Genomic DNA, 72,089 nt, shown 5'->3' on the forward strand with positions numbered 1-72,089 from the left:
CCTTTGTAACCAAATCATTTCTTTACTAACCTCTATAGCAGCAACATACTCTGCTTCTATTGTTGAGAGTGTAACAACACTTTGCAGTTTTGAGACCCAACTAACAGTTGTTCCACCTCCAGTAAACACATACCCTATTGTTCTTCTCTTGTTATCTCTATCACACGCAATATCTGCATCAACATATCCCTGTAGAGCAATGTTTGAACCACCAAAGCATAATGCTTGATTTGTGGTACCTCTCAAATACCTGAGAATCCAATTCACCGCCATCCAATGTTCTTCTCCTGGATTGTTCATGTACCTACTTAGAACTCCCACTGCATGTGCAATATCAGGCCTTGTGTAGACCATTGCATACATTAATCTTCCAACTACTGATTCATATGGAACTTTAGACATATGAGCCATTTCTTCCTGAGTCTTGGGACACTCCTCCTTACTTAATTTGAAATGGATAGCCAAAGGTAAACTAATTAGTTTTGCATTCTGCATATTAAACCTTTTCAACACCTTTTCTATGTACTCAGTTTGAGACAATTTTAATTTTCGATTCTTCCTGACTCTAGTTATTCTCATGCCAAGGATTTGTTTTGCAGCACCCAAATCCTTCATTGCAAATGAGTTTGCCAATTTTCTTTTGAGCGCATTTATTTCTTGCATGTTAGAACCTGCAACAAGCATGTCATCTACATACAATAACAATATAATATAGTTGCCGCCATTTTTCCTTTTGAGATAAACACAATGGTCAGAGTGACATCTAGTATAACCCTTTTCAGACATAAAACTATCAAGTTTTAGATACCACTGCCTTAGAGCCTGTTTTAAGCCATACAAGCTCTTCTTCAACCTGCACACTAGTTTCTCCTTCCCTTTTACGTCATATCCTTGTGGCTGCTACATATATATCTATTCATCCAAATCCCCATGGAGAAAGGCTGACCTTACATCTAACTGCTCAAGATGCAAATCTTCACCTGCTACTAGACTTAAAATAGTTCTAATTGAAGTCATTTTAAAAACAGGAGAAACTATGTCATCAAAGTCTATACCCTTTTTCTGTGCAAACCCTTTCACCACAAGTCTAGCTTTATACCTTTTTCTACCTCCACATTCTTCCTTCAACTTGTAAACCCATTTATTTTATAGTGTTGTTTTACCTACAGGCAACTTGACTAAGTCCCAAGTCTGGTTATGTGCTAAGGAGTCCATATCTTCTTTCATGGCTTGCTCCCACTTGTTCCTAGTTTCTACCTGCACTGCTTCTTCATAACATTCTGGTTCACCAAAATCAGTCAACAATACATAATATAATGAAGGAGAGTATTGTTCAGGGGATCTACTTATCCCGGTAGATCTTCTAACACCACTTTCAGGTGTTTGAGCTGCTTGTTGCTATTGTGGTTGTTGTTCTGGTTGTTGATCATTATGATTTTCAGGCACCATCACTTTTCCTGTGATCTCATCAAGCACAGTGTATTCTCTGTTTTCTTTTTCCTATTTCTATTCTTGCAGCTGATCCTTATGCAAAACATTTTTATTGAATATGACATCTCTGCTCTTAATGATCTTGTGTGTTTCATAATCATAAAAGTGATAACCAAAATCATTAACACCATATCCAATAAAGGTACACTTCTTTGATTTTGCCTCAAGCTTTGTTCTATTTTCTTTATTAATGTGGACAAAGGCTTCACAACAAAAAGTCTTAAAAAAAAAAGTAGTTTACCTTTTTACATGTCCATGTATCCTCTGGAATACCGCCATCCAAGGAACTTGAAGGCCCTATGTTTATTAGATAAACAGCAGTATATACAACATCTACCCAAAATTGTAAAGTCAATCCTGCATGCAATCTCATGCACCTTGAACGATCCATGATTGTCCTGTTCATCATTTCTGATGCACAATTTTCTTGTGGTGTTATTGGAACTATCTTCTCTCTAAAAATTTCATTCTCTCAACAGCACCTACCAAACTCTTTGCTGCAATATTCACCTCCATTGTCTGATCTGAGACACTTCAACCATTTTCCTGTCTCATTTTCAACCAAAGCTTTCCATTTCTTGAAAGTATCAAATACATCAGATTTATTTCAAATACAATAAATCCAGGTTTTTCTTTTTGCATCATCAATAAAAGTAACATAATAATGAGAGCTGCCAAAATATGATACCTGAGAAGGTCCCCATACACCTGTATGCACAAGCTCTAATTTCTCGCTCTTCTTTTCTTTCCCAACTCTAAGGAATCTGACTCTCTTCTATTTTCCATAAACACAATTCTCACAGAATTTTAAATCAACATGCTTCAAACCTAGCAAAAAATTTCTTGAGTGAAGAATCTGCATCTCCTACTCACTCATGTGCCCGAGCCTATGATGCCACAATGTTGTATCTTCTCCTGTAGCGGTTAAAGCAATGATAGAATTATAAATACCATTGCACAAATAAAATGTAGCAACCTTTCCTCCTTTCGCTATTACCAGGGATCCTTTAGTGACCTTCCAGATTTTATCTGTGAAAGTAGTTATGCAACCTTCACCTCCCAACTACCCAGTTGAAATTAGATTTTTCTTTAGATCTAGAACATTCCTTACCTCCTTCAATAGCCACTGATTTCCATTTTGCTGTTTTATAAGAACTATACCCATTCCAATGATTTTACAAGGTTTATCATCACCCAATCGAACCTGTCCAAAATCCCCTTGAACATAATCATAAAAATGTTTCCTATCTGGTGTGGCATGGAATGAGGCCCTTGAATCTACCACCCAGGCATCAATAATATTTTCCAATGAAAGAATCAAAGCATCTTTTAACACATCACCTGTTACATTCACTTCATGATTATTTTCTTACTCTGCATCTCCTTCTTTTCCCTTTTGAGACTTGCAGTCTTTCTTCAGGTGTCCTTGCTTCCCACATTCCCAACACACTATCCCTGATCTGGACTTGGATCTGCCTTTTCTTAACTTACTGTGATATCCAGGGCTCTTTCTTCTTTCCATTTTCCTTCCCCTAGTCTCTGTAGTCAAAGCATTACCTGATGTCTCACCAGAGCTTTTTTGTCCCATTTCCTCGCTAAGGATTGCACTGACAAATCATCAAACTTTAAAGTACTAGATCCAGAGGCAGAGTTACTGATGGCCATAACTAAAACATTCCGACTTTCTAGCAACGAGCATAGAAATAACAAAGCCCTAACTTCATCATCAAAAGTTACCCCTACAGAACTTAACTAACTCGTAACTATATTAAACTCATTTAAATGATAAACAACAAATCCACCTTTTGACATCTTCATATTAAATAAACACTTCATAATAAATACCTTATTTGAGGCCGAGGGTTTTTCATATAGATTGGCCAATATCGCCATTAAACCCTCTGCTGTCGTTTCCTTTGAGATATTAAATGCTGCTGATGCTGCTAGGCACAGTCGTATTGTTCAAAGTGCTTTTCTATCGAGAATTTCCCATTCTGTGTCTGTCATACTCGTTAGCTTCTTTGTCTTTCCAATCAATGGTTGGTACAGATCTCTCTGGTACAAATAATATTCTATCTGCATCTTCCATAGCCAGTAGTTTTGGCAGTTAATTTTTTCAACCCTAAACGTACCATCTTCTGCCATTGCTCCCACTCAAACTAGGAACCCTTCTCTCCTGCGAGATTATTAGCCAAAAAAGACCTTTGGCTCTGATACCAGTTGTTAGAGAAATATATATTACAGAGCAATGGAACACATAAAATATTGTAGAAATTTAAACACAGAAAAGGCATAAAACGAGAGAGACACAAATATACGTGGTTCACCCAGTTTAGGCTACATCCACGGAGAAACAACCAGTCCTTCTTTTGTATTATCCAACAAACTAAAGAGGTACAACCTACAACAAATCTGCAGTAATTCCCTCTTCTCTCTCAATCTCCTCTCTCTTCCTCACTCAAAACACAGATCTACCTAGACTCAATACAATTCCCTCATATATAGAAAGGGGTTTCCTTCTAGGGAAAAAAACCCTAAATTAAACATAACTTCTACAATAAAATCTCCACCTAATGAACAGCCCAGATTGACTACGAAATTACAACATTTTACAAAGAAATTTTACATCTATTCTTAACTTCGGGGGCACTGTCCCCGATCCCGCTGTCAAGGCAGCCGCCCCCCATGGACCTCCCCTGTAGCGAATATTTTACGGGTGCTGTTGGTGCCCCATTATGAACTGGGGTCCAACGCAATGATACCTTTGAATACAGAAGATAATCGCACTCCACACACAACACTATAGAATTATTGTATATTTAAAGAGACCCTTCTTGGGCTTTTGAATCATGTAAAAAGGTTAAGAATTGAGTCATATATGAATTATGTAACCTCCACACCATGTCAATCTAAGAGAAGATCAAGTTGTCCTAAGGACCCATTTGACCCTACAAGAAGCCTATAAAGGAAGGGATCTAAATTAATTTGAAGCATCACTTCTCATTATCTCTCTACTAGGCAGAAGTGCGAAAATTTGTTTGTTGGGTAGATGTGCGAAGTAGGAAGTTGGGAAATTTTGTTTTCGGGAAGCCAAAGTGAATATGAGTTTGGGGGAGTCTAAGGAGTCAAGGAAAATTTAAATTTTGATGTTGGTCTCTATCTGTTTCGTGCTATGGATTGGGAGAATGAAGTCTCCCAAGTTGGACTATTATTGGAAGCTGATAGGTATTTCAAGTTGGTGCATAGTCGAAGTTGCTGGAAAAAGATCAATCTTTTGGAGATTGACTTGGTGTGGAGGAAAGGTCTGGTCAAGGTCTAGGGTGAAGAGTCTCAAAGAATACTATTGAAAGGAATAATTACTTTGACTAGGTTTTCCCCTCGAGGGGGGTTTTTCCCTAGAATATGGCTACATCTCGTGTCTATTTTTTTATGCATTGCTGCTTTTGATAATGTCTTGATGAACTAAAGAAGGAAGATATAAAGAATCTTAATAATAAGAAACATCAAAAATAATTATCAAGATTGAAAAAATATTTACTTCCTTCCTGATTTTCCAACATGGTATAAGATCTTTGGTGAAGAAAGAAGAAAAAAAGGTAGATCCATTCATAGGCACTATCTCAGGGAAGGAGTCTATTATATTCGAAGAGAATGTCTAACTCAATCAAGGGTGAGAACAAACTTGAAGGAGAATCTAACTTCAGATCCTGGAAGAAGAGGATTGACCTAATCTTCTAGAAGAACAAGGAATTGGATTTGGTAAAAAGAAATGTAAAGAAGCCTATAGAAGATGTTAGTGATGCCGACAAAGAGAAATTCAAGAATTTATAATTGGTGACTATGAATCTGATGGTAGAAGGGATAAAAGGCAATCTTGTCCCATTCATAGCTAACATCTATCATTCTCAGGAGATGAATCAAGCCTTGTCGAAGTTGTTCACTATTAAGAACATTGGTCAAGTAGCAAGTTTGAAGAATGAGTTGAGGACTATGAAGATGACTAAAGAAGATACTATGGAAACCTTCTTTGTGAATATATCTAGACTTAGTGATGACCTCTTGGCCATTAATGATATTGTTCTAGAAAAAAATAATTATCTCAATGTCTTTTCAGTCTTGGGCTCATGCACTCATTTAGTTTTTATTATGTTAAATACTAATCACGATTCTCCCTCTATTGTCTTGATTAGGAAAAACATCCACAAGAAGGAGGATCTCTCAAGACAAGGTTAGTCAAGAAACAACGATATGCTTTGAATTCATTAATTGAAAATATTATTCATTTGATGATCTATTACTAACCTTGTTATGACTAGTAGTATTGAATCCTACTGATTATTGTTTTGGTGATTCATATCTTGATAAATCTACCCACCCCACTCTTATCTAATTAGTAGAACCCTAGATAGGTTTTGGAAAACCCTAACTGAAGGGTATGCTATTGTGAATGTATGGAACCCTAAACTAATTAGGGATATTTTGAAATGCTAATTGAAGTCTTTATTCATGATTTCATGTTTGGGATTTTGATATGATCAATAAATCCTAACTTGTTAGGATGAAATGATAAGGTCTAAAATCCTGGAGCCTTTGAATTTATGGTAATATAGGGTTTGCTATGTTTCCACATTAGAACCCTAGCTGATTGAGGTTTGTTGGCATGTGTGAGAATGACCCTTATATTAATTTAAAATTGATTTACTTGGTATGTGTGTGTTTTTCTGATCAACCCCTAGAGTAATCAAATGATTGGGTGTCTAACTCTTATTTGATATTGTTAAGAAGTTGGGTTTGAATAACACATGATAGGAAATGTCTTTGCATGATAATGAAATCTAGGCATATATCAATATGTCCTTTTTCTAGTTGAATCCCTAGCTTGGTCTAAGTTAGATGTATTTATTTTATTGGACATATGATATGATTATGCATGGTTATGTTAGATGTATAGATATGTGTGATGACCTAGTCATTGATGGTCATGAGTCTTAGGATTTAATGAAATACATGTCTGAGATTCTAGGATGTTGATGTTTGGAAATCTATGGTGTTATAACTAAACCTTAGTGAAATTAAAAGTTGTTTAATACATGTGACATATATCAATCTAAGATTTATACATGAAATGATTGTTGAGATTGGAAATATAAGGTTTTGGAATTAAAATTAGTCAAAGTAAAATATTTGGAATATGATGATTTGAGATTTGTATAAGATTGTTGAATTTGTGAAAATGGAACTATAGGGTTTTGTATTCGAAACATAGTCAAAGTAGAGATATCTCATGAATGCTGACTATATGACAATTTGAGATTTGTGAAGAAATTGTTGAAATTTGAATTTTTGGTTGAGTATGATGATTTCTCATAAATCTAGGGTTTGCAAATAACCTTTGTAGTGGTTGGTCATATTAGTGACTCATTGATGGTTGATTGAAAATCTAGGGGTTTGGAAGTAACCTTAGTGGAATCTAGTCACGTTAATGACTAAGATGTGATTGACTTTTATTGATTCTTCTCTATGAAATCTAGGATTTGTATGAATCCATAGTGAGAAGTCTAACACATGTATTTTGTAAGGTTGTTAGATGATTTGTAGATCCATATTTGTCTAAATGGTTTCTATGGTTTTCTATATGTTGTAGTAAGGTATGTCATACCTTTAGAAGACATATTGAAACCGTAGATGGAATGAGTGTTGTTATGAAGTAGTATAGGGTGTATGACAAAGTCCCTAGAAAAATGTTGAAGAGTATATGTCTCTTGTTTATAATTAAGTCTAGGTATTTGATATGAATAAATTTTAAATTCTTTCATGCTTTTGATATGGATAACATAATGCTTCTATAGATTTGGTTGTACTTTCTATGTAAGTGATGAAGGTACACAATCTTCAACTTGGTGAAGATGCTCAATGTAACAAGAAAGCTATGCACGTACACAATCTTCGACTTGGTGAAGATGTTTGATGTAACAAGCAAGCTATGCAGGTACACAATATTCAACTTGGTGAAGATGCTCGATGTGACAAGAAGGTTGTGTTGGTACACAATATTCATCCTAGTGAAGATGCTCGATGTGACAAGCATGATGAGGGTCATAATAACTCTGATGAAATGGTTGGAAGCCACGAAAGACTCTCCTATGTCGAAAAAAGGAATTCGATCTCTCAGAGGAAGCATGAATAGAAGACATCTCCCTAAGATTAAAAGGGAGTTTAGATAAGGAGGTGATTCCTGGTTGAGAGTGAGTGATAGATATGGTCCTCTGCTTAATGTGTCATGCACTAAACCAGGACTAATAGTTGTAAGTCTGAGTGAAGGCAATGAGCAGGAAAAGGAAACTGGAGAATGCATTTTGAAGTGTTGCTGAAAGAAGAAAAGCAGGATTCAAATAAAAAATATGTCATTTCATATGAAGTAGGAACAAAAATGTATGATTGAGGAATCTTCTGTCAAATATTTGGTTGGTAATCCTACTATGAAAAGTTGAGAAGAAACATTTGTTGTCTGTAAGACCTCGAAATTTTGTATTTGATTATGTACATGTGAAAGATTGGGGTTGTGTTTTTACATGTGAATCTCTAAAAGGATTTGATTACATGTTGGTTACCAATTAGATTGATTGGGAGAGCTTAGACATTCTTGATATGTTGTATCAAGGGGTATTGAGGCTTTGCGAGTGAAGCATTTCCTAGGGGGACATATGGATGACACTTTGTGTTGATGTTTGAGTCCCCGAAGTTAGCAAGTAAGCCTGATGGTACCTAGAGGAGCTAAAAGCTTGAGTTCACCTTAGTCCCACTTGGATAGATTGCCCTAGTTAGGAATCTAGTCCATGGCATTGCGGTGCTTAAAGTTCTTCATGCTTTATATAGTTTGAGATCTTCCATTATATACGTACATTATGAATACCTCCCTAGTTAAGAGGGAGTGTTCGAAAAAGTAACTATGTTCAATCTTCAATAATTTACTTGAGTCATTATGTAATGTATTTGTCAAAAGAATAAAGAAGATAATTTTTATTATTATTATGGTGACTTATTAAAGTATGGGTTTCATGCTTGGGTCACCATGTTTTAGGTTAAAGTCCCGATTGAGGACTTATAGGATTTATTCTGGGTCTATAGAATTATTGTACATTTAAAGAGACCCTTCTTGGGTTGTTGGATCATGTAAAAAGGTTAAGTATTGAGTCAAATATGAATTATGTAACCTCCACACCATGTCGGCCTAAGAGAAGATCAAGTTGGCATAAGGACCCGTTCGACCCCACAAGAAGCCTATAAAGGAAGGACTTTGAATTCATTTGAAGCATCACTTCTCATTCTCTCTCTACTGGGCAAGAGTGCGAAAGTTTGTTTGCTCGACAAAAGTGCAAAGTAGGAAGCTGCGAAAGTGTGTTGTAAGGAATCCAAAGTGAATGCGAGTTTAGGGGAGTCTAAGGAGTCAAGGAAAATTCAAATTTTGGTGGTGGTCTTTCTTTGTTTTGTGATCTGGGTTGGGAGAACAAAGTCTCCCAAGTTGGACTACTGTTGGAAGCTGTTAGCTGCTAGATAGTCAAATTTGTTGGAAAGAGATCAATCTTCTGGTGGTTGACCTGGTGTGGAGGGAAGGTTTGGTCAAGGTCTAGGGTGAGGAGTCTTAAAGAATACTATTGAAAGGAAGAATTACCTTGACTGGGTTTTGCTCTCGAGGGAGGTTTTTCTCCTCGCATGTGCCTACAAGATGATGGTGATCTTAGAAAGGAAGTTTAAGGTGATTAAAAGAAAAGGAATTTTTGATAACCGATCTCCCTAAGGTAAACTAATGAGTTGGGACTTAAATATAATATGAAAATAGAGAAAGATGAAGACACAACAACTGAGAAGGAAGTACAACAGAAGGAAGATCTCATTGCAGAGTAGAAAGAACAGAGCCAATGTGGTTCTGTAGATGTTTTTAAACTTACTATTGATTTTTCAGTGTGCAGGTACATAGAATGATTTTGAAGAACAATTAAATTTTCTTAAAGCATGACTTGCAACACCATGTCTAGATGAAGTCCGCATAGAAGCTACATAAATGATCTTTGAATAAAGCTTCGATGATGAACAAATTAATGAATTTTTATATTATTTTATTATAATCTTATGTTGTAGCGGATTGATGATGAAAAGAACACTACAGAAGATAATATGTGATTGCAGCCAACATACAAGTCGTCTTTTTGAAAAATTCCACGACGTGGAAGAATGAAAGCCCGAAATGAAAAAACTAAGGTTTGAAAGATACAACAAGAAGAAAAAGCTGAAACAATTTAAAAGCTATAAAATCTGGAAAAAATAAGAAGAAAAATTAAAGTCAATTTTTGTCCAAAACAAACACATTCTTATTATCACAAAATTCATCTTTTGTATGTTTTTTTTTTTAAATGCGAGAAGGCATAACAGAAAACATCCCCACAACTTCACTTTCTAAATAATTCAAATAAAAATAAACTTTAAAAGTATTGAAACCATAACAACCTAAAACACGTGTATTATCCCAAAAGTCGTATTATGTCTGATTACCTAAGTGAAAACTCACGACTTCATTGGGACTCATACAAAAATACTAGCAAATTTCAAAATGCATTAAAATTTATGTGAGAAGGCATGACAGGAAGGTTTGCCCACTTCATTGGTATTCATAGAAAAATATAAAAAATTTCATAATACATGATAAATAATGAAGATTTAAACGATATTAAAGTAAGAAAACGCTAAGAACAACGCATTGCGAATTTTTTTATTTTTTTTCTGCTTTGTATTTTATGAAAGCATGTTATGCACGATATGATGCTGTATCTTATATTTATCCATAACAAACACGAGATTAATGCAGTTCTACATCATGGCATCAAAGTGGTACGTGAGAATCTAATATTAATTAAATTTCTAATTGTTTTGGTGTTTAAGAAATCAGCGGTAGGTGATTTGTTTTCTTATATCTATTCAGCACGATGTGATGTGTTGTCTTATATTTATTCAGTAGCGTGTAATGCGGTATTATTATTAATAAAAAATACTTTGTTTGGTCAATTATTGTTTCATTATTATGTTGCTATTGAGGGGTGGCAATTTAACGGGTAAAAGAAAATCTATATTATAAATTGGATGTGTAGATATTTAAATTAAGTGTTGCAAATTTTAATGGTTAGTTAGTTCAATTGAGTCGATGGATAAAGTACTTAGTGACTTCACATAAATTGTTTTCCCTCACCTTTACCATACGCCATCTTGTCATTTCTTTTTATTAGTCTCCATTCTTATATTTTAGACCTCCACTATTCTATATCATCATTGGATTAAGTGTTTCAGGAAAAAGAAAAAGACAGAATCAGCGAAAAGGAAGGTATAATAGTGGTTGAGAGAACAACTCACTCTCTGTTGAAAGTTGTTAGTATACCATTTATCCAGTTGTGAGCCATTGGTTCATAATGAATAGAGGTAGCCAGAGTTAGTTCTTTACAATTAACCAAGCGAAAATAGTTTTGACATTATTTTCTGAGAATCTTTTTCTTTATAGGTTTGGCATGACGCTTGAGTCGAATCTGCATAGCATTGCCAAAGAGGGATAAAGTTTGAAAGAAACAAGATCCCATCTATTAATGGTGGTTCAATAAATATATATTTTTATGTACAATTAAAAAATGACTAAATAAGTCTCCTCTCCTCACCCTAGCTAAGCATTTTTTCTAGCTATGACAATGAATTGTCCATGAAGATGACCTATTATCTTCAATGACTTTTTCTATTTTAGGCTTTGTCAATCAACTGCAGCTAAAAAAACAAGGAAAATATTTTTAATGACAAATCTTTTTTTTGTTAATAACAAAACAATAAATGAGAGAAATAAATTTAAAAATAAATAAAGAGTAAAAATAAAATTTACCACAATACACGAGATTCACATGGAAAACCTAGCAATGTGAAAATCCATGAGCTAGCAATGGGAAAAACCACAAGATAAGGATTAGAGCTTTATTTAATATACAAATGAAAATACATACATCCACTCACTTATGGCGTACACACACTCATTTTACCTTAGTTGATTCCTAATCTATAAATAAGTTTTGTTACAATACCATGAACTAATACCATGGGCCAATACCTTGGATTATCAACACCATGTGCTCAAAATAATGGTAATTCATTTTACTTTTTCTATAGCATTCTAGAAGCATGAAGAAGTTAAAATATTATATACTTCAATTGGATTTAATTTGGCCTCATATTTAACAATTTCCCACTTGACATGAAACAAAACCTTGATTGGATATTTTTACTATTGTTTCTATTTCCTTGCTACTAATCCTTTCTCAAGATGCCTTTCATCACATTTACATTACCTAGCCATGGTTTTGCAAAACTGCTCCTTATCCCCTAGTAAAATATTTGTTAACATATAACCTAGATTATCTTTAGTGTGTATTTTCTTAAAATATAGCATACCATTATCTAGGACTTCACAAATCCAATGTCATCTCACACAATATTATTTTCTTAAAATGTTATGATGGTTTTTTTTGCTAAATGAATAGGTTACGCTCACTACAACACATATTTTTCTTGTTTTATTCTCAATTCTCTTGAGAGTTTTTGCATCTACAACATCTCTTTACATACTTCCATGTCAACATCAACTATATATTTTGTCTCTGTTGTGGAGAGGGCTACTACTTTCTACTATTTTGACACTTTAAACACTATGATATGTGCAAATTTATGTAAATATCCAATGGTAATGTTTATGGTGTCCACGTCACCAACCATATTTGTATCTATACAACCTTCAAGCATAGCATTATTGTTGTTACCAATACATAACAAATAATGGCTAGTACCCTTATAATATCTTAAAATCCACTTTGCTCTTCCTAATTTTGGTTGTCTAGATTTGCAAGGAATCTACTTACTAACTAATCTCATTGCATGAACAATATCTATGGGCACATACCATGGCATACATCAAACCACCAATTGTTAAAGCATAAGGAATTCTACTCATTTCCTCTTTCTTCTTCTCACCACAAGTGCCCAAATCATCACTACGTCTCAAGTGGGATGGTTATTTGGCATCCTTCATGTTAAACCTATTTAATACTTTCTTAATATATTTTTCTTGTGATAGCCACAAAATTTTCTTCTTTATGTCACACATGATACTCATGCCCAATATTACTTGTGTTGGACCCAAATCCTTCATTGCAAATTGACTTCCCAAATCCTTCTTCAACCTATTGATCATGTTTTTATAATGCCCAACAATTAGCATGTCATCCACATATAAAAATAGTATAATATAATTTTCTTGGTCATACCTCCTAATGTAGATATAGTTATTAGCCCCTAGTCTTTTAAAACCATGCTCCAACATAAATGTATCAAATTCCTTGTACCAATGGTGAGGTTTCTATTTCAACCCATGGAGGTTATTCTTCAAATTTCAAACTAGGTTTTCTTTACCTTTTAATTTGAATCCTTTCATTTGCTTCATATGAATCTCTTCCTTCAGTTCTCCATGAAGAAAGGTTGTCTTTACATCTAATTGTTGACATTCGAAATATATAACAACACAAAGACCAAGAATAACTCGATGACAACTTAGCGACAGGTAAAAAATTTCAATAACACCAATACCTTCTTTTGGGAAAATCCCTTCACTGCCAACCTTTCTTTTTATCTTTCCTTCTTTCTTTCACCCTCATGTTTAATCATATATACCCATTCGTTTTGTACAAAATTTCTTTTTTTTGAAACATTACTAACTCCAATATGAGTTCATTTCTTCCTCCATTGATTTCTTCCACTCTTTTCTAGTGTCCATATTACAAGCTTCCTAAAAAAATCAAGCCTATTGTTAGAAATATATGAACATTCTTCTTCTACTAAAACAGTGAGTTAAACATCACTTTCTGAAGTCATGACAGTGGTCTTCATATTGCTTAACAAACCTAGGCTACACCAATAGCAAGAAGAACATTTGTTACTATTGTTAACAATAAAACAACAAAGTACATAAATAAACTTAAATATAAATAAGAAGTAAATATAAAATTTGCCACCATGAAATAGATTTACACAAAAGGAAATAAAATTAAAAATAAATAAAAAGTAAAAATAAAGTAAATGACAATACACCATATTTAATCAACAGATGAAAATACATGCATCCACTCACTTTTAGCACACTCGGGCCAACTTTTTTTTATAAATGATTCCCAACTTGTAAATAAACTTTATTACAATTTACAATGACTAGAATAATATAATGAGCTAATACCATGAATTATCAACACCATATACCCAAAATAGTAATAACTCATTTGACTCCTTCAAAAATATGAAACATGAAAAAAAAACACGGAAAAAACAAAATATTATATATTTTAATTTAATTTAATCTTAAATTTAGATTTAAAACTTGTACTTATCAATCTAGATTTCCTAAACACCGATTTTAAACCCTATTTAGTAAACTATTTATGCTCCATTTTTGTTTATCAACCTACATTTCTCGTACACAAATTTTGAAGTATATTTAATTCACTCCTTATGTTCCATTTCCATCCGAGTTTCTTAATATTGCAAAATTTGGATTTGAAATTTTTTTAACATCTAAGATATAAAAAATCATGACAAATACCAGCAAAACGAAATCAACATCTTTCATTTAATCAGAAGCATCACTGAATATGAGATGTTCTTGGTGGGAAAAAAAAATTTAACGCTCATGTAAATGATGTACATGAAAACAAATAACCTTCATGGGCCCAACTCGACAGCTGGAACAAATTTAAAATTTCAAACGTGTGGCAATATTATTATGGGAGAAGAATACGGTCATATAAAAAAAATCCAAGAGAGCGACTAAGTCGTGATTGAGAACCAATAACATATTCTTTAACGAGCATTGAGGAAAATATTTAAATTGTGCACATCCAAGCTGAAATGATACTATAATATGCTTGTCTTAAAATTTAAGCTATGAAGGTTCAATATTAAAAAATAAAAAACAACTAAACTCGTGTTGGTTTAAGGTTTTAAGAAGCATTGACTGAACGTTCCCACAGTGCGATATGATCATATTTGGCTTACTGTAACATAATTCGCTATCCAAGATGGTTAGCAGACGGCCTACAAATGACGGATCTATCAAATATGCAATATTTTTCCTTGCAGTATTTGTCATGGCAATGGCACCAAGAATGGATGCAGACAAGCTCCATAGTGGGGAATTTGTGACAACAGAGAAGTTGTCAGTTTCTGTTTCGTCCAATTTGACGCTCTATGTAAACATCACTGTGTTGAAGAATGCTGTATCCAAAGGAGCTGGTAAGTGTATTTGTTTGTGTGTCAAAATTTTAAGTTGCTTTCTGAAAAGAACTAATACGGGCAATGCTTATTGCAGTTTGCTTGGATGGAAGTCCCCCAGCTTACCATTTAGACCGAGGATATGGATCTGGAGCAAACAATTGGCTTGTTTTCATGGAGGTAAGCTCTGTTTTTTTAATATCTATTTATTCATGCAGGTTGTTATTGTCAATTTAATATTGATACGCTTTGTTGTTCAAGCCACTGTGTTGGTCAAGCCATTATAGGTAGTGTAGTGGGGATAGTTTGTTGTCTTTTTTTTACTATGATTAGACTTTCATACTATAACATGTTTGTCTGTAATTTAATACTATAACATATTTGTGTAGTTTGTTATTTTTGATTGGAATTTCATGTTAAAACATGTTTGTCTCTGTTAGTCAATTTAATGTAGATCGTGTAGTGGGGATGGTTTGTTGTCTTTCTCCTCATTATAATTGGAATTTCATACTATAACAACATGTTATATCTGTAATTTAATACTGTAACATATTTGTAATTTGTTATCTTCCTCGTCACTATAATTGGAATTTCATGCTATAACATCTTTGTCTGTAATTTGATGCTATGACATATTTGTCTGTAATTTGATTAGTGACGCAATTATATACCTTAACTCCTCATTTACAACCCATCTGTCTTATTGGAACTGAAGTCTCATTTAGTGCAATTTATTATCCAGGGTTTGTCTGTAATTTGATTAGTCACGCAATTATATACCTTAACTCCTCATTTACAACCCATCTGTCTTATTGGAACTGAAGTCTCATTTAGTGCAATTTATTAAACAGGGTGGAGGAAGGTGTATCGACATACCATCCTGCTCGAAGCGCGCTCGCACTGCATTGGGTTCATCTCTGTACATGGGGAAATCAATAGCATTTACAGGCATTTTAAGTGATGTTCAATCACAAAATCCGGGTATTTCAATTTTAGATTCTAAAGCAATGTGATGATAAATTGGCTTTTCCAAGGATTTACTGAAACTAGAGAAAACTGTTTGAACAGATTTTTATAGTTGGAACCGCGCTATGGTTAGATACTGTGATGGGTCTTCATTCACCGGAGATGTGGAAGTACTAGAGCCGGTATGTTAATTTCAATACATAGGTGAATAGGAATTTTAATTCTCATAATCCTATACCAATGGAAACTTCGGTATCTAATGAACAGTATTTCAGGGTATCAAACTTTATTCGAGAGGACAAAGGATATGGGAAGCTGTCATGGAAGATCTTTTGTCTCAGGGAATGGATAAAGCAGAACATGTACGTTTTCCAAATTCATTATTTGTTGAAGTAAAATGCCCTGCCATTTTGGATATCTGACTTACCATGTAAAGTATATAGGTAAATTGGTTAAGATGCGTAATTCGAATAAAATATTTAATATTTAAAAAAAAATTATAAAAGTTTGCTTTGTTTCTTTGTTTGTTAAAAAAAATATAAATTATTTAATTAAAGTATTTTAATTTATTAAATTAATTTAGTATTTTATTTTATTTAGTATTTATTGTTTTGTTAATTAAATTTATGATTTTTTTACCTGAAGAGTGGGAGAAGAGATAAACTTATTTATCTATTTGATCGGGCGTCCCTATATGTACATATATATAGGTACATGTATATAATCATGTATCCATATTTATTGGGATAGAATAAGTTTATATAGATGAAGATTCAGATAGAATAGATAGATGGATATGGAGACATGAATTTTGGCATCTTTTCTGAGCTATATTTGAACTGGTAGCATAAGGATTTTCAGTCTTATTCTCTACCAAATGAGTTATCCTAGCTCTTATTTGAACGGGTGGCATAAGGATTTTTAGTCCTATCCTATATCAAATGAGTTATCCTTCCTCTTCTCTGTGGATCATCTTGGTACATGTTTTTAACTTGTGTTAACTAAAAATATGGAAAAAATGGATTTTCTCTAGTTTTCAAAATGATTTTTATCATTTTTTATCTCGAAGTAATTAATATGAGAAAAAATGGACTGCAATAATTTCCAAATGATCTAATATATGTAGATATATTAGAAAATGAATTAATAATATGATCAAATGGTTAACTAATCAACTCCATTTGTCATTATATGGATCAAAAGATTCATATTCTAATTTCTTTTCTTCATAAAATAGTTAGGTAAAAGAATTGAAAAATGAGAATAGATTCAAAATGATGGCATTAGAGAAAATAAATCAGTCCCTTTAGGAATGAACCTCCATAGGGATAAAGGGACTTAATCCTCATGGTTTACAAATCCAATGGATTTTCGGCTTATTGTAATTTTTATTGTTATTGACATGAACACCTAAAATTGCACTCTATCTTAATCCTCATTCAACCATTTATTTCAAAAACTAATTCAATTATCTATCTAGAGTAACTGAGTTTATAATTGTATTACTTAATGTGAAGTAATTTTTTTCTCAAATCTGGCATCTATCTTATGAATAAAATGTTTGGAACAACTGAAGTTTTGATCACTAGTTTCATCTGATATTATATAACCTTCCAACTTTTGAGGTGTAAATAGAGTGTTCTATAAATACATCATGGACCAAATGAGATTCATTACATAGAATTGTTTCCATTGAGTCTCTACACATGTCTCCTTTCTACCTTAGGATAAGAAACATTGTCTCCATGAACTAGATTTGTCTCAACACTAACCATTAAAATTATCCTAGGATTCCTTGGATTGTAAGTTATCACTTGGAAGGTTTCCGCACCTAGGCTCAATTTGATCAAGAGTGTAGCATCCACCATTTCCACCATATACCATTCTTATACCATTCTCAAAGAATGATATCATACCTTGATCTAATCATATTATGTAATATCTATTAAAGTTATTCATTAGATAATTTTTCACTATTGGGTGGGATAAATACAACCCCCCCACCCCACCCCCACCTTACTCCCCTTCTATCGTCATCATTATATCTACCCTAATCGAATATGAAGGGGAATAATGATCTTATTTCTCCATTTGAAAAGAAATGTTTTTATCCTCCCCTAGTTTATTTGGAATACTGAGTAGAATGGTCCATATCAATTGACCCTTACTTCCCTTTTGTTTCCCTTGAAGGAATCTACATTCACGAAACGTTCCCTTGTAATTGTAATCTAGATTATGTCATTAAATCTGATTTTCACTATGATCATTCAGATACCAAAATAATATATGGATCTCACACCAATGAATGAGGATTTATATTCCATCTAGCCTACTTAGCTTAGAGGTTAGAGCATCATAGTCGTAATGAATGGGGAATATTTTTATGATTAGTTGTCATGTTTTTCATGCCATGATCGCTTACTCCCAACTACAAATGGAATGACTGAAATGATTGGGGCTATTAAGATCTATAACAAATTATGGAGAAAGATCTTAGTTATCCATATAAAAGATTCCAATATTACTCATAAGGGTTATGCTATTCTTTCTTCTTTTCAACTTGTTTTTTTAATTGAATAAGGAGTTTCTATGTCTCGTTATTGGGGACCTCATTTCAAAATAGTATGTCATTTGAAAATTTTACCAGGGCTCACTAGTAAAAGACCCAAAAAAAATTGATTCTATGAACCAATATTATTCCAAGAAAATCTCTAAATATTGTATCCAACCAGAAGAAAAATAGAATTATGTTCTCATTATGTACTAACAGAGTGACAATTACTTAAATTTGTTTGCATTGATAGAAGAGTCATTAAAGGATCAATGGGCCATGTTTGGTTACAATTACTTGAAATGCATTTGAATAATATTCTTTTTTGATTGACTATTTCTCCCACCATTCGTGGAGCTAGACAATTAGTTAATCATGGACATATCTGAGTCAATGACCATATGGCAGATATACCAAGTTACCCTTCAAAATCTCAAGATGTGATTACTATAAGAGATCAATAAAGATTGAGAGAAAGTATTAAGAAGAATATATATATATATATATATATATATATATATATATATACATACATGTTTTAGAGGGGACAAATTTCTAAATCATTTGGCTCTTCATTATTTACAATATAAAGAATTCATCAATCAAATAATAGCCTTAGTAGATGGATCAGTTTGGAGATTAAATAATTGTTGATCATAGAGTGTTATTCCCATCCAGCTTGAATTAATAATGAATGAAAAGGAGGTGTTGGTTGCCGGGCATCTGGAAATTGTTTTCTTCTCCCTTCTTTTTCCCCTCCAAAAAGAGGAAATTTTACAATCCTTTTGTTCATTACTTGTTATTTGTGATACTTTTCTTTTATTTCTTCTTAAAATAGTCTTTACCCTTCTCATACTACAAACCAATGTTCATTCTATTTTATCTAGGAAAAATAGAGGGAGATTGATTCCAAAATTAGGAACTTGTCATATTGGGATTAAATAGATTGGAAAAATGATGGATGAGAAAAATACGGTAGTGTGGAGATATAGAAACAGAGGTATTTGAACGCATAGTAAGATGAATCCTACATAGAAATTCCAATGTTATGTCTTGAACTACTCGACCATCTTTCTTATGATATCTCTTAGTTCTAATTAACAAAATTATTGAATACGAACTTCCTAACAAATTCTTTTTGTTTGGGTACGAACAATTCAATATTTTAGAAACAAATAGATATTAAATAAGGTAATGATTCAATACCCCTAGGAAGGACAAAATGACATTTTATCCAACTTCCTTTGATTTTAGGAAATCCTCAATAATCCATGTTAATTAGATGTATTCAAATCTCCTAATCGGTAATTTAAGCTAGATTAACTAATCCATTCCATATTATGATCACATATGGATATGTAGTGATCATCTTATCAATTATATAAGAACTAATTATCTGGCAATGATCTTGTGTGATGATAACTATACTTTTCCTAATATTCCTTTATCTATATGGATAAAGCACATAATTGTTGGGTGGGAATTTCATTCTCATTATGCAATACTAGATTGTTTAACTCTTTATTTGTCTCAATCGTGATCAAAATGGACTTCTTGAGTTTACCAAATCTAGTATACTTTCAATATGAATCGTTTTTCCATTATTAATCATATTTATAATGAAAAAATATTCAAAATATTCCTTATCTATTCCCATTTTAAAAAGAATCACTTGAAATTGATAGAATGAGAACATAGTATATGACTGTAAGGAAATCCATTTTATGGTATTGTGCACCAAAAAAAAAATCCTTCATGGAACCATCTTCATAAGGGAATGAATGGAATTATCAAATATGTAATTTACTATGCTTAGGTCTTAGAGAAATGACAATTTTATTGATAATACCTTCACAATTTTAGTAGAAATCTCATTGCGAATAATCCCAATGGTTATGAGGGAGAAAGAAGCATTTACCTATTACATAGATGGTGTGGTTTGATATTTCTTTCCTATATTTTTTTTTGGAAAGAAAATGTAATTAGGAATACAAATTAGGGAAAATAGAACTTACTCTCAGTGAAGGTGAGTTCTAGAGATAAAAAAATTCCATCAAGCATGTAACCCAGGTCAATGCACCCTTAAATGGTCTCATCTCAAGAGGGTTTTAGTACCGAGCAAAGGTTATACCTATGCGATAGGTTTTTCTTGTGTGGTTGAACCTATTTGGTAGGAATGCATGAGGGGAGAAAGCACTACCTATGCAAACCAACAACACAAAAGCTTCATTATATCCCATATGCATTACCCTTTTTTGAAGAGTACTGAGAATGGTTGGGACAAGCAACATCCATCTCATGTGTACTTTGACTATCCCTATCAAGAAAACATTAAAAATTTATAAAGTGATAAGTCATTGGAAAAAACAACGTGTTGTTGAGTCACCAAATTTCCACGTTCTTCACCAATTTAAATACCCATTTTTAGTCATTTTATCACAATTATTTGTTTATATTTTAGCCATCTTGTTGTGTTTCTTCATGAATGTTCCACAATAAGATTAGGAATGTTAGAGTATTTAATTATCCTTATTTTCTCTTAGTCTTTATGAATTATAAAGAACTATTTTTTGTTTTACTAATGATGGTCCACCTAGTGTTGTTCCTAGCCTCCATGGTTGGAAAATATATGTAGATCCAAGAGAACTTATAGAACAAGGGTTTTGTTCATAAGGATGTTTTTTGAAGCTTATAGTAGCTTCAAAATATTTTTTTCATAGCCTTGGTGCCTTATCATGTGGAAGATGACTTATTTCCTCTTCAAGTGCTTTCTTGCTAGAGTAGGTCTTTGGTGTCTTCTTTCCTAAATCTAACTAAGGAAAAATACAATAATTACAATGAGTTAATTATTGTGGAATATTAAGTAATTTCTAAGGTTAAATAATTTAATTATTTAAGTAATAATAAATATCAAACATTGATCTCCAAGATCTTATAGAAGGGAGATTAGGTTTAGAGATTTTGGCTTAATGAAGAGTATAAATAGAATCTTAAGGAAGATGACCTAGGTGGATATTGGTGGCCACCTGCCTATTCCACTTGGACACCCACCATTGTCTCTTTCAATTTTTCATTTTCCTTAATTGTAGCACAATTTACTATTTTTGGCATTTCTTTCGGGTCGTGAACTTTTGAAGCTGTTTTAAGGCCATAAATGATGTTTTTTGGGAGAACAAGAAAACATGAGCCTTTTTTTAATGTTTGAATTTGAAATTTGTTGTACTCAGAGACATATTTCTAACGAGGTATTGTGTGTGCATCTCTTCTTAGAGATAAGCTACCATAACCGATCTAATTTATTTCCTTTTTGTTTGTAAGAATATTTCAATATTTGGTATTAAGTAAAGGAAGTGTTATTTTTGTTGCATCTTTGTATTTATGGTTATATCTATAATTTGTTGTGTTTCTATTTAAGTTTGGATCAGTGGAATGAGAGTGGTCTGCTCTTTCTCTATTTTTCTTTGCATGTCCCCAACGAGGTTGGGATATAAGGAATTAGGGATCGAATTGGTCGAAGCTTTGTAAGACCAGCCTCACAAATCCTGATGGCCTCCAATGGCAGAAGAGAAGAAAGACGAGGGGGTAGGTGATCCTTTCAAAATCTTAGTCGAAGAAGCCCTCAAGCGACAGAGGAACGTGATGATGGACAAATTTTCCCGAGTCCTTCAGCGGTTGCCCAAAGGTGACACATATCCTTCTAGTAGCCACTTTGGAAGCACCACACCCTTTAAGGTACAAGTTAACTTTGACATCCCCATATTTGAAGGTCAGATGGATCTGAACGTTGTAAATATATAGTTAAATATGCTAGAAGGATATTTCTTGGCTCATGATTTTTCCAGCTGGGAAAAGATTACTTTTGTACTTCTCAAAGACACCCCCCATGTCAAGGACTGGTGGCAAACCTACTGTGAGAATAAGGATGACAGTACACCCTCACTATTTTCAGAAACACCCACTTCGAATTCTTTCTGATATGCCCTCAAGGAGTAGTACTACCCTGTCAGCAGCTACAAGGATAAATACATAAAGTGGACAATGTTGCGGTAAGGAAGGGACTAAGATGTGTTGGAGTTTACCAATGTTTTTCATACCCTTCGGAAAAAGTTGGGTATCAAGGATTCTGAGTGACATTTGTTACTCAAGTACCATGGTTGCCTACAAAAGTAAATTCACGACAAGCTGGAGTTCTTGGACATCTCCTCCCTCAACATGATATACCGATATGTTGTAAACATTGAGGATAAGTTTAAATAGAAGAAACGAGACTTCAGATCTATGAATCTGAAGCAAGGGAAAGATGCCCCCAAGTTAGAGTAAAGGACAAAGCCTAGGTGGGGTGATCTAGAAGAACCTGTCGAAGCAACAAGAAAATAAAAACAATACGAAGACAAAGAAGGACACAGGAAAATTGTGTGAGTTCCATAAGAGCTCCACTCAGAACAAAATTGAGTGTTAGGCTATGCAGTCACTAGTGTCCGAGCTGAAGTCTTCTGAATCAGATGCATGCTCTGACTTTGAGTTAGAACCTAACAAAGGAAATGATAAAGGGAAGAATACCATTGACGCTTAGACCAAAGCCACCATGGCCACCACCAAGATCTAGAAGAATGAGCCTGAAGATCCAGATGAGGTGGAACAACTCTTCCACTCACAGATATGGGTGAAGGGTTCTCCATTGTAGTTCATTGTCGACAGTGGGAACCAAAATAGCCTCATTTTAGTAGAGGTCATGAAGTGGATGGGACTACAGACTATAGAACATCTGTATCCATACAACCTTGGGTGGCTTCACCAAGGATGGAATCTCCGCATTAGCTAGTAGCGTTTCCTTCCCTACAAAATGAAGCCCTTCATGGATGAGGTATTGTGTGATGTTTCTCCTCTTGAATTTTGTGATGTATTATTATGAAAACCATACTTGTGGAAGTGATATGTTGTAAATGAGTCTAAACCCCACTCTGAGATTATTACTTTGGCCACTGAGTTGTACAGGAGACCACAGGCAACCCCGCTTACTACCATCTCTTTGATCTCTACAAAGAAATGCAATAAGATCATTTCACAGACTAGGAAATTTGTTTTCCTTACGATTTGACCTTAGGGCAAGAAGAAGATTGTGGGTGTGGCTTCCAGATAGGGATCCTCTGCACAACAATAGAAAATGGAGAAGGTTGTGGAGGATTACAGCGATGTTTTCACCTCACCTATGGGGGTACCTTTTCACTGTTAGGTCAAGCAGTCCATCAATCTCGCTCCAGGTGCACTGCTACCCATTGGACATATCTATCAACACTCTGTTTTGGAGAACTATGAGATTAAGAGGCAGATTCAGGATATGTTGCAGAAATGGAACATCAGACCAAGCTCATTAGTGTGGGGGAGCCCGATTATATTGGTACAGAAGAAGGACGGGACCTAGAGACTGTGTATTAACTATCCAGTGCTGAATAAGATCACTGTCTGGAATAGGTACCCAATCCCATGGTTTGATGACATTCTAGACCAACTCATGGTGGAAAAATATTTCAACAAGATTGTCTTGAAGTCCAATTATCACCAGGTGCCTATCGAACCCTCTAATGTGTTGAAGACTGCATTCAAATTCAAGGAAGGGATTTGTGAATGGTTGTCCATGCCTTTCGGGTTGACGAATGCCCCCGCAACCTTCATGAGATTGATGGACGACATCTTGCGACCCTTCACCAATGCATGTGTGGTGATGTATTTATATGACATCTTGATCTTCATCCAAAGTTGGGAAGAGCACCTCAACCATATTTGACAGGCCCTCCAAACCTTGCAACAACACAAGTTGTGTGCCAATTTGGAGAAATGCAGTTTTGGCGTGACCCTGGTTGAAAATCTGGTGTACATTATTGATGAGCAAGGTGCACATGTGGACCCAGCCAAGATACAAGTCATTCAATATTGTCTAGCCCCAACCACTCTAACAGAGCTCCACATCTTTCTGGGTCTTTCTAATTTCTACCGCAGGTTCATGTTGGGGTTCTCTCATATCAGTTGGCCTTTAAGTCAAATCACCAAGGTTGGAGCCAAAGAAAAGTTTTTCTGGTCTAAAACCCAACATAAGGCATTTTATGAGTTGAAACTTCACCTCTGCTCTGCGCCAATGCTCACATTACCAGACCTACAACAACCATTTAAGATAGATGCCTCTGACTATGTTATTGGTGAAGTTATTACTCAACAGGGGCATCCGGTGCCTTACCACAGTGAGACACTTTCACACACGGTCTGAAAGTATCCCATATATGACAAAGAATGTATTCCATTGTGTAGGCCTGCCGTTAATGGAAGAATTACATTCTGGGGAAGGAAACAGTCATCCACACAGGCCACTGACCCTTACAATTCATACAGTCACAAGGGAAGTTACAGAATGATTGTCATCAGAAACGGTCCACATACTTGCAACAATTCGATTTGAACATTAAGTACAAGAAGGGCAACAGCAAAATGTTGTACACTACCTCAGCCGACAACTAGTCATGGCGCTGATCGCTGTGCTCGACTACTATGGGCACGAGACTCCAAGGTGGCCACATCTTTACAAGAGTGATCAAGAATTCGAAAACACATACCAGACACTCTTGGAAGGTAAGAAAATTCTATATTTTCACCATCAGGATGCATTGTTATGCCACCTAGGACACATCTATGTTCCTTCAAGCAAGCATGACAAGATGATTAGGGAGGTGCACTACAGTCGGGTCGCTAGACATTTCAGAGTAGAGAAAAAAGTGGCAGTACTACAGAAGTATTTTTATTGACCAAAGCTTCGTCAGGATTTTGGGAAGTAAATTAGATCCTACACTACTTGTGACATTTCCAAACCAACCGTCAAGAAGTAAGGCCTATATAATCCTTTGTCTACTCCTAGTCAACCTTGGGAATCCATCTCCATGGATTTATTTTGGGTCTTCCTTCTATTAAGCATGACAATGTTGTGTTTTTTTGGTCATCGATAGATTCTCTAAGATGGTGATTATGGTGACTTACAAGAAGAGTATCATAGTAGACGCCACTATTAGGCTCTTCTTTGAGTGAGTGTAGGTAAACTTTGGGATCCCACACTCTATTGTCTCATATCAAGACAAAAATTTCCGAAGTGCATTTTGGTCAAGTCGTTAATCAATGCTGGATACCAAAATTACTAAGTCAATGGTTTTCCACCCCCAAATTGATGCCTAAGCATAGGTCATCAACAGGATGATCGTACACATTCCACACATGTGTAATTCGAAGCATCCATGCACTTGGGATGAAAGCCTCACCTATGTCTAGCATGGCTACATTGGATGTCTCCATAGCACAATGGGCCATAGCCCGTTTTAGGTAGGGCTAGGATTTTAGCTATTATGTCACATTGATGTGGCCATACTATTTGCAGTTACTCAGGTAGATTCATCTCACATTCAATTCAGAGCTAACAAAGCTAACATCCTCATTGAGCATATTCAATGCATCTGCCAATAGTTCCATGATATATTGGAAAGATCCAATGTTAAGTACAAGCAACGCGATGTTGCACAAGAATGTAGGAATTAGGGAAAATTGGAAAAGTGTGGCAAATGAAGGGAAGGAATATTGGATTAGGGGTTGGAGCAAGTTGTATGATGGAGGAAGGCTAGGCAAGAAGGTATTATAGGTGTTCTACACACTATTTTCCAAAATTGATCGAACAAAGACTAGGAAAACCAGAGATCTAGCTATTTTGACCTAATCTAACCTAAAAACTAGAAACATGATGAACAGAAGTTTATAGAGAGGAAATCATGCAAGATAACTATGGAAGATAAGCAAGAACAGATCTAAACATGTAAGAACAACTGATATCAACTTTTCCAACTTAAAATCTAACACTAGCAATTGCATGGAAAGGCAAAAACAATGTTTCTGTGGTAGCAAGTATGCCTTGGTCTTAGCTCATGGTCCCAAGGAGGGAGAGATGAGATCAAGGACTTTTTGATGGCATTTTTATAGATCTTTTTTGTTACCAAACTGTAAAATCAACCTGAGGCATGAAAAGCTATCTCAATCATCAAAAACAACCTAAGTAATAAAGCAAGATTTTAACCTAAATAATAGAAATTATTCTATGAATGTAGCAAAGACACATAAAAGTACACAAAGGAGGTACGGGCACTTGGGTTGAGCCCAACCCCAAGAGCTACAGCCTCCTACGAAATATCAGAGCTGGTGCAAAGCTGGATTCATCTTTATTGATAAAAAAATAATAGCTACATCCCAAAAACTATCTACAAGAAAAACTCGAAAATGTGTTGAACTAAAGTGTGGAAATAGACTATCAAATGGCTAACCTACTAACTAAAATCTGACTACAATCTAACTAACATCTAACTAACTCCTAACTAACCAAACTAAGGCCCTAAGCCTTCTTATTTATACAAATTGAGGACCCCAACAGTCCTAAACTTTTAGGAACTCGGCTGCCAAAACATACAGTTAACAATAGTCCTTCTTAACTTGGTTGGCTGCCCCTTGTGCTCTGAGTTTTTGATGGATAATTCAAGGTAAGGGCTCATAAATGAAGGGTTACCTTCCTACAAATCCTCTCCCTTGTTCTTCCACGAATTTGGCTGCTAAGTGCTCATTAAACTTTTGATTTTGTCTCAAAATTGACCAAAAATCTGCATACAACACATATTAGTTTTTTTGGCATAATGAATAACCCAATTCACTCTATTAGCATAAATATAATAAAAAACATGCAATAAACTAATGATACTGGTGGATTAAGTCAAATTAGGAGGCTAAATGAGCCCATATAATTACCCATTTCTGGGGCTCATCATCATCCCCTACTAAAAGTGTTGCTCATCCTCTGAGCAACTAATCTATCTCTTCATCTTTGATGGCCCTGGTGGCCTCCCTATCATTCCAAGCTTCTGATGTGGTCTACTCATGTGTGTCATAAAATTTTGCCTTCTTGTCCATGTCCTTCCACTGCTCCTCCTGTTCTGCTTGTTTGAATTCTTGTGCTTTTCCTGGCCTTTAAATACAAGGAGGTCTGCCTTTTTCTTTTTCCTTTTTTTTGTCTTTTAGGTGTGCTTAATGCAACAAGCATAGCTACTACTTCCCTTGCAAACATTGCAGGGGATTTCTCTTTTTGTTGTTCTTTTCCTTCACTTCCTGTAGAAATCTCTATGCCCCTTGTTTCTGCTTGTGTCCCTGATATCTCAGTGTGTGTCTCTTCTTCCTTTTTTTCCCTCTTCTTTTGTCTTCTCTACCTCTGTTAGCCTTGCTTGCTTACACTCTATTTTGGTTTTCTTCTCATCTTGCTTAGTTTCTGCCTTCTCTGCTTTAGTCTTTTTCTTTTATGTTTTGGGTCTTCCTTCTCACCTTCTGTTTTGATTTCCTCCTCTCTTTCAAGTTCTTCTTTCTCCATTTTGGTCTTTTCCTCTTTTTCTATGTCCTCCTCATCTTCTCCTGCCATATTTCTAAAAATCTCCCTATCATGATGTGTAGTGACTACTAGAAATGTTCAGGTGAGGAGGGAGGAAACAAACTTTCAAAACTGGAAATAGAGAAATGGCTGAGGTTTGTCTTTCTGGAATCAGGAATTTCTCATGTTCTTCTTTTTCACAACATCAACTTGCAATTTTTTCTTCAAACTGTTTCCAACTTGAATTTTCTTCTCGATTTTGGAGAAAAATCAATACTTTTGACAGAACAGAGAATATTTATAACACAATGTTTTTTTTTCAGAGAATGGACAGTTTTGCAAATTTGGTTTTTTACAGGTTGGCTTCTATGGTTGCATCCCTTTTTAAGAAGTGAGAAAGAAAAAGGCAGATTTTGGATGCAGAGCAAAAAAACAGAGAGACTATGTAGAACTCAGAGAAGGAAAAAAAACACAGGCAGAATTTTAAGCTTCACTTTCCTTTCTTTCAACCCACTACTGTGTTTTTAATCCTCCACCTTATATAAATATATCATATGCATATCAGTTTCCTGAGCCTACCTCTTTTCAAGCTCGAATTTTGACAAAAATCTCAAATTTTTTGGCTGCAAAACTACTCTCTGCCCTTCCTGTAGAAAGCTTCCTGTGGACAGTGTTCTTGTAGAATGAAACTGTGCTTCCTGTAGAGCCCGATAGGCGAGAGATTTTCAAAAAAATAGGCAGAAATCTGGCAGAGGATGACTGGTTAGTTGCTCTGGAAGTGGTAGATGCGTACTCCAGTCGAGAACGTCATGAAGGCACAGTGAATAAATAGTGGTGAATGCGTTAACTAAGCTGTCTTTTAACCGCTGGTGTGATTCATGGTGAGGCGATGGGATGGCCAGATGTACGTTGGCCCCATGCAGACTGCAGTGTTGTTATGAAACTATATGCTACTTGCCCGTAATCACTTCCATCAATTACGTTGGAGTTTAAACAACCACCACTACCTATTTTTAGTTTTCTTCTAGGGATGGCTGAGCACACGTGCCGATTGCACCCACTGAGCATTGTTTGAACTGGATGAGGCGCTGTCTGAACTGGATGAGGGTGGCCAGTTAGCTAGCCACTGATCTTGTTTAATCACAACCATCTCACTTTCCATGCAGTTCTTAAATTACATTCATGCAACAGAGGGACGAGTTTAGTCACGTAGCTGGAAGTCATATGCATTTACTGTGAGGTGTTGTGGCCTTTCCTTTTGCTGCATGCCTTTGTTTTTGTGGATGCATGCTGGTTTGGTTGCTGATACATGGCTATTTTTCTTCTGCAGGTATCCTTTGGCTCGATGTAAGCTATAGGAGTCTGTTTCAATGTTTAGATTTGCACTCTCATGCTGCTGATGCTGGATTTTTGCAAGACAACGACTTGTTTTGTCCATAGCTCCCAAACGATAGACCAGATTGACCTGAAACTTTCTGAGCATGTTTCTATCATCATTATGCACCTCCCATAGCAAAATTGTGGTCAATGGATGCAAAAATTTCGAGAAAATCTGGAAATGGTTGAAGGTGATAGAGGTCAATTTCTCAGAAATCGTTCACTAGAATTGGTTGAAATTGCTTGCGCAGGTTACTATCACCCATATGCATCTCCTCATGAAACGGGTTTTGAAATGGATGCACGGATATGAAGAAAATGTAAAAATGGTTGAAGGTGATGGAGGCTGATTTCTTAGAAACCGTGCACTGGAATTGGCTAAAATTGCTCAGCCATGTTGCCATCATACCTATACAACTCCCCATAAAATAGTTGTTTAAATGGATGCACGATTTTCAAGTTAGGGAAAAAACAAATTTCTGCTCTATGTATTTTTGTATCAGAGCATTTTGTAGCTTTTGCACAGTAAGGAAAAAATGAGCTTGGGTTTTAATGCAGACTTGGGTCTCAGCTAATGAGGAATCTAGATGGAGGGTAATAGGTATGGTGAGTGAAAAACTACTGCTTGATTTGTCACTAAGGAGTTTTTGCTGGCAGTATGAAGAAAACAAGATTTCTGTGTGTGACTGTGCAGGAACATAAAAAAATGAGTGCAATGGAGGTGTACGGAGATGGAAAAAGGTGACATATGGCGATGGATGGAAGTAGGGATGTTTATACGCCTCATGAACAGATTCCCAACCTTCGAGACCTCTTCAAAGATCAATTTTGGCTTGTTCACAGGCTCTATAGGATCTTCTTGTAGAAGACACAAAACTTCCTGTAGAAGGTGAAATCTGAGTTCGAATGAGACCAAATCTTGGGAAAGGGTAGTGGTCATGGAGGAATGGATTGTGAGGGATGCTTGTAGCCTGGTGCTAACCTTTGTCTTTCTTTTGTGCGATCCTCCTAACCTACAATGTTCCTCCTGCACCCTGCAATTATTCAACAGAAATTAGGTTTATTTTTCTTTTTCTCTTTTCTTCTTTCTTTTTCTCCTTTTTTTGAAAACAACTAGGGTGCCTTATGGAGGTTTTCACCCGAATTGCCTGCCCTGGGTGCCTCCAGGGGAGGTTTTCACCCAGGGATCTTATTCTTTTTTTCTTTTCTCTTATTTCCAACCCATTGACCGCCTCATGGAGGTTTTCAATCAATGAGCCAATCTGAGGCACCTCTGAGGAGGTTTTCACCTTAGATTTTTATTTCCCTCTTATTTTCATTTTTTTCTCTTTTATTTTTTATTTTTTCCTACCCTACCCTACTTGAAAAACAAAATCATTTTCAAGTATAAGAATACTTCTAATGGAGCCATGTGCACATCGAGATTAGAGACAAAATGATGTGGAGGCTTGAAATGCATGCTTTGACAGGTATCCGGATTTCAGAGATCAAACATAGCTGAGGAAGAGAGTGCTGCTGCCACTTAGTGACCGTCTGGAACCATATCTCAATATAGCTCTGATATCGTTGGTCCTTTTGTTGATCTGGATCATTCTCCATATCGTCTTCTATCATGACCTTCACATCTTCCTCTTCTTGCTGATTTTTTTTTTGAATACATGGAGGATTTGATGGTAACCATGAGGGAGCTCTCTCGATCTATGATTCTGATGTCTTATCTTCATCAAGTGTAGCCCTTGGTTCTTTGACCTCCTCTTTTGAATCTTCTTTTGCTGGATGTGGTCCTTCAATGCTGCCAATATAATCTCTTTCTTACAATACTCTTCCTGAGCTATGGTGAATATCATTAAGCTCAAAGGAGTTGTTTGGAGATGTTTTGCCTCAGCATTGTAATTGGGTTGATCTACTCCAATGTGTGGGTTTGGAAATGGTGGTACAGGTAGTTGAGTGGGGGTGTATATTTGAGATGGATGTGGATGGAGTTGTGGTTGGGCAGGTGGTTTCCCACTATATACTTGCTGAGCCTTCCTGTTACTTGGGTTTGGATTCGATTGAGCAGGCATTTGGCGCCACCTTGGTGGAGTAGGAGGCGATGGTTGCAGTTGAGCAGGTGGTGGGGGAAAAGGAGCAGGAGTGTTGTATTGGGGCCTCCATCCCTCACGAGGTGCATTCCACTGAGGCTGTGGCTAAGCGTAGGGGTGAAATGGATGATTAGATGGTTGGGCATAATATGGAGATGTGAAGGACAAAGGAGGAGGTGTGGACCAGGAAAGATGAGCAGGGGGACCCCAAGAAGGCATGGAAGTGGCTTGATAGGGGTTGTAATAGGTCTGGGATGTCCCTTGCATTCCCTGCTGGTAAGGTATGGGTCCATGAAGCCTCCGTTGGTTCATATAATGGAGTGGTTCAGTGGCTCCTTTGGCCCTTTGATATGCAGCTTTAATTTCGGGCAAGGAGGGCCACTGATTCGTAGGATGGTCTTTTTCATAGACAAAACACACTTCTATAGAGTAAAATGGACATTTCTTCCTAGGATGCTTTCTAGTGTACTTAGGACAAAAGATGGCCAAAGCCTTCTCGGCTTCCTCTTGCTTCCTTTGGATCTGCAAGGTATCCATTTGCATGGCAACCATCTGCCTTATTTCGCTCTTGCAATCTTCCCACATGTTTCCAATTTCACCTTCAATGGATGAGTTGGAAGAAAAGGTATTGCTCCCAACATTTCTGTTCTTAGCCATTTGCTCAAGAGGAATGTTTTCTTCTTCTTCTCCCCTAGAGGTTCTTCAAATATGTCTTGTTGTCCAACTACAGCTTATTTTTAATCACAAAAATCGAAGAAGAGAGAAGGTTGGCTATGTGAAGCAGTGGGGGTGTTGTGCAAACATTTTTCTAATTTATCTCTACTCCTACAAGGCATGAAAGGAAATATTTTTGGTTGATTTTTGTTTTTTTTTTCTGCTTGTACCTGCAAAAACTAAAATAGATTGAACTACAACTAACTAAAATCTATCTTGATGAAATGAAAATGTAGAATTGAAATGAAAGCAAGAAAGGACTAATCTATACTACTCAATTGAAATTGCAGAAATGAAATGCTAATCTATGCTTGCAGAATTGAAATGCTAATATACGCTTGTAGAATTGAAATTGCAAAATTGAAATGAAAGCATGAAATATCTAGTCTATGCTTGCTAAAATGAAATGAAAGTAGGAAATGTCTAATCTACGCTTGCTGAAATGGCAGTGCAGAATGGAAATGAAACAAATACTCTACTCTTGCTGAAATAAACTACTTAGCAGGATGTTGCAGTAGAAAATAGAAGAAAAACAGTAATCACTAATACTCTGACGCTTCCCCAGCAACGCCGCCAAAAAGATGGTGAGGTCCAATATTGCAGCAATGATGCTGCAACTCCTGGGACTCCCTTCTTTACTTTTATTAACCCAGTAGTTCGTAACAATCTTGGAAGTGACGGCGCCATATGCACAAGTACTAGCTCTTACTGCAGGTTGTCACTTGATCAGCTGGCACAAGTTCGCTAGGAGCTTAAGCCAACTTTTATGAGTTCTTAGAAGAAGCTTTTAACTGTGATGGATGAAAGCTAACTCAAAAGAGTCTAATCTACTTGCAGAAAGAAGCTGAAAGTTGAAACGAAATGAAAACCCTAGCAAACCCTAGTTTTACCAACTAACCCTACTGGTGCAAGAAAAGAGATGAAAGCAGGGGAAATGGATACAATAAACTCTTAGAAAGGTGTAATGTATGTGACTAAGCTACTTCTACAGTAAAATCTAGAAAAAACATCTTTTTGTATTTTTGAGTAATTTTGCAGAGTTATTATGCATGTGCTTTAACTATTTTTGATTGTGCAGAGGTTGATTGGCAAAAGGAAATGAAGTGGGCACTTGCAGGAGGTTGGAAAGGCGAGAAGAGGGCCTAAGGGGTCCCTAGCACCCTTCCAAAGAGTTTCATAGTGATCAGATCTTCAAAAACCACTCACGTGAACTTCTACAAGAAGTCTGTAGGGGTTCTACACGATGTTCTACACGAAGATCTGAAAGAGGATTTTGGAGGGTTGATGGTGGAAAAATGGTGGGAAAGTGGAAATGGAGGATGGATGAGGATGTGAAGGGGTCTAGGACCTGGTAAATGAAGCTATGGAGTGATTAAGGTGGTTGGATTCATTCAAGGATGGAAGGAGCAATGTTGCACAAGAATGTAGGAATTAGGGAAAATTGGAAAAGTGTGGCAAATGAAGGGAAGGAATCTTGGATTAGGGGTTTGAGCAGGTTGTATGATGGAGGAAGGCTAGGCAGGAAGGTATTACAGGTGTTCTACACACTATTTTCCAAAACTGATCGAACAAAGACTAGGAAAACTAGAGATCTAGCTATTTTGACCTAATCTGACCTAAAAACTAGAAACGTGATGAACAAAAGTTTATAGACAGGAAATCATGCAAGATAACTATGGAAACTAAGCAAGAACAGATCTAAACATGTAAGTACAACTAATATCAACTTTTCCAACTTAAAATCTAACACTAGCAATTGCATGGAAAGGCAAAAACAGTGTTTTTGTGGCAGTAAGTATGCCTCGGTCTCAGCTCATGGTCCCAAGGAGGGAGAGACGAGATCAAGGATTGCTTGATGGCATTTTTGCAGATCTTTTCTATTACCATTCAACCTGAAGCATGAACAACTATCTCAATCATCAGAAACAACTTAAGTAACAAAGTAAGATTTTAACCTAAATAACAGAAATTATTCTATGAATGTAGCAAAGACACATAAAAGTACACAAAGGAGGTACTGACACTTGGGTTGGGCCCAACCCCAAGAGCTACAGCCTCCTAAGAAAGATCATAGCTGGTGCAAAGCTGGATTCATCTTTATTGATCTAAAAATAATAGTTACATCCCAGAAACTGTTTACAAGAAAAACTCGAAAATGCGCTGCACTAAAGTGCGAAAATAGACTATCAAATGGCTAACCTACTGACTAAAATATAACTACAATATAACTAACATCTGACTAAATCCTGACTAACTAAACTGAGGCCCTAAGCCTTCTTATTTATACAAATTGAGGACCCTAACAGTCCTCCTAAACTTTAGGAGCTCAACTGCCAAAACTTGCAGTTAATAGTAGTCCTTCTTGAATTGGTTGGCTGCCCCTTGTGCTTTGAGTTTTTGATGGAGAATTTGAGGTAAGGGCTCATAAATGAAGGGGACACCTTCCTACAAATCCTCTCCGTTGTTCTTCCATGAATTTGGCTGCCAAGTGCTCATTAAACCTTTGATTTTGTCTCAAAATTGACCAAAAATCTGCATACAACACAGATTAGACTTTTTAGCATAATGACTAACCCAATTCACTCTATTATCATAAATATAATAAAAAACATGCAATAAACTAATGAGAATGGTGGATTAAGTCAAATTAGGAGGCTAAATGAGCCTATATAATTACCCATTTCTGGGGCTCATCACCTTCGGCCATACTTTCCACCATTAGTGGAAACATTAGACATTGCAGAACAACTCACAATAATAGAGTTAAACCCAAACTGCATGGAACATGCCACAACTAATTGGATCATGGCAACACAGATCAATAACGCTCTCCAGTAGAAGATCCAACTATATTATATTGCTAAAGCTGGCTAATTATTGCACCAAGGTAAGTGGCTCACTAGGGACCAAGTTCAACATAAGTTTCCCCATCTCACAAAGATACTCAATGCAATGGGGACCATTGCCTCCTAAGTGGGGAGGAATGATCTAGATGGATATTGGTGGCCACCCACCTATTCCTCTTGAACCCCCACCATTATCTCTTTTAGGTTTTTCAATTTCCTTAATTGTCGCACAATTTACTATTTTTGGTAGTTTTTTGGGTCTTGAACTTCCAGAGCCGTTTTGAGACCCTAAATGATATTTTTTGTCCAAAAATGGGAAAATATGAGACTATGAGATATGTTTGCATTCGAAATTTTTAGTCCTTACATATATATTTCTAACAGGGTATTGTGCACACCAAATAGAGATTGTATGCCAAAGTTACGACCCCTAGAAGTTGATGTACCAAATTACCCAAACGAGGCCCATAGTTTTGGCGCTTCATCTCCTAAGGTTAGGTTTTTGGATGTTTAGGGTTTTCCATTATTTCTCAATAATAAATATGCCTTCGATCCTCATTGTAGCATAGTTCAGAGACATGTAGCCACCACATCTCTTCTCAGAGATAAGCTACCATCGCTCGAACTGGCTTATTTCCATTTTGTTTGTAAGCATATATTAGTATTTGATATTAATGAAATGAATCATTATTTCAGCTGCATCTTTGTATTTATGGTTATATCTATAATTTGTTGCATTTTTGTTTAATTTTTTATCAGAAGAGGTGAAGACATAAGAGAGGAGACACAATAAGAGAAAGAAATTTAGTGCTAGTGGCTCATAATATTGAAGCATAGAGGAGGAACACTATATGAGGATTCAAGTGTGTATCTAGGACGTTGAATTCATCTAGTGGGGGTTGAGTTATAGGTTACAACAATTGCATTCTTCCTTGTAACACTTTGTGGGTCGAAAACCCTACTTTTACACATTAATGAATCAAGGAGAATTGTTGTGGGTTTATTTATTGTAATGTGGAATTGATCTCTCTAGATTATTTTTTTCTACATATATTTCTAGGAGTTAAAATACGAGTGATTTCATTTTTTTTTAAATCAAAATTTATTGGGTTAATTAAATAAAATGTTAAGAATAAATAGTTATCATTAAAAAATAAATCTATGTTTGTATTAGGATATTCAAGATGGTATCATAACATTTTAGATAAATCTCAGAGAGAGAGATCACTAGGGTTTGCAACAATAAGTTTCTTCCTTTTACGACAACAAAAATATTTCTAATTTTACAACTAGGGTTTTTTGGTTAAGGTTGATTTTTGAAGATGGAATCATTGAGTAGTTTGTGATATGAAGACAATTTGGATGGGGCCATTAACTTTAGTCCCTGGAATGACCAAATTACTATGATTCTAAAAATGTATGGTCTATGGGATCTTGTGAACAAGCACATTCAAGTTCCTTCAAATCCATACCTTTTAGTGGAGCATAATCTCAAGGATATGAAAGTGAGGTGTATAATTTTGGATGGTGTGAGGGATCACATAATTACTCACACATCAAGGAGGGACACAAGAAATCATATGTGGGTAGTCCTAACTCATCTTTATTAGAGCACAAATGTAAATATGAATATGGTGATGAAACAGAAATTAAACAACATTGGATTAACATATTTGATACCATAACATCTTATCTCACAAAGATCCAACATGCTAGTGATGAGCTTGTAACTATTGGGGGAACTGTGGTTTATTTAGAGTTCGTGAAGGTTTCTCTAAAGGATTGTGTAAACATTTGACCACCTTTGTGGATGGGATACTTGATAGCTATAGCATCTTGATTTGGGTCAATTGTGGGATGACTTCATTTAGAAGGAGATATGGGAGAACTCATTGACAGGAAGATAATGAAAATGTAGTGAGGAGAAAAATGATTTGGTCATGTTACATAAGCAATAAAGCAAAAATTGAAGGCCGAGTAGAACCAAAGTGGAGGTGGACCTTCAAAAAGTAAAAAAGAGAAGGACATCAACAATGTGAAGTGTTTTTCATGTCACAAGTTAAGAAATTTTTCTATTCAGAGTCTAAATAGGAATAAAGGAAAGGGAAATATATCCATAACAATCATTGCATAGATAGATGAGCTGGCTGAAACACTTGAGAATAACTTATGATTTTATAGAACTATCATGAGAGGTGTCTATTTTGCAAACAATGAAGAATCTTATCACATGTTCACCAACATGAACATGGAGCCTAGGGATATACATGTAGAGTTTGGTGATAATTCCAAGTATGAAGTAGAAGGAATTGGTGGCATTACGTTGTAGATGGACTCGGGTGGTATTATGGAGGTGAATTGAGTGTTATTTCTACTTGGTTTAGTGAATAATCTTCTTTTATTTTCAACCATATAAGATAGAGGAATAAAAGTTACCTTCATAGGAGGTTACACATTTGTTAGCCCAAAAGGAACTGATCCTAGTAAGAAGTAAGTAATTGGAATTTGGGAGAACAGAGAAAGATATCTATCTATTAAGAGGACAACTAGTGAAGGCTCTCATACATGGCAATGATAGCTACAATGAGATCTAGCATAGGAGGATGGGACACCTATGCTATATGGCTCTTTCTATGGTACAAAGAATGGTTACATATTTTTTGGAGATAATGGGGGAGAAAGATGGAATATGTAAAGGGTGTGCGCTTGGAAATCTAGACAAGGATACATTTCCTCACAACGAGACTGAGTCTAACGGAGTTCTGGACTTGGTGCATGTAGGTTTTAACCCCATATAGAAATTACTTGCATACCAATTCTAAAAACAGAAAATAAACAATGGCGAGAGCTTAACACATAAAACAAATATACACAGAGATTTTCCCTTGGATCCCAAAACTAGGACTACCAGATCGATTTTTCATTATGTTCCTTTCAATGTTATAATACATATATATACATGCCAAAGCATCCATAAACCCCAATCCATTAACCTTGGATTAGAACATAACCATAGTTCCCTTGACCGATCAACAAAATACCATGGAAGGAAAACCATCGCACCCAAAACCATGTGCGAAATCCATGCATGAAAGCGTAGGTAGGTCTGCCCACCTAATATAGGGTCCAAAGAATATAACTGGGGCTAGTCATGGAAATAATATAACACAACCCAACAATGCACTCATACATTTTTTGTCCTATGTTTGTGCAGTTGATTACAGGTTCTTTGTACTTTGCGACATTCATAGATGATTTTTCCTGGAAGACTTGGGTTTACTTCCTGAAGACAAAGGGTGAGGTCTTTGGTTGGTTTGAAAATTTCAAAGCTCTTGTAGAGAACTAGATGAGGGAGAAGAATAAGGTGCTGACATCAGATAATTGGGGGTGAATATACCTTCAATGAGTTCCAATATTTTTGTAGACTAGTATGGATCAATAATGAGCTCACTATACCTTACTACCCTCAATAGAATGGCATTTCTAAGGGGAATAATATGACCATAATAGAGTCATCAACGGAAATTATGTACAATCAAGAATTTCCTATGTTTTTGTGGGAGGAGACTTGTAATACAATTGTTTATGTGCAGAATAGGAGTCCCCAAAGGATGTTGGAGGATGTGACTCTCGAGGAGATGTTTACAAGATTGAAACTAGATGTGATACATTTTCACATCTTTGATAGTCCAATATATTTCCATGTTCCCACTAAGAACAGGAATAAACTAGATCCCTTTTTAGAAAGGGGTGTATTTCTGGGTTACTGTGAGGTATCAAAGGCCTACCAAATCTACATTTCATGATAGAGGAAAACAATATTTAGTCAATATGTTAAGTTCAATGAGGGTAATACCTTTAGGATATCTCATGAGAAAGATCCAACAGGGGTAGAGGATCAGGAGTGTGAGGCTTCTGAGCTAAGTAGGGACTAGCGACACTAGTAGTAGGGAAACAACCTATAGATCTCGAGGAGGAGTGAGATATTCCTTTGAGATCTACTAAGAGAAGGCCAAGTTATGCTAAGCATACCTTTAAGGATGTTGAGGAGAATAGCATTAGTGAGTCTAAGCCTTCGACTTATGAGGAGGTTGCAAATGAGTAGGTATGGAGGGATGCCATAGTGGAGGAGTATAGCTTCAACATGAGGAATGATGTAGTGGACATAGTATTGAAGTTGAAGGGAAATTCAGTGATAACTTCTTGATGGATCTACCAGATCAAACATGTAGTTGATTTCAGTGTCAAGAAGTACGAAGCAAAACTCATGGAAACAGGGTTCTCCTAGCAGGAGGGAGTGAAATAAGAGGATAAATTCACACCTACCATTAAATATGCATCCATTAGAGTATTTATATCCATTTCTTCCAAGATGAGGTGGATCATACATCAAATGGATGTAAATATTTCTTTCCTGAATGGGCTGATTAAGGAAGAGGTGTATATTGAGCATCCTCAGGGCTTTGAAGTGCATGTGAGAGAATGCCATGTATGTAGATTGAAGAAGTCCATTTATGGGCTGAAGAATGATCCACGTGCATGGTACACAAGTATTATGGTACCTCCGAGTTATGATGGACTTTGGATTGAGATATGTTAGATTTGGTGGATTGGAGTTGTATGTGTACACAAGTTATGATTGGGATGGGAATGTTATGGATAGAAAATTAACATTTGGATGTTTTTTCAGCTTGGGATCAACCATGACCTCATGGTATAGTAGAAAGTAACAATCAATGGCACTTAGCTCAGAAAAGGTAGAGTATGTGGTAGAAAGTATGGCAAGTTGTGAGGTAGTGTGGATTCACAGGATTCTTGTAGGACTATTTGATCTTGATATGGGGCCATCGATGATTCACTATGATAATCAAAGTTGCATTAATCTCTCTCAGAATCATGTGTTTCATGATAGGTCCAAGCATATTGAGATTAGATATAACTTCATCAAAGAAAGGTCCAAAGAGGTGTTGTGAGGTTGCAGTACATTTCCACAGAGGAGCAGGTGCTAGATATTCTCACTAAGACTCTAATGAAAGGGAGGTTTTTAAGGTACTGAGATAAGTTATGGGTTGTGGAGAATCCCTTATTTGATATGAGGGATTGTTGAAGCTTATAGTCGCTTCAAAAGGCCTTATGCATAGGCTTGGTGTCTTAGCATGTGGAAGATGACTTATTTCCTCTTTAGGTGTATGCTTGGTGGAGTAAGTGATTTACGTCCTCTTTCCTAAATATAACTTATGAAAAGTACAATAATTAAAGTCGATTAATTATTGTGGACTATTAAATAATTTTATAAGGATAAATAATCTAATTATTTAAGTGACTTATAAATGATTTCAACCATTGATCTCAAAGATATTGTAAAAGGGATATTAGGGTTAGGAATTTGGGCTTAATGAATATTATAAAAAGAAACCTAATGAAGAGGTGAAGACACAAGAGAGGAGACACAACAAGAGAAAGCAAATTTCTCTAGTGCAAATGGATCAAAATACTAAAGTGTAGAGGAGAAATATTATAGGAGGATTTGAGGGTGTATCCAAGAGGCTGAATTTTCTTGGGCCAAATTCATCCAATGTGGGCCAAGTTATAGGTTCCAACAATTGTACTTTTCCTTATAATACTTTATGGGTTGAAAACCCTAATTTTCCATATTAATTAATAAAGAACAATTGTTATGGTTATTTATTTGTTGTAATATGTTTTGTACCTCTCCAAATCTTTTATTTTCCATTGCATATATTTTTAGAAGTTAAAGTACCAATGATTTTCTCTTTCATTAATTCAAAATTTATTTGGTTAATTAAATAAATTATTGGGAATAAGTAATTATCATGAGGAAATAAATTTGGGTTGGTATTAGAATATTTAACAATGTTAACATGGACTTATGTTACCTACAATGTTGACATGGACTTATGTTACCTAATTCATACCTAGGTTGACTCCATGAGCCTCCAACTCATGATATACAATTTGGAAATCTTGTGCGAGTAAGAATTGGGTAATGAAATTTGGGTGTTATTTTTGGAGAAAAAGAAGAAGAACTTAGAAAATCCATGACATGGGTATTTTCAAGATAATCCCTAAATGGTTTCTCCAAAATGTGCATTATTTGAGAGCTCGTGGAGGTTCTTTCATACATATATTTCTTGTTGTGATTTTTAGCAAACTACAATCCAAACATACTGATAATTTTGCAAATAAATTGAATCGAATATATTCTTAGTTGATTGTATATTAGATGGATTACATGTAATAGATATTGAATTTTTCTTTGACCAAGATCTACCAAAAACAAGTAAATACAATATTTTATAATCTATTGGGGAATTGGTTCAAATTCACCCCTTATTTGTTTGTATAAAGTGAATGGAAAGAGTATATGAGAGTAGTTAGTAAGTCAGTTAGAGGGAAAGGTTGGAGTAGAGTAGTAGAGAGGTTTACAAATATTGTAGAGAGATTATCTAATATTGTTGGACCATTCACCTCTCTGCAATGAAGAGATCATTGATAATTCGAGCTCTTAGGTATGTATTGTTGAAGATTTATATTTAATGAAATTATTGATTATTTTTATTTACAATTCATGTGCGGATTGATGCATTTTCTTGTCCTTTTCAAAATGTAGAATAGTTTAGTTTCATTTCCTTTCAATGCTTACAATTGTATGGTTTTGTGCGAAGAGTGTGAGTAGATTTAGGCTCCTATCCCTTTCCCAAACGTTTTACTTGGATTGGTGTGCATTTACTTTATGCATGAGTGATTTACTTTCTGCATGAGTGTCCTTAGAAATCTATATGTTTCCTACTTGGGTTTCCATTATGTAGTAATAGGATAGGAATACTATCAATTCCTTGAATTCTACACATATAGTGTAGCATCGAAATGTTTATGAACACTGTGGTTAGTAATTTATGTTAAAGTGAATGAATTATTTTTAATAAAAAAATAATTTTCCCAACATTTTGGCATCATTGTTGAGGAGGTGTTAAAATAAATCAGGGTTTTGATAGTTTTTGCTCTAGAAAATTTCATTCAAAGTAGAAAAAATTGTATTCCCTCATGCATTAATCTATATGATAACAGATCCTCCCAGCTAGTAAAAGGATTTTATTGGTCAAAGGAAGAAATAGAACTCCAAGAAATCTCTTAAGTCTTGACAACAAGTATTGACCTACCTATATCTCAAGTGGAGAAAATTGTAACTGCAATCAAATACCTACCCGCTTCTTAGGTGGAACATGTGGTCGTTGTAATCGAAAATATATTCTTATCTCAGGGAGGAAGAGTATAGCAAGGAGTTCATGAACAACAACAAGAAGAAAATCTTGAAGTTCATGAAATATCAAGGAGAATATTTATGAATTTTCTTTTATCATCCTTGCCAACCTGTGGAAAAAACCAAAGGGTCACAAGAAACCATCAAGGGAGGGAATATAATGGAACCGATTATCAACGAATTTATTTCACACATATCACTATATCCTCTATGCATTTAAGAGGGAAATCAACAAGACGTAGAAGATATTCTTGGCATGATAAAGGAGGACATGCCAACAATTTCTAGTGAACCAGATAATCAAGGATACATAAATTACATTAAATATTGGTTCTAAATGAGTCTTAGAAAAGAACGTTCCTTCATCATCCACCATTCTGTATGATCAGATCAGCGAAATTAGCCATATCCTCATATTTTGGTATTCATGAAAGCATATCTTCCAAATTTGAATACGAGTATATTTGTAATTTTGTTGTGCACATGGCTTCATTGGAAATATTCCTACACTTGAAAATATGCTTCCTATAAATAAATAAATAGTAAAAATAAAAATAAGTCTAAATAAATAGTATAAATAAGTAAATAAAATAAATAAAAAATAAAAAATAAAAATAGTAAAAATAAAAAATAAAATAGTAAAAAATAAAAATAAGTCTAACAGTGAAAACTAGGACACTAGCGTAGTTAGACAAGGACTCTGATTGAAAACTAGGTTACTGGTTGAAAAAATTCTCAATAATATTTGTATTATGTTTTGGTCCTCTAAAATAACTCAACAATAGTTGTGAACTTTTATTTTTGAAACTAAGAAGGGCAGGTTGATGGATGAACAACCAAGGAAGTAGCAAGTTTAGCCTTCATCTTCTCAAAAGTTTCAGTAACCATTTGTAGTTGTTGTTACTTTGCAGGTGTTTTTACTCTTTAAACACTGATAGTCCTCAACTGTTGTTACTCTTCATGTGTTGTTACTCCACATGTGTTCTTACTTCATTATTTCCAAGTGCTATTTTAGGTTTATAAACAATGCGCATATTTAAATCTATCCCACAAACTAATATTTATTAGTAGTCTTCATCATTTATGTCTCAATTCCAACTCAACAGTTAGGAGCCAATAGTCAATAGTCAATGGAATTTGAAAACAACATTTGAAATAAATGATCACTCTATTTTGGATCAACTCAATAGAAAATAAGTCTTAGAAACAATTATCCTCATCAACATGCCTAATAACTTCAAGAGGTAAAACCTGAGGTAAAACTACCTTCAAACTTACTTTTTCATTTATTGAAACTTTAGGGAATATTGGTAAATTACTATTTTAAGCTTGGCATTATATTTTGTTTCATCTTGTCTCTCCCTTTCAAATCTATTTCAACCCTCATCTCCTACCATTTCCTTAACCTATTGGTATGCATTACTCATTCAAATTGTTTTGGCACTCGAATTGATCCATATGAAGTGATTATTAGTGGAGTAAATGTTATTGAGAAATGTTATAGATGAAGGAACAAAACTTCATGCTAAGGAGCTAGGAAAGCATTTATTCCCTTGCTATGTTTTAGGGTAGGATTGATACCTTTGAGGCTACAATGATTGTTGTTAATATCAATTGGTTTTTTTAAAGAAATAGGTATGAAGAGATAAAAAGTTAACCACTATCAGAAATATATATGTATAATTATTTTCCACAGTCTGACTTATGCAGAGGGGCATGTGTGAAAATTGACAATAGTGACAACAGAAAAACTTTGAATGGCAACTCATAATTTTATAGTAGTTGTTGAATGGTCAATTGTTAGCTATAAGAACAACCTTTTATGCGATCATGATAAAAATACATGGGAAGGAAAATGAAGCTAGTCCTTAGGTAACCTTTGGTGGCAACATTTTGACACATACAAGGCTTTTAGCATTTGTGAGTAGACCTCTATGTCGAGGATTGGCAATGATGGAATTATGAGCATGTGTCAGGCATGGAAGATGGAATAGGGATGTGTATGTTGGTCAAATCTCATGTTGAAAACTCCAAATTGTATGAATGAGGACATTTAAAAGTATAGGCATGGGTGAGAATGCTTGCAAAATACATAGTATGCTCCTACTCTAGCTTAGTGTGCTAAAAAACAAATCTAAGATGAAGAAGGTTAAGAAAAAGTTAGAGTTCTAGATCAAGTTGTCAAGGACAATAAAAATACTTTTCGTAATTTCTCATTATGAAAAAATTGACTTGAACATATCTTCCAAACCATGTATGAGATGGCCGAAAAATTTGGAGGGGGAAGCACGAAGGTAAGATGAATAAATTTGCAAAATTTTAGGGAAAACGGCTTTATAATTTTTAGAAATTGAGCATCATAATGTACAACCATTTTTCTTATATCTTGAGATATGTGCATCACATGGCTGTAGTTTTTCTTTTTGAGAAGAATCAAAATATTAAAAACCCACCTCAAAAAAATCATCAAAATCCACTCTGTACTTTGTGAGAAATTGGTTAACAAAATTTGTTGCTATACTTGTAGCAGTTCGCTACAACCCTAATAGCACATTATTTGTTATATATAGATATATGCAGATTGGATGGTTTTGGTTTTGTTTTTGGAAAAGCATTAAAATAGTATAAAACTTCTCACAAAATATCAACGAAATCTAGTTTGTACTTTGTGGGAAATTGGTTAACAAAGTTTGTTGTGACATCTATAACGATGTGTTGCGACACCTATAACAATTTGTTATAATTCTTTTAGAAAATTATTTGTTATATATCAGGATATGTGAAAAGGTTTGCTGTAATTTTTGGTATATAAGGACATTGAATGGTGATAAACATGCCCACTAAAAATCACCTCAATTTGAAGTGTTGGTTCCATGAAATGTCAATTTCTTTGAATCTGCTGCAACTCCATGCACAAATTGCTACAACTTAGATTTATAACCCCACTAGAATTGTTCAAAGGCTACTTTTGAAGGCATGATGGTAGTGGGAATTGAACATAATATTGATAGGTTGATCTAGGTAACTGTGGATTTAAATATCATAAGTTAGATCATGTTTTTTAATTCATGATTGGATAATGAAGGCTTCTGTTTTAAGAAGACCTTTTTATGAGAAGTGCAACTTTGAAAAAATGGGATAACCATTGTTCAAAAAGGTTTCAGGGTGTTATTACACAAAATTTGTTTTTTATTATTAAATTAAGAAGAAAGGTGTTAACAAGTGGCATTGGTTGCTATGCATTAAAAAGTGGAAACATCAACCTTTCTTAACCTTTGTGCTGAACACATTGTATCTTATGGGGAAAATTATATATCAACACGAGAAGGCGATTATAATAACATGTATGTATACGCAACAGATGCAGTGAATTCGCAAGGCAACATCAACACTGCCACACAAGAACTATTGTTAAACATAGCACAAAATGAGTCAATGTTTCCACATAAGAACCACCATTGGATATGAAAGGTAAAGTTGCTCCACGAGAACTTATTGTGAGCATAAGAGAAATGATAAAAGGTCATTAGAATTTTTTTGATGGAATATTTTGTGGAAGGAAAGTGGAAAAACAACAAGAAAGTAATTTAGGGTAAAGGGAAAAGTATTGGCAGAGGTATTGGGTTGCATCACAGTGGCAATTTTTACAATAAATAGGAAAGTTTGATGCATTCCTAACTATTAGTCCTAAAGAAACATGAACAACAATCTCTTCTAGTGGTATAATGACAAATGGTGAGAGTTCCATGGGAGATGTTGTTCATGAAACTAACCAAAATAGAGTAGGATGGAAAATTGCATTCCACTGCACTTGTTTTCAGTGAGATGTCTCATACAACCATGCAAGTTAGGTGCATTTGAAAATTTAGATAGCTATCTATTGTCAAATCTATCTTGTTTTCATGAGGACATGCAAAAGTCTAGGCATGGAGGGATGTTGAGTCATCGAATTATCACCTTTTTCACAATTCTAAACACACAATTTCAGTCATTTTATTAAAATAATTTGGTCATCTATTAACTATCTTTCTTTGTTTCTTCATGAATTTGCCACAATAACATTACGAATCTTAAATTAGTTAATTATTTTTATTCCAATTTACTTTTGATCAATTATAAAGGATTGTTGTTGGTTTTACTAATGATGGTTTTCCTAGTGTTGTTCTTGTGGCTCCTATGGAGTTACTGTAACGAGCCTCCATGGTCAAAATATCTACAAAGCTCTAGGATAAATTCAATAACATGAGTTTTTTTCTAGGGATGTTGACATGGTTTTATGTTACCTAATTCATACCCAAGTGGACTTCATAAGGCTCCAACGCATGAGCTATAGTTCAAATAACTTGTGCTAGGAACAAGTGGGTAGCTAAATTCGAGTGTGATTTGTAGAAAAAAATGATGAATATGAAAATTCCACAACACGAGTTTTTTTAGAACATACGTAAATAAGTGACATGTGATCAATTCTCCAAATAGTATTTAGTTGAGAGAACTTGGTGTTTATTTCATGCAGATATTTCTTGTTGTGGTTGTTGGCAAACTACAATCCAAATAGACTCACTAGTTAGAAAATGAATTGAATCAAGCCTATTATTAGTTGATTTTATGTTATATGGATAGTATTTTATCACGTATTGAGTTTTTCTCTCACCAAGATCTACCAATAACAAGTAAATACAACATTTTGTAATATGTCCATAGATTTGACAAACCAAATTTGGGAGAGTTGGTTCTAATTTGCCCCTTGCTTCATTATAAGAAACAAATTGTAAAAGTATAGGAGAATAGTTATTTAGTAAGTTAGTTAAAGAGACAGGTTTTAGTAGAGTAGTAGGGATGTTTCCAAATGTAGAGAGAGTAGCTAGGATTGCTATATCATTCACCTCTCTACAATGAAGAGATTGTTGATCATTGGAGCTACTGGATATGCATTGTTCGGGATTTATCTTTAATGAAATTGTTGATTGTTGAGTGATTTAATTAGCACATGAGTCATTTACTTTCCACATGAGTTCCTTTTGATAGTTATAATTTTCCTACTTTCGTTTATATTCTGTAATAATATAGGAATAGGATATAAATTCTTATCATTACCTTGAACTCCGTACATATAGTGTAGAAACTCGAAGGTTATGAAAACCTTGGTTGAAAATTTATGTGAGAGTGAATGAATTGGTTTTAATAGACAAATAATTTTACCAACAAGCATTAAGAACAAGGAAATTGTTAAAGGTTCCATTCCTAGTACTAAGATCCTTGTATTGAGAAAAGAATCTTTGCAAGAAGGATAGCTAGAGATTCACTGGAAATACAGTAGCCTCTATTAATTCATAATATTGGGTCATAATAATGCTTTTCAATTCCACAAATCATTATCCTATTACCTAGTATAAAGAAAAGAGAAGCACTATCAAGTGGTAATATCATGTATATTTTTGAAGCAAAAATAATTTTAGTGGAATGAACAACCATAATGGATTTCAACTCAATTGGAAGGGAAATATGTGGAAGCTTTATAAATTTACTATGAAGCTATGTGACTAAAAGCTTATGCTTATGATCAAAGTAATGGGGAAGATACTAAGGATTTGCTCTATAACTTTGAGGAATTAGAAAGAAAACATCATTACCACAAGATCTTAATAATCTGGTATTGATCTATCATTAACTGTAGCTATCTATATCATAGAATAACATAGGTAAGAACTAATACAAGTAAGGAAAAATGAAAATGATTTCTACATATGAACCATCCAAAATAATAGTTTTATCAGCTATAGTGAACAAAAAGAAAATAATCTCTCATAGGAGATTGAATATGAATAGATAGAGCCTAAATAGAATTCCATGGATAAAAAATTCAATTGATTACGAAATCTCCATAAAGATAAGTTATTGAAGAAAGGTTTGGGCCGACATGATCAAATTTTTTCATTAACAAGAATATAAAAACAATTTTTTAATAGAGTTGATCTACTAAGCTATTGAGCAGAAGTGCATCCTTAGATCCTAAAGATGTGAGGTACTCCAACTAGTGAGTACTCTCCAAAAATTCTTTAAAAAGTTGAGATAATCACCTTCCAAAATTAATTTTATTTGGACAATCAATTTGAGGTATATCTCTTTTATACTTCATCTTTTTTAGGGCCAGATAAAAAATAGAACCCAATCATTGAATTTATTGGAAGTGAAATTAGAAACTCATGTCATTGAATGCTTTTGATCCTCTGGTTAATCTAAACCTCGAGTGAATCATCTCTAATTCAAGAATATTTTGGAAATTTGCATAGAGAACTAAAGAATAGTTGTTTGAGCCACATTAAGTGGGAAACACTCAAGTATGTTTATGAGGGAATGAAAAGTTTTCCAAGTCGAACTATCATAACCGAGGAGAACATGTTATTCTACAGGGATGTCTTGAAACTAAAGAGGCTTAGTTTAATCAATTTGTTGAGTATTGGGAACAAGCTATAACACTTGCTATGATAAATTATATTGAAGCACAAATTTCGATACATATTATAGGATGCTTTGGAAAATGAAAAATTATATTATGGGGAAATACTTTGAATTATTGAATATCTAATTTTCTCATAATCAATGGAATTATACTTGGATATTCCCCAAATTTAAACTCTATTCTATTGACATCTAATAGGAATATATTGAAAATATAACAAAGAATAGATTTTATGATTCTTGATTGATAAAGGATCTTCTTAATAGGGGTAAAATCCATCGATATATATCTTTCATTAATGGTCTATGAATAACGATTTATAATGAATGGCATTTGATATGGGACATATAAAGGAGTATGAATAGATGGATCTCTCTCTCTCCCCCTCCCTTCACAGATATATATGGTGTAATAATAATTGAAAATGTGTTTTCCATCACATTAGAAATACTTTTTCTAAATGGTAATAGTCAACAATCCATTGAGCACCTAGGGGATATGCCATAATAAAATTGAACGCCTACCTCAGACCAACTCTAGTATCATAGACACTCTTGTCATAAACTGGAAAATAATGGGAGAACAAGTTGTGATGTATCTCTCGGAAGTTATGTAATTCTTTTTCGAAGGTTTTGGTCTTATTTGTGTCCTTTCTCAAAAGTGTAGAATTCAAAAGTAAAGATCATAGTGGAGAGATTCTATAAAAAGAAAATAAATAAATAAATAAAAATGAGCCAAACCTAGGCATTTTTGAAAGATGCTAGCTAAAGGCCCTAATATTTCCACTTGGATCTAGAATTTACATATTGATGCTCACATTTTTTATAGTCATACTAATGATTTGGAAAATATTTCTCATAAATTATCTAGAAAATATTTTGGTCATCTATACATCATATTTATTTGGCTCGATGCGATGTACTTTCACAACACTCATTTCTTTAATTATGAAGCATGGTGTGTTGATCCCATTCACATCAAGCCCAACGCCTAAGTAATTTTTCCAATAGTAGGCCAAATATTGAATGAGGATGTAGGTGGAGGTTTTCCAGGGATACAAATAACCTCTAGGTTATTCCACATTTAGCTAGCATCTCAAATAACTAGTGAATTATAACTCTACTAAACTGTGATTGGTGCATTGATATTTGCAAATTTAATTTTTTTTTCTAGTTGGTTCCATTATTAGAAGGCTACCCCATAACTGGCTTGGTTGTAGGATGTAGAATCCATGTTGAACCATCATTTAGTAGGGTTACTAGGACTTGTATCTGTATCTTGGGTAGCACAACACACACATGTCTTTCTACCCATTAACCAACTTCTAGAAGCTGGAGTGGATCCTAAAGATACACCACTTCCTTATGAATTTATTTTGAGTCACAATCTTTTGGCTCAAGTTTATACCAGTTTTATTGAGGGATTGACCCTTTTTTTCACCCTAAATTGGTAAGAATATTCATACTTCTTAACCTTTAGTGGATGATTAAATCCAATATGGTTGATCGAGGCTACTCATCATCATTTGGATATTGTAGTTCTTTTCCTATAGCAAGTCATATGTATAAGACCAATTGGATCATTGGCCATAGCCTTAAGGGAACTTTAGAAGCTTATAAAGGTTCATTTAAGGGGAGGGCCATAAAGGCCTTTACAAGATAGTAACTACTTCATGAAAAGCTTAATTAGCTATTAACCTAGCTATGTTAGGATATTTAACTATTGTCATAGCTCACCACATGCATTCAATGCCCCCCTTATCTGTAAGTAGTTATTGACTATGGTACCCAACTCTCTTTGTTCACCCATCATATGTGGATTGGTGGGTTTATCATAGTTGGCATCCTTGCACATGCAATGATTTTTATGGGAAGTGACCCAATTACTCAATACAACAACAGTTTATTAGATCTCATTCTTAGACATTGTGATGCAATTGTATCACACCTCAACTCATACTTTTGTTCTTAGGCTTCCATGGTTTTGGTTAGTATATTCATAATGAGACTATGAGTGCTCTAGGACATCCTCAAGATATGTTCTTGTATTATACAATTACAACCTATCTTTTCCCACTCAATACAAAACACTCATGCATCAGCCCCTAGTTCAATAGCTCCTGGTACAAGACAAAGTACTAGCTAAATCTAGGGAGGTGATGATTAGGTGACATTCAGTTTCAAAGTGGTTTTATTACCAATTCGATTAAAAACCACTAAGTCTTTTAGTACATTACATTCATGCGTTTATTATCCATGTGATCTTTTTAATCCTACTCAAAAGTGTTACATTTTCCCTGGCTCCTAATAAAATGAATCTTGGTTTTGCTTTCCGTGTGATATACCTAGGAAAGTAGGAACATGTCAAGTCATGGCTTCCTTGATTTATTTTAAATATTCAATGCAATTTCTGTAGTAAATGCAATCCGATGTTTGGGGTAGTATAAGTGAAGAAACTTTACATTGAGTTCCATTATGATTAACTGGTTGGCTGAACGAATTTCTATGAACAAAAGCCTCTCAAGTGATGCAATATCATGGTCCTTCATTATCAGAAAATAGTCTTTTATTTTTATGTGCTCATTTTGTTTGTACTTTTATTATAATATTCTTAAACCTCTACCGTTGGTATTGTCAAGAACTTATTAAATTCATTACTTGGGTCCATTGGGATTTTTTATATTACAGTTGGTATTGTCGAGAACTTATTAAATTCATTATTTGCGTCCATTGGGATTGTTTATATTAAGTCAACATTGTTGAAATGGGAAAATGTAATAAAATGTTATATGGCAGGTCCTACTCACTGGCTGCTCAGCGGGCGGCGTCGCAACATTTATTCACTGCAATGAATTTCGTGATCTTTTTCCAAATAGTGTTCATGTCAAATGCATGGCCGATGCTGGATTTTTCATGGATTTGTATTTTCTCACTGACATTCACTGACAATAAAAATGATTTGTGTTTATCGTTTATTTAAAAAGAATTATTTATATTTTTTAAGAATTTCGTGATCTTTTTCCAAAGAGTGTTCATGTCAAATGCATGGCCATGCTGGATTTTTCATCGATTTGTATGTTCTCACTGACATTTACTTAGAATATGTTCAAATGATTTTCGTTTATCGTTTATTGGAAAAGAATTATTTATATTTCTATAAAAAGAACCGTGGGATTTATAATTGAAAATTACAAAAGTTTAATATTGTAAACTGGATCTATGCTTTAATCTACAACCTACCTGCATATCTTTTAATATTTTAAAACATCTTCTATGTACATGGATATTTTGTCTGTATTCCATAGTTTAATGCATATTTTGATAATTTGATTACATACATCTGTTGCATTACAGAGAGGACGTAGCAGGTCGAAATCTATTTAGACTTGACACTATTGATGAAGTCACATTTCATGTATATACCTCGACTCTTTTCTACGTATATATTCTAACCTAATTGAATTTTTTTCATGTGTTTTCTTTGTTTTCTTCATCTCTGTTTCTGATGTTTGCACTTCTGTTTCCCCTGATATGTATTTTTCATTGTCATGGTTTTATTGAATATGATATTGTATTTCAGGGTTCTTTAAAACACTTGCCAGCTGCTTGCACATCGAAAATGCATCCTGGAAGTCTGGTAGGATGATGTTTAATAATTATTTTCTATTCACTCCGATATTGTAGATTTTGAAAATATTTTGGAATATGATTATTAGAGAGAATTAATCAATTCACTTTTGTTTTGATAATCAGATTCTTAAATATTATAGATATCTACAATAAACATCATACCAATTATTGTCATTCTAAACTGAGTTACTATAAAAATTACCTATTAATTTCTATAAAAATTGTTACTAACAATGGTTGTACATAATGGCAGTGTCACTTTCCCCAATATCTTTTACCGTTCATCAAACCACCACTTTTTGTTGTAAACTCTGCATATGATCCCTTACAGGTAGATAAAATAGTTGGAGACTTTTTTTGTTGTAAACTCTGCACATGATCCGTTACAGGTAGATAAAATAGTTGGAGACTTTTTCACTGTTTATTATAAATCATATAACAATCGAATGCGATTTCGTATCTTCTATGGCTGTCAATTTGTTTTCTATAGGTTGCAAATATTTGGGTGCCTGTTTCAGCAGATCCCAATGGTATTTGGGACAAGTGCAAGGCGAATATCACGGCCTGCTCTCCCTGGCAATTGAAAATAATGAAAGGTTACTTTCTGCATAAATACCAAAAGTTTTTTTTTTCTCTACTGAAACAATCACGGGTGTAATGAAACCCGCCTAGCCAGCTTTATCGTTGAGAGTTTGATTCTAATGAATTTAAGGAGAATTTAACTAGTGTTTCATGATAAAGGGCCAATGATTTTGCAGGTTTCAATTAACTGGGCTACACATCATGGCCAAACCCATAGCTTTAACCAACTAGACTATCCATGATGACCTAAACCTAAGGCTTTTCTTTCCAGTAACACTATCCATTTTTTCTTTCAAGAAACCCAAGTTTGTGAAGGGATTATTCATATATTTTTGGATACTGTTATCAGTCACAGGATTAAGGAATGTTATAATCAGTGCGCTAACATACTGTTACCAATCACAGGATACAGGGACAAGACGATCAGTGCATTAACACCCGTGTTTGACTCATGCGACGGAGGGTTGTTTATCGATTCATGTTATTCACATTGTCAAACAAAAGTACAAGATCTGTGGCACTCAGCGAATTCTCCAAAATTGAATTCGAAGGTACATCGTTATTGACTTTTTCTAGATAATGTTCTAAACAAGTTGTTCACAGTTCAAGTTGATATACATGTGTACATGTTTTTGTTTTGTGACAGACCATTGCCGAAGCTGTTGGTGATTGGTTTTTCAATCGCAGTGTTGTCAAGTATATTGCTTCAGATGGTCCCCACCCTTGTGGTTCCACTTCTTAGGGAAAGAAAATATTGTTGATGGGAATATTCATTTTGATGTTATTTTTCAAATTTATATAAAATAAAAAAACGTGTTTATGATACTTTATTGTTTAAATAAAAATTGTCTCTGGGAAATCCGGAAGGTGGTGAGGGAACGATATGCACTTCAAAACTTGAATTCCAGACCATCTTATTTTGGAAGTGGCTAAGTTATAATAGCAGTTAATTTGATCCAGAGGATATATGTATATATAATAAAAATGTTGAAGTTGAAGAAGTTTCATAACGATGTTGTTAATTATAATTTTATATATTACAATTAAAATGATTTTATTTGAATTTTGTTTACTATTTTATATGATTTTTTAAAATTGCTGAAAATATATGTATTTTTCAAGAAAGATGGAAAAAATAGATGGTTGTAAATTTAAAAACTTGAGAAGTTATTTTCTATAATTAAATATATAATCTAAGTTGTGATTTTAGTTTTATATTCAGTATAGATCCAATATCAAACATAATTCGTTAAGTCACTTATTTTATAATGAAAAAAAAGAAAATTACACTTTAAAATTTTCAATCTTCTAAACACTTACATATATATAGTTTCATTATTTAAATTGCATTTTTGTAATACCCAATAATTGTATTAAGGACTGATTATTTTTACTTTGTATAAATTAGTAATGAGTGTGGTAAGGAAAAACTCTGCATTAATATAGATGCATGAAAATCAATGTATGAAAATCAAGAAGGAAGGAAATGATATTATGACTTGGAACAAAGAATACTAAAAAAAAATAGAGAAGAATTTAAGAAAATGTATTTATATTTTTCTCAGAATTTTAAATAAAAATAAAGACTAATTCAAGAAAATGTATTTTTATTTTTTAGTTATTGGTTTTTCTTCTCCTTTCCTAGAGATGGAAAAAAAAACTATCTCAGGTCAGTAGAAATCTAGGGATGTCGAGAAAAGAATTAGAATCAATTATTGGTTTTTCCTAGAGATAGGAGAAAACCCTATCTCAGTGGAAATCCTGGGATATCAAGAAAAGAGAAATCTGGAGGATATGGAGAAAGAAAGAAAAGCCAGAACTTGTCACAGTGGAGTAAACTTGTCACAGCAGGAGTAAAGAAAGAGAAACCAGAACTTGTCACAGTAGGAGTAAAGAAAGAAAAACCAGAACTTGTCAGAGAGTAGTATTCTGCTTGATAGAAGTATTGCTGAGCTAAACCTGGAAGTCAGTGGAACCCTTAAACTGATTCATTCATTCGTGTGAGTACAATACTGGATTGGTGTTGTCGTCCACAGGACCTGTGAGTATAATACTGGACTGGTGTTGTCGTCCTGAGGTTCAGATACAGGTTACCTCAATTTGGAATTTTCGTCGTGACAGATACAGGTTACATCAATTTGGAATTTATTTCTTCAAACTGTTAGTTGAGGAAAAAGGCTCAGGGGACAAGAGGTAATTGCGAGTCTCGAGGTTGGGAGGTGTGGTATTTTCAAATAAATTTCCGAATTGTTGAAAGTTACATAAATTTTCTTACTAATGGAAACCCTACAGGAAAACTACAATAATTATTACGAACTACAGGTTACAATTTCTGAAACAAGAAAACTACAATAATGATCAGGAAGTACAGGTTACAATTTCTGAAAGAATACGCAGTTGATTTATTACTGAGTTATAGTTATTCTTTTAATAGAAAGATTAAGAGTTTTCTTACTGTAAGGTAATTATTCGATAAGGAAAAGATTGTTGTAATATAATTATGTTACTGTATCTGGGTCCATGTAATGGATGACTTATAATGTGTGCCCATTCTTTAAAATACTATGATTTTAATCCTTTTAATTACCTGGAAGGAAAATAATAAAGAAATTTTTTGGTACGGTCCTGATGACAGTAGATATAAACAAAAGAAACAATATATGTAACCATATATACTTCCGAAGTTAAGAATGACCAAAATGATAAAAGCTTAATTAATGAAAAATCAATCGGAAAAACTTAATAATATAATTATGTTACTGTATCTGGGTCCATGTAATGGATGACTTATAATGTGTGCCCATTCTTTAAAATACTATGATTTTAATCCTTTTAATTACCTGGAAGGAAAATAATAAAGAAAATTTTTGGTAGGGTCCTGATGACAGTAGATATAAACAAAAGAAACAATATATGTAACCATATATACTTCCGAAGTTAAGAATGACCAAGATGATAAAAACTTAATTAATGAAAAATCAATCAGAAAAACTTAATAATATAAACCATGGAAAATAGGTAAAAACCAAATGATATAAATAAGAAATAGACAGAAAAGTAAATAAATTCTTTAAAAATTAAAATTCTTTTATTGAATAATTACGAAGATAGGACCCATCTTGTGTTAATACTTCAACCATTGTTTCTACTCAAATTATTGGGTTTTTTTCGATTTCTAGGGCCTCTCTTAATTTTCAATGATGGAAATGACTAATCTTGTCAATTACTTGGGTATCTTCAATGTAGATTTGATGCTTGGATTTATTTGCATGTTCTTCTGATGCTTAGATTTATTTGCATGTTCTTCCAAAGCATAGGAGTACGTCCTACCATGCTTGATCTGAGCCGCATGCTCATGAACCCTTTGACCAATCGAGCACCAGTCTCTCCTATATAGGGAGTCCCACAAGAGCGGGAGTCCCACAAGAGCAAGTGGTAATGTAAACACATTTCATATTTTTAGGGTCCACCAGGTCTTTTATAGATCTTATGGAACTCCAAATGGTATTTAGAGGCCTAAAGGTTGAAGTAATCTTATGCTTTCTTAAGATAGTTGCAATCTTGTCAATGGTCCCTTAGATAAAAGGGAGATGTACTTTTGAAAATCGATCCTTGGGTTCTTCCTTAGCTCTAGGACATTTTTCAACTTTGAGGAAAGTCTTAGTGAATTGGTGTTTACTGTACCCATTATTAAAGAAGAAAACCTTCTGGAGGTGTGTTTTCTCATCATTAAGATGGTTTTCATAAGAAACTCTTAAAGCTCTAGTTACTAAACTATTGAGAACATCAAGATTTTGAGCCGAGAAATGATGAGATTTAGCATGAAGATATTTCTCCGTGTGAGTTTTCTTCCGATAGAGTTGATGAGAAAAAGAACCATCATCATTCCTTGAAGGGAGGACATCAAGAAATGGTAAATTGCCATTGCATTCATATTCCATGATGAACTTTATGGAAATAGATTGATTGTTAAGATGAAGGACGAAAAGCTCCAACTCTTCCTTACCATGGCACCAGATGACACAAGTGTCATCCACAAACCTCTTCTACAGCTTAGGTAGAAGAGAAGAAAAGGCCAAGGCTTTTGAATCAAAATATTCCATGAATAGATTAGCTACCATAAGGGAGAGGGGGGAACCCATGGAGACACCAAAAGTTTGCTAATAGAATTCTCCATCAAAAGAGAAGAAAGTAGAGGTGAGACATATATCAACTAATCTAGCCATATCACGATCCGTAATATGCTTGATGACTTCAATGGCCTCATTGATACATATATTTGTGTAGAGGGAGACCACATCGAAACTCACAAGTTTGTCATTAGTATCAAGCTTAATGCTCTTTAACTCATTGACAAGCACAACACGGTCCTTGACAAAGGATTCTATATGAGCAACAAGGGGCTGAAGCACTAGGGCTAAATATTTAGCAATAAGGTAGGTCGACCCTCATATTGTGTTGACAATGGGACTTAGAGGAGCCCCTTCTTTATGAATTTTAGGAAGGCCATAGATTTTGGGGGTAAGAGGGTTGCTCTTGATAAGCTTATGATTGAACGAGTTGATGGAGCTACTAGATTTTATAGCAAGAGCCACATTTTTGGAAGTACTCTTCAAAGGATCCTTATTAAGTTTTATGTATCTCCTGCTATTATAGAGGCAGTGCAACATATTACTACGGTAATACTCTTTATCAAGAATACCACACCACCCTTGACCGCTTTGAGAACCACAACATCCTTGTTATTATTTAATGCCTTGAGAGCATCAAACTCACGTTTGGTGATGTGTTCTTGGGGGGCTTCTCCTTTTTTAGGACAACAACACAATCCTATCTGATGATATATTTAGTGATGTCTGGCAAGTCTCTAATACCATATTCAATGCCACAAACGATATCATCGACAAAGATCTTCCTAGGAGAAAGGGAAAAAATTAAATGCTAAAGAATGGAGGTTCAAAAGAAAAGCTAGAGAGATTGACAACCCTATTACTAGAGGGGGAGAGAAAATTAGAATAACCATTATTAAGCGAACCAAAAGTCCTACTAAAGACTAATTTATTATTACTATTATTAATATTGATTACAGAATCATCATTATTGATGTTATTATTATCATTATATACATTCTTTCTATTATAGTTATTACCAAAATAACCCTTATTATCATTATTAAGTTATTATTATTATTATTATGTTATTATTTTATTTTTTATTATAATTATAATTTTATTTTTTATTTTATTTTCACTGAGTCAAAATAATTATAGGACATTACAACATTTCTACATACTACACTAGAGATTGTCTCTCCAAGAAATTACTTTTAACCATTTATTATTGTTCCAAGAAGCGTTGAAGATATGTTACTTAAAGAGTTCACTTGGTCAAATAACATAAAAATAAAAATAACGCTATGTTAAACATTTTACTCAGTGAAAAATAAAATAAAGAAAAAAACAAAAATAACTCTATGTTAAAACAAAATTAACTTTAAACTAAAATAATAAGATAAACTTGAATTTGTCAAGTTACTAGTGGTTTTCGAGCTTCATGTTTATGAGAACTCATAGTATTGACTTACTCTATTCATGTGGAATATAGCCTATTTAAAGGAATAAATTAAACCAGCCTAGATCCATCTTAAATCTGGATCTACCAAGAGGGATCAAATCTCTTTGAGTGAAAATAGGTTTAAGCTTTCGAATTTCATTTTTATGAGAACTCATACTATTGACCTATGGTATTCGTGTGGAATATAGATATTTAAAGGAAGAAATTAAACCAACATAGATCTGGATCTACCAAGAGGGATCAAATCTCTTGAGATTTAAATCTCTTTTGGAGTGAAAATAGATTTAAGCTTTCGAGTTTCATTTTTATGAGAACTCATACTATTGACCTATGGTATTCCTGTGGAATATAGATATTTAAAGGAAGAAATTAAACCAACATAGATCCATCTTAAATCTGGATCTACCAAGAGGGACAAAATCTCATGATGTTTAATTCTCTTTTAGAGTGAAAATAGATTTGAGCGCTTGGTATATCTGTAGCTAAGATGCACCTATGTTGGTTTTTTTATTGAAATGTTAACAAACATTTACACCACTAGAACATCTCTCCATAATTTTAGCTTTAAATTTGATTTTAAAAATGTTATAAAATAAAGTATTTATAAAGTATTTTGATTTTGAAATGAGTTATGGTTTTCAGCCATGGTATTGCAGCATGGTATTGTAACAAACTCTATTTAACCCTAATAATATCCATGGTAAAATGGGGGTGAATATCCATGGTTAAGAATCTTTCTAAATTATAAGTTTATTGTAAGTATTAAGTTTTAATTTTTTAAATGTTATCACATTAAATTAAGTTTTTATTTTGAAACAAGTTATGGTTTTTGGGCATGTGTATTGACAAGCCATTGTATTAGCCCATGGTATTGTAAGAAAGCATATTTAGAAATTAATAATATCCATGTAATATGGGGGTGAATATTCATGGTTAAGAATTTTTTACATCTATCTAACATATAACCATTACACATCTTTCTTATTCTCCCCTATCTTAGCTCTCTTGTTGCAATTATGTTATATCAAATTACTTTATTATATGGTTGAGAGTAAGAGTGGAATATTTTTAACACATCTCCTTCTTATTGGCACATATCCCGTATATTGTCCCTCTCCCTCTCGGTGCCATAATGTTACATTGAAATACTTTATTATATGGTTGAGAGTAAGAGTGAAATATGTTTACCACGTCTACTTCATATTGGAGTGTAATATCAAGAACTAGCTAGAGTATAAATATTCATTGAAAATGTTATATGAACATGAGTTATGGTTTTTAGTATGTGTTTTTAGTAAGTCATGGTATTGCCATATGACATAGAGGTTAAAAATCTTGTTACATGTTTTCTAATATATATATATATAAGTATGTTTAATTCATATACTTATTATTATTATTATAATTATTATTATTATTACATTTTAGTTAATTTGTATTATTATTTCTAATCTTCGCAAGATGAGATGCATTATGAGTTTAGTTTTTTGAAGCCTATGGGCATTTGCCAACCATTTATTTTTTTAATTAAAACTAACCAAATATGTATATGCTTATTTGTATTTTTTTTAATAGTCAACATTGTTCTTTTATTTAGAAAAGTACTTTATTTTTATCTTAAAAGGGACACATGTCAACTAAAGATTGAACACATCTTCTTCATAATACACTATAAAATGTGTCTCTAAGCAATAATAATGAATATGTTAATGATAATGAAATTTAAAAGTAATATATTTTGAATTCATATTTTTATGAATAAAAAATTTTCTAAAAACATCTCTAGCACTAATCCCTAAATGTGTATTGGAAAAAATCAAAATACTTTGCTCAAACTTTCTTTGGGAAAGGAAGCAAGAACCAGAGGTGTTTCCTTGGGTCAAATGGGACAAGATTTCCATATCTAAATTTATGTGTTGATGGGGCCTAAAGAATAGTTTCTTATTAACAAAATCCCTAGCTACCAAATGTGGATGGAGGTTGATATTAATGCATAGCTTGTGGATATCATTAGTTACTCAAAAGGACATTTTTCCAAGCTCAATGGAAGATTGGATAAGAAGGTTTGATAAGACAAGAGCCAATATCTCAGTAATATGGCCCAGATTTTCTTATGCATAAACTGTCATGGATATTCCACTCGGCAATTCATCAAAACAGATATAATAATATTATATTAAAGCTCTGAAAATTCTACATTGTTACAGTTTATTAAACTTTAAGATCTGTGGATTTAACTGTAATTAGTGCATGTGTGTGAATGGAAATGATGCAGAAAAATAGAGAAAAACAAAATAAACACATACACATAAGACATAATATATGCTCTCTCGGAAACCATTTTGGGAGAAAACCTAGCTGGAAGGTGAGGCCACTTCGCCCTCTTTCTCTATCTGGAAATATGGATATATGTATAAAGATGTAAAGCGTGTGGCCCATGGGATGCTACAATGCACAGATCCTCTCTGTGTGCCCTGACTCTTATCTCTCCTGGCTATATCTACTCAGTTATGCAACAAAATTCTCTCGAAAGAATGGAATACCTCTTCTTCATAATGACCCAATTATAACATAGCTCGATAGCCTACTAGTGGTTAATTTTGACTACATCAAATATTAACTAGAGTTATAATATAGACTCTTCTATATCATTGTAAATCAAAAACACGTGGCTAGCCCCTTTTCCATAAATAATGGGGGCTGATGTAGCATCCTTCCGAACTATAGGTGTGAAAATAGGAAGGTAAACTTCTAAGTGGCGTAAATTTTGCATACAAACTTTGATTGATGCACTTCATTAGGTGATTTTTGAGGTCTAAAATGGGCCTCCTAAGGAAGTTATAAAACAATAGTGGAAATAATAAAATAAAACTAGATGGCATCATCAAATTTTATAGGGAAAAACAGAAAAACTATTTTTTCAACTTATCGCCCTATGGGTTTACTCAAATTTCGAGTGGAAACACTCGTTGCATGCATAATTTGATTCTTAATACAAGGAGTACCCATGTTGTATACTTTTGATAGACCCTGTTGTATAGGTAAATCCCCTCTGCGGACAGAGGCGATCCCACTAGCCCAAAATGGGTCTAGCAACAATCAATCACGCTACCATGCAAGTTCCTAGTTGCAAATTGAAAGTGGATTATGAGAACCAACCTGGAGTCCAGCGCTAGTGATGTAGGCGAGTTGATACTCTCGTTCCCTTGCTTCGGCAAGTCACAATCCTCACGATCTCCACGAATAGATACCTGCACATGCAAAGAACGAAGCGAATACCAGCATAAAATCCACTAAATACAACTATATATCGGTCAGAAAAGATATAGATCAAACATTATCATGATGAACAATAAGAACGGAACCATAATGATAGTCGTTTATTAATGAATAATCAACAGAGAAAAATACAACCAATGTTCTGATGTTGAATCTCTCCTCTGGCTGGGCGAGCAACTACATATGCCTTGCAATAGACCTTTCTCTCTCTTTGATCATGGATACACAACTCAGAATTCCGGCAGCATAACCTCCCTATGCTCCAAGACTCTTACTATCACTCAAGCGTTATCACTACTACTCAAAAAACTAGCTTGTCAAATGCATGAGGATATACTTTTATAGATGGAGAAGGGGAAGAGATACAATGCATCAAGACACCCATTATGGATTGGCATTATCTCCAAAAAGCCGCTGTGGATAGATGTAAAGGATAGATGATGAGTCTCGACATCTAGAAGATCAACTTTATCCTCAAAAGCCTTCATGACTTGAAGGGAAAAAAACATCCAGGCGCGCGTTTGTTAAAAATCTTTTCCAAACTCGGTTGGCGCGGGTGTAACTCTGGGACAGAGCGCTAATTGGCACGCCTTCTTTTGAGGATCTCCTTCATTGGCGCGGGCAGTACATTGTGGACCCATGCTAATGGAAAAAGGGCACTTTTCAGGGATATTTTGCAGGAGGTGTCTTCAGGGCACATGAAGTCCATACTGAGGGGAACTTAATGCAAGTGTTTTTAAGTTATGTCACTGCTCACAGGTCCCGGAATGAGTCCTCCAAAGTACGGGAAAGGGGTAATAGGGACGGTGACCAATGGTGACAAATTACTGTGTAACAGATGCCCCCTAAAGCATGAGGCCTGAGAGAGAGAGAGGGGTGAAATGCTTTACAAGAACACATGTAGCTGCTGCGGAGAATCTGCATCGAGAGATACAACTGAGAGCTCAAATACATGATGTATGTGGTATGGTTGCAGCCATCCATAAGAGAGTACATAATAATCTAGATCCATAGTATGGGCACAGCCATCTGGTTAGGATCAATGAATAGGCTCAGGTATGGTCGCAGCCATCCAGTGAATGAGTCATGTAACAAGAATCACACCTAGATTACAATAGACAAAATCCAGGGTCTTGCGCTCCATATCGACCCGAACAAAAGTACAAGTTCAAGCATGCGAATATATGAGCTGAAGTCGAACATGCATGAACATCGTCTGATTACCAGTCAATAATGGAAACCGTTAACAGACGTGAGAGGTACCACCAATAATGACAATGGCCCTCAAGGTACTATAGGTACAATCTACGGCGTGTGAATTAGTGATCTGGCGTCGAACACCCGTAGAATCATTCGATCGGAGGCCAATGATGAAAACCTCTCGTCGAACATGAAGAACCTGCCATTGAGGCATGCAGGCTCCAAGGCACCAGAAGGGAGTCTCTAGATCAGCTTCCTGGATAGTGAGCTGAAGTCGACAGGAAGTGACCTTGATCAAAGGTGGGCCATAATGTTTCCCACATCATCGACACGAGACAGAGAGATAATGTTGTGAATCAGGATTATGTGAGCTATCAGAGGGAGGTTGTTTTTCTGCAGAGGTCAACTTCTCTTGAACATATCGGCGGCACGATAGTGGAATTGGCAGTATTTGACATCAATGGATCAACGGTCATGGTGACGAGGCAATGAGTAGATGAGAGGTCAAATAGGATTACCCAAATCCACGGAGGCAAGTGAAAAATGAGATGAGATATCCCCACCCAGACACGAAAGCAGACAAGTGCCATGTTCAAGAGCGACATACTGCCGATACGACAATAATTATGGTTCCAATTTTTTTTTCCCCCCCCGCCATTTCTGGCGAGTACCCCAATTATTTTTAACAAGCTTGATGGGGATAGCATATGCTTGTGGTGCATCATTTTGACAAGATCCAATGTCATCAGGTTTTAACGAGCCTGACAAAGGAAGAACTCGGCGTCTTTTCATGTTTAGAGAGTTTGAAAAGACCGCAGAAAAGGAAACTCCAAGGTGTCCTTTTTCGTAAAGTTGTGTCTCCCGAGCCCGAAAAAGTATAAAATAATGCTCGAAAGAACCGCCAGACCATTACGATCGAGGAGTACTTTTCGTACGTAGTGACATCGATCTGAAAAAGTAAAAAAGCGATCGGTATCACGTCGTTTCATAACCGTTAACGAGCCGGAAACGACAAGGGCCCGACAATCTTTTTATGTTTACAAGTAAAAAGAGTTTTAAAAGCGACCGCCCCTTATTAACGTTTAACGAGTCAAGAGGAGTAACTCGGCAATCTTTTCGTCTTTAATCGGTCAGAAAAGAGCTAAAAGCGGACCCCTAAGTAACCTTTTCATTTATTTTACCGAGCCTGAAAAAGCGGGAAAAAGAGCTCATTTCGTTGCTTAAGTTGCACCAACACCTGTAAACATACCCCAAAAAGCGTAAAACCCATTTTTTGACATAAAAATATATACAAACACTTAAAAAACATTATTTTAGTCCATTTTAGGTCAAAAAATGCTATAAAATAGTGAAATGGTAAAAAACAAATTCACTTTTCACTTTTCACCTTGTGAGTTTACCATTGGAGGGTTTTGGGTGCAAACTTCAACTGTTGATTGCGATAAATCCAGGAAGCCAATCGAGCTGCCGTCCAGAGCAGGTAAGAGGTCTTGTCCTTAGCTTCATTTTCATTTCATTTTTTCAGTTTTCCATCCAAGGATTGATCCTCTACAAGGGGGATTGCAAAATCTAGGGCTGCGCCCATTGGCGCGAGTTTCCTGCACGGGATCGCCAATGCGATTATTTTCCCTAAGGTGCCGCGCCAACCGCGCGACCTAGATTTTCACTTAAATTTTCCCATCAATTTTGAAATTTGTCCGGTGTATATGTTTACCAGGGTTTCATTAATGATTTATTCGTCCTTGTGAGTGCAGGAAACACGCAAAAATGCCGGTGGAATGGAAAGAACGAGAGAACGATGCCATAGATGCCTTAGCCATCGCAGATGAGGGATGTATGAATGCGCTGAGAGAGTGTGGTCTCAAGAAATTCTTTCTTACCTCCTACCCGCGAGCTCAACCAGAGCTATTATAGTTCATAGTGGATGCTTGGGACGTCGATGACCAAGTATTTCGACTATAGGATCAGACCTTAGAGCTGGATGTATCTGATGTGTATTTCATTACTGGGATGTCACGGAGAGGGGCAATCCCCACTCTGACCGGAAGCAGGCCTTCCGCAGAGAAAATAGGTGAAGTAAAGGCTCGTGTGTGCCCAGAGGCACAATTTGGGAAGAACAGCACCAAGGTGGATATCGCCACCATCGATGATTTGGTTCTTAAGGTGACACTCTTCACCATCACACGTGCAGCTGGGGTACAGGCACCCCATGAGGCCATCAAGAACCATCTGTTACTGGCGACAGAATGTCTTAGCCCCACCATTTTTGACTGGGCTACAGCAGTGACTACAAATATCAAGAGGCAGCTTACAAAGTGTAAGCGCGGGGGGGTGAAACAGTTCAGATATGGTTCGATTGTGGTATCGTTCTTCTTGGAACGATTACCTTTATTCCAGTACCAAGGAGCTATAGTAGCAGACCCATTACCACGAGAGCCAAGGATGGCTCGCTGGGCAGCATTGATGCCTAGAGGAGGAGGGGGCCAGCAGATGTCTTCGCGGCCCGAGTTCTTCATATGGCTTCGCCGCCAGTTGATCGTGGTGGAAGACTGGCCATATGCGGGAACCAACTTCATGGGGGACCCAGACCTCCCACTGCCAGAGGGGGAGGAATGGGAAGAGGAGCTAGGTATGATCTTCTCTTTTTGGTATTTTATGTATTTTTTTTTTTTTTGTGTTAATACATGTATGTTATGATAACAGTCATATGTACATGCAGATTTAGGCCGAGAGCGACTAGCCGGCGTGTCTCTTATAGCTCATAGAGATCAACCTGCAACCGACCCTCAGCAGGTGAGGGGTGCCCGGGGGGAGGAGCTGCTGGTGCAGAATCTCGAGGGTCTTACCCAAGGGATTCCGGGCTATGCTAGGCTGGCGGGCGTGCCCTTTGAATACCAGAGGCATACAGTAGGGGTACTGTCTCGTATTCATCGTTTGCTAAGACGATTGGTGCGGGCGGTGACATGCTATCATGAGCATCACCGTGATTAGACGCCTAGGTTTCATTTTTGCATATTTTTGAGGGACATGTCGTCCCAGGATCTATCAGGATGAACATGTATTATTTTTTGGACTATGTAACGCGCAGGGCGCAAACATTATGACACACACGTATATATATACATATGCCTATGGTTTATTATTGTGCTTTCATGTGTTTGCTTGTATAATGTTTTGATTACAAATTATGCAAATGTCTATCTAATACATGATTAGCCAATGCATCAGATAATGTGTTTAATTGTCGTGGAATATGCCGATATGTGATAAAATCAAAGTTCCTTTCTAACAATCTCACACGTAAATACAACCTTAGAATGCGATGGTCTCTGACGGAATAACGCCCATTGAGCTGGTGGACGACAAGTTGAGAGTCCAGGTTTACTACCAATGCACGAATGCCGAGATTAATTGCTTCAACAAGTAGCTCAATTACAGCACAATATTCGGCGACATTATTAGTAGTACGACCCAAACACACACCTTGAAAATCTATCAGCTCGCCATGAGGATCATAGATCACCCACGCCGTAGAAGACAAGTTGCGAGTACTGCAGCAGGCACCATCAGCGAAACCAACATAAGGTGCATCAGACATCTGCACAAGAAGCGAAAGACACAATAAGTGGCAGTTACGCCTTTAAAAACTAACACACATACACACAACACACCTGCTAGAGTACATGTATGTACAAAATAAAGTGTACAAGCATTATGCATAGTACTTTTTCAAGTACAGCCCATTTCGGGGCTTACCGAGAGGATTCCCTTCATAATCAATTAGCTCGTAGGCCCCTTTTTGCAAAACTTTCTTGACAATGTAAGGGCCTAGCCACATAGGCTCGAGCTTTCCTGCTCCCAGCTTATCGTTTGCCTGATCATATAGCAGGACTAAATCTCCCTCAACAAAAGAACGTGGATGTATAGTCTGATCGAAGTGAGTCTTTACTCGTTTCTTCTGTGTTTCGATGGCAAAAGAGGCTAGGCGACGGGTCTCATCTAGCCGTTCCAGGTAAAGAAGACGTTCTTCTAATGGAGTAGTGTTAGGAAGTAGCTCGATAGCCAATTTTAATGAAGGGATTTTGCACTCGATTGGAAGGGTAGCCTCTAGTCCATAGACTAGTTGAAATGGAGTGAAACCAGTGGCATCCTTCACAGAGGTTCGGTAGGCCCACAAGGCAGGGAACAACATTAAATGCCAGTTAGACTTATGCATGCCAATGGTACGCTGAAGCATTGTAACCAAAATCTTATTGATAGCTTCAACTTGGCCATTGGACTGAGGGTAGTATGGAGTCGAACTATCGTGCTGTAAGCCTAGCTGGGTTGTTAGTTCCGGCATCATATGATTGCGGAAATGCTTCCCGTGATCAGTCACAATGGCTTGAGGGACGCCGAATCACAAGATAACATGGTTAAATAAAAATTGCACCGCTGTGTGACCGTCTTCAGTTAATGTAGGCATCGCCTCGGCCCATTTAGTAAAGTAATCGACGACAACGATAATAAACCCATGCCCCCCGGTCGAGCGAGGTTTACAAGTCATATAATCAATGCCCCATTTTTCAAAATGGCCGACGGTGAAAACAGGGTGCAATGGAGCGGGAGGCGCTCGCATCTTCCGCTGGTATATCTGGCACTCATGACAAGAACGGACGACAAGAATGCAATCCTTAAAGATAGAGGGCCAAAAGTAGCCAGCACGGAGGATTTTTTGGGCAGTAGCATATCCGGACATGTGACCACCACAAGCACCAGAGTGGCAGTCATTTAAGACACGCTCAGCTTCCTCGTGAGTTAGACAATGGTGGAGAACAGAATCGGCGCCGAGGCGATATAGTGTATCCCCAATTATACGGTATGGTTGAGACTGGTGACGAATCCTTCGCCGAGCGTCTTTGGAGATGCCAGGGCGAAAGGAGGACGTTTGCAGATATATAATGATATCACCGTACCAGGGGTCGAGGGTGCTGATGAGAAATAAAGTCTCATCCGGAATTTGATCCTCTGTGTGAGAGGGCAGGGAAGAAGATGGCAAAGAGCAAATTAACTCAGCAAAGACAAGGGATTTCTTGGACTTGGCAGTGGTAAATTCCAAGTCAAACTCTTGGAGGATGACAATCCACTTTGAGTACTTGACCCCCAGCAACTGGCGTGACAAAATATACGTCATGGGGTTGCAATCAGAAATCACGGTAGTAGTGCGCAACAGAATATAATGACGGAAGCGTTGGACAGCACAAACGACGGCCAAAGCCAACTTCTCGACATAAGCATATCGAGTTTCCGTATCTAAAAGATTGTGGCTGAGATAATATATAACATGCTCAGTGTCATCATCGTCAGTTTGAACGAGAACCATGCCGATAGTGGTGTCGGCGGTAGCCAAATACAGGGTGTAGTCACGATGATAGTTCGGAGGACGAAGCAATGGAGCAGAAACAAGGAGACCCTTGAGACGCTCAAAAGATTCCTGAGCAATGGTATCCCAATGAAAAGGGACATCTCGCTTTAGTAATCGTGTGAAACCTTTAGCCACCTCGGCATAGTTTGGAACGAAACGTTGTAGAAAATTTGCTTTACCCTGCAAGCTTTGCAATTGGCACAAAGAAGCAGGGGGAGGAAGATTCGCTATAGCCTCGACTTTAAGGGGATCCAAACGGATGCCCTCTTGGGAGACGACAAACCCGAGAAGTCGGCCGGATTCTATGGAGAAGACACACTTGTGAGGATTAAGTCTAATTCGGTAGTGTCGATAGTGAAGAAAAATATTGCGAAGGTGAGTAGGGTGGTCCTAACGTTTAGCTGAATGAGCTAGAAGATCATCCAGGTCTGGTTGTACAATGTGTCGAATGTCATGAAAAGCATAGGACATTGCACGTTGGAAGGTAGCACCGGCATTTTTGAGACTCAAAGGGAGCTTCTTATAGGCAAAAGTGCCCCATGGACAGATGAAGGTGGTCTTGTGTTGATCAGCGGGAGCAATATTGATCTGGTTATATCGAGAAAAACTGTCCATAAAAGAGTACATTTCGCTTCCGGCACACTCGTCAATAATTTGATCAATGAATGGTGTGGGGAAATTATCTTTAGGACAGGCCCGATTAATATCACGATAATCGACACAAACACGGATTGTACCCTGTTTTTTAGTCACAGGTACGATATTGGAAACCCAATCTGTGAGCGGGATAGGATAAATAAAACCGGCTTTAAGAAGCTTTTCTACTTCGGCCTTAATAGCCACAGCCTTTCGGGGGTGTACAGGGCGTAAACGTTGACGAACAGGCTTAGCACGTGGGTACGTGATTATCTCATGCACCACTATGCTAGGATCAATGCCGGGCATTTCTTCATAGGACCATGCAAAGACATCACGAAATTCGCAAAAAAGATTGGAATAAAGTTGAATCTCCTCCGGAGTACAAGTGACTCCAATGTGAAGATGCTCGACAATCCCTAGTTTGACAGAGATGTCAATGGGTTGGGTTTGCGTAATGTTCGCCATATTTCCTTCAGAGGACACTTGATGAACTTGGATAGGTCTCTGAAGGATTGGAAATGGTAGACAAGGAGCAAACCGCTCAAAACAAGCAAGCATATCCTGATGGGCAGGGAGAAACGAGGAACGATGGTGAGAATCATGCCAAGGAGGTTCCTCGAGAGACATAGTTTCAATAATGGCTTCATCAGAAGGGAATTTTGCTTTTAAAGGATCCGAAGAAGTCTCATCTACAAGCCCGGAGGATGGAGCGAACGAGTGGAGAACCTTGCTCGAAGCGGCAAGTTCAGAAGAGGGAGCCGATGCAGCAATGATTTCAACATAGTTGAGCTCTGCAGGACTCAACAACATCTGGTCGCCCCAAGAATCTACTTGGTCGATGGGAGGGAGGATCCACGGATCAGAACAAGTAGTAATCATATTGACGGAAGCGACGTTAGGAGGTGGGAGCGGAAAAACACCCATGAGGGCGGGATCTTTGAAAAGCCCATGACCTAGACTCTCAATTGATTTGGAGGTATGCTCCACAAAAGGGATGTTGCCTTCAGAAGAGGAAGCGAAGAATGACAGCTAGTCTACAGTAACGATCTTCCCTTGATGAGGGAAACAAATGATATGAAAGAAAGATGAAGCTACAGCTTGGATCACGTATATCCAGCTACGTCTGAGAAGGAGGTTGTAGGTAAGTGTAGCATCAACAACTTCAACTTCCATTTCGACCGTCTTCCCTTCCAAATAGATGGGCAAACGTTGGAGTATACCATAAGGACAGGATGCTCTTCCATCAAAAGCTTCCAAGGTTGTGGGAGACTGGCTCAGTGTCGGAGATCTAATAGCTTTCCAATAGGCAATAGACATGATGCAAGTTGAAGCACCTTCATCAATGACTGTACGATGAATCGTTTTTTTATCAATAATAACCTGTATGAGGAATGCGATTTGGGGAGGCAGTCTCTGCGTATGGCGTTCCAAGTCAAAAGTAATTAAATCCGAGTCGGCCGGGTCTATGCCACCGATAGCGGATAGCAAGGACTTCCTCTGAGAAGGGCAGCTCTGGAGAACTTCTAAAGCGGACATAGCCGATGGGGTCTGAGCTAAGTACTCAACGATATTGTAGTGCTATGCAGCACGGGCATTTGGGTTGTAAGAAGATTTCCGGAGTACTCCTTTTGGTGGGGGTCGAATAGGCATCTCAGTACTAGGTCTCTCAATGTGGAGTGGGCCCGAACTGAACAGAGGAGCACTGGGGGGGACCTCAGGCTCTTTCCCGGCAGATGAAGAATAATCTTGTGTTCGAGTACTGATATTGACAGGTATCGTTCCAGCCATAAACACTTGAGAACCGAAGGAAGAGGGAGGTTGAGAGGGCTCAGCCACCATTTGAGTTTGCTGTGAGGGAAAGGGTTCTTTGAGCACCGCAGGAATCCCAGGAGCACCTTTCAACAAACGACTAACCTCGGACCACTGGGGCCAGTCTTTGGTATAGTGATCTTCATCACAGATAAGACAAGTATACTTGGGTTTGCGTTTGGCACCTTCCTCGGGCGGAGGTTTGGGGGAGTCCTGTTTAGGTTGATCTGGCTTATTCTTCGCTTTCCCTTTCTTCTTTCCTTTCGAGGCTTTGTCCGCCGTGGTGGACTGGACGGCATTGAACTCAGAAGTAATATTCGAAGTGGACGTTACCTAAGAAGTAGTTTCATTTGAAGCATTTGATTTTTGCTTCCCAGGGTTCACGAAATTTTTCTTTGAGGATGAATTAACAGAACCAATAATACCGTCAATAGTTGGTGTTGGCGGGGGTTTGGAGGTTCCTGGTCTCGGGGCGTCAGGCAGATAATCATACAATGACCCTGACTGAGAATACACCAAGTCAAGGTACTGAGCATGCGTGATAGCTCGCTCTTCAGTGACACACGCCCCCATGGCAATGTCCCGAGCTATTGGAGGAACGTACGAAGTCGTAAACCAATCGGTAAGAAGTTGGTCGGGAATCCAAAATTTGATCATACGTCTACGCCGTCTCCATTCATGAATGTGATCAAAGATATGCGTAGCCGTTTTCTGTCTTAAGGATGTGAGGAGGTGTGTACCCGTTTCATATCGAATGGGAACTGAAAATGAGTGAGGAATGCCATAGCCAACGAGTTGAAATCATGAAAGGATCCGCGATTGAGCTCAATATACTACTTAGCTGCAGAGCCAGTGAGAGTCCTTTGAAAAAGGCGAAGCCGAATTGAATCATCAAGCTATGAATTGGATGAACACCACAGGTGATAAGTCATGACATGAGCTTGTGGAACTTCATTAGCTTTACCATCGAATTTTGGACAGTCACTGGGAATTTTCGTTGGAACCGTAGGCCAATACGGATTATGGAGTATAGGATATTTGGTTAGTTTGGACACATCCGGTAACTCTAAAGTCGCTAAGAAAGGTAACTGAGGATTGAAGGACATCTGGGGCTGCTGGTAGGATGGAGCACCAGGGTTCCAACCAACTGGCGGTTGCCCCCATGGGCTTGGTCCGGACGGATTTGGCCCCATAGGGTTTTGTCTGTAGGGATTTGGGTTATGCCCCCCAGCGTTCCATGGATTACCAAACGGTCCTACAGGAGCGCCATATGGTTGCGGATAATTCTGAAAGGGATTCGCCTGCAGTTGTTGATAATTTTGATATGGGGCAAACAAAGGTTGTCGTTGAGGTTGCTGGTAACAATATGGTGGCTGGACTCCAAACTGAGTTTGAGAAACAGGCTGAGTTTGATAGACTGGTTGGGATTGAACTCCA

General features: G+C 35.9%; 1 protein-coding gene across 1 annotated transcript; it reads left to right on the plus strand.

Annotated features, from left to right (window-relative positions):
• The first annotated feature begins 14,636 nt into the window (after positions 1-14,636).
• LOC149215467 (pectin acetylesterase 8-like) lies at positions 14,637-53,489 on the plus strand. The gene is made up of 12 exons (XM_089389726.1): positions 14,637-14,850; positions 14,927-15,009; positions 15,681-15,810; positions 15,898-15,977; positions 16,071-16,157; positions 51,332-51,456; positions 51,890-51,950; positions 52,116-52,172; positions 52,419-52,496; positions 52,656-52,761; positions 53,153-53,298; positions 53,394-53,489. The coding sequence occupies exons 1-12, from the start codon at positions 14,637-14,639 to the stop codon at positions 53,487-53,489; spliced, it is 1,263 nt and encodes a 420-aa protein (XP_089245852.1).
• The last annotated feature ends 18,600 nt before the right edge of the window (positions 53,490-72,089 follow it).

The sequence above is a fragment of the Pinus tabuliformis genome, chromosome 1_1, assembly GCF_031772625.1.
Source record: "Pinus tabuliformis cultivar Carrire ecotype Pingquan chromosome 1_1, CPIR1, whole genome shotgun sequence".
Lineage (NCBI taxonomy): Eukaryota > Viridiplantae > Streptophyta > Pinopsida > Pinales > Pinaceae > Pinus > Pinus tabuliformis.

What these genes read in the sequence shown, in the direction of transcription:
- LOC149215467 (XM_089389726.1), top strand. Translation starts at nt 14,637, where the DNA reads ATGGTTAGCAGACGGCCTACAAATGACGGATCTATCAAATATGCAATA. An exon ending in TGTTCAATCACAAAATCCGG is followed by an intron (nt 15,811 to 15,897) that starts GTATTTCAATTT and finishes CTGTTTGAACAG; the next exon opens with ATTTTTATAGTTGGAACCGC. An exon ending in GCTGGATTTTTCATGGATTT is followed by an intron (nt 51,457 to 51,889) that starts GTATTTTCTCAC and finishes GTTGCATTACAG; the next exon opens with AGAGGACGTAGCAGGTCGAA.